The 72,089-nt window shown below is 43.2% G+C and overlaps 1 protein-coding gene across 1 annotated transcript; it reads left to right on the top strand.

The window, feature by feature from the left end:
* The first annotated feature begins 25,326 nt into the window (after positions 1 to 25,326).
* On the top strand, positions 25,327 to 71,256 carry LOC141141147 (uncharacterized). Its single transcript, XM_073628852.1, has 12 exons — positions 25,327 to 25,342; positions 37,324 to 37,476; positions 39,994 to 40,049; positions 40,151 to 40,274; positions 40,715 to 42,526; positions 42,975 to 43,036; positions 52,217 to 52,387; positions 56,487 to 57,854; positions 61,124 to 61,165; positions 65,173 to 65,226; positions 67,141 to 67,191; positions 71,011 to 71,256. Exons 1-11 carry the CDS (start codon positions 25,327 to 25,329, stop codon positions 67,165 to 67,167), a joined length of 3,885 nt encoding a protein of 1,294 aa, XP_073484953.1. The 3' UTR covers positions 67,168 to 67,191; positions 71,011 to 71,256.
* The last annotated feature ends 833 nt before the right edge of the window (positions 71,257 to 72,089 follow it).

Genomic DNA, 72,089 nt, shown 5'->3' with positions numbered 1-72,089 from the left:
ACTCTCCTGCTGGTATGGCCCAATTGCTTTTATTTTGGTCTCAGTCCCCTGCCACACCCCCTCCTGGGGGTTGGCTGAGGGCCCACAAAAGTTCTAGGCAGCTCCTCCTAGCCCCTTCCCACTATTTTCTAGAACATTCTCTAACATTCTAGAAAGGGGGGGCACAAGAGAGCTCTGAATTCTTGTAGCCCTGATCCAACTACAGACTCACCATGTAACATGAGTCAGAATACAATTTACCTACTCTCACTGCTAGTAGCACACACTAGAGTGTGCTACACCGGTTTTTGAGCTCATGCAACAAATATATTTAACTTACAGTAATATGACAATGCACACCAGACAAATTCCATTTTTCGGATACTTAAGTGTACATTGAAGAAATATGTTTGGAAAATGGCATTTATTCTAAACCAACCAATTAAAAACAGTACTCACCCAAAGTTTTAAAATCTGTGGTTCACAGCCAATTGCCAAGGGTACAGCACAATGTATCAGATAAAAAGAAATTACCAGTTCGGTTGCAGTAGATGGTTGAGACATCTCAGGAAAGAGGATCCCAAATATACTGTTGGAAACAGTGCAAAAAGCCATATTGGGTAGGAAACAGGGGATGCAGATTAAGTAAAACAGAAATACTGTAGATAGCATTTGCTACCCAGTGTCATCCTATAATCGAAAAAGTGGTATGTTTTAATTAGAAAAACCACTTGCCTTTGTTATCCCAAGGCTATCCTGAGATTCCAGAATTACAATAGCCTCCCTAGAGAGTTTTTGTTGGAATTGCATCCTAAAAAATTGGCTTGTTTGATCGGATTTTCAGTGTAAAAACAGGAAAGTTCAATCCACAATATTGGGTAATAGAAGTGTAGGCTCATATACTTGTCCGAAATGCACACAGTGCAGCACACAGTGCAGCTTAATGAATAAGTGCACAGACACTTTTTTCGTTGTTGGTTTTAAGGAACTTTATTACTTATTCACAGGATTGACTTATTTATATGATTGCACAAATATCAGGAATGTTGCGCTACACTTTTGATATAACAACTTTTTGGATGTGGGAACACATGACAGTGGTTTTGCAGCAAGAAAAAAATATTTATTTATGTTATACAATATTGGTCTCATATGGTGGCCAAGGTTTTTTTGCGTTTATATGAGTATATTTATTTTTATATATATATATATATATATATATACGGGGGCGTGGCCTGACCTGGCATGGAGACGGACGTCTGAACCCGGAGCTCCATCTACCACAGGAGATACTCAACGAAGCCTGGAGGTATTTCCACATTACACTACCTCAGGATAATGGGCACTGCTTCCCGATCCTTCTCTGCATCCCGCTCGAGGTCCCCCAGGGATCTTACCGGGTCACAAAGCCGCCATATACTGGAGATGTTCAGAGCCGGCAGAGGCAATATGGCGCCTATCCATCACGGCCCACCACATTCCGGAGCGCAGCTGCTGCCACTAAGCGACCCGAACACATCTGACTCTAGTCAGAACCGCTCCAACGGTGGGGGAGACGGGATTGTACTCACTCCCCAGCCTCCGATCAGCATTCAGGATTCAAGATCGATCACTGACGACATCAAGGACACTTTATCCGCCGCCATTTCGGAGCTGCGGCTGGATTTTCGCGCCTTAAGCGAGCGAGTCCTGAGAGTGGAGACCGTGACTGAGCGCCATGACACCGCCATTCACTCAGTCACTGATTGCCTTGACTCCCACACGCTGCAGATGCGTGACATGCAGCGACACTTAGAGGACCTCGACAACAGGGGTCAGAGGCATAATCTCCGTGTCAGAGGCCTTCCAGAGGCCATTGAGGGGGAACAGGTTTCTCAAGAAGTAGTGAGTCTCTTCAATGGCCTTCTTCACCGACCCCCGCAAACTCTCATCCAAATGGAGAGAAAGGAAGGGAGATGGATCCCCCACGGGACATAATCTGCTGCATAGTAGATTACAAATTAAAAGAGGAGATCCTAAAACAAGCCAGGGGCAGTCAGCAGATTATACACGCGGGTGCTCATATCCAAATCTACCAAGACCTATCTGGAATTACCCTACAACATAGAAGAGACCTGCGGACACTCCTGAACGTCCTTAGGGAGAAACGCATTCTCTACAAATGGAAGTTCCCCTTCTGTCTCTCGGCTTCCACTAACGGCCACACAGCGCTCCTCAAAGTACCAGAGAATCTGCCTCATTTTTGCGCCACACTTGGAATTCCCATGGTACCAGTGCCTAATTGGTATGCCGCTTTCCGCATGGTTCCAGCGCACCTTGACCAGCAGAGAGAAGAACCTATGGAAGCTCAAAATTCTAGACACCGCAGAAGACGCTCACCCTCCACCCACAGGACCCAGACCAACTACCGGAGCGGTCCTGGAGCTGACAACATCATCACCTCCCCACGGTCCAGGAGGATGCGCAGGGACCGCTAACATCTGAGCGAAGGGATTTTTTCCTCCCTTTAACAGTTTTATTTTGTTTAGTTCTGTTCAGTGCCTTATCTGACTTCCCTTTGTTTTAAGTTCCAATTTCTGACTTACATACGGCGCTCAAGATGTGAGTAATCTAAAGACTGTGTTTTGTCTTTTCAACCACCTCCTTATGTGCGTGATGGGTCACGAGATCTACACTGGGCACCTCTAGACACGGTCATGCCCACCTGTCCATTTGTAGAACTGCAGTCAGTGCGCCCCCCCATCTACCACCTATGACTCTCTGGCTATAACCTTGGGGCACAGTAACAAACCACTCCTGACCTGGCACTACATTTCCCACAAGTCTGAGTGACTTTAGACTCCGCCTGATGACACTTACTGAGTCTCTTAAACCGCGCCTCCTGCTGCGGATACTCACAGATTTCTCGACTGCGCAAACTCCAGCAATGCACTTCCACCCTAAGGGACATGAACTGCCTCTCTCCTCACAACAACGCTGCTTTCTTTCAGCCGACCTCAGAACTCCTACTCCGACTTCCCGTCATGCCTCAGGCTCCGGACGCATCATCCTAAAAGGAACCGACCGGCAGTTACGCCGCAACGGACGCCTACTTACCTCGTCTTCCAGCGGTTCACGGACTCACATCTGCACTATTCCGGTACTGTCCCAGCCGTCAAGACGCGATCCTAAGTATGAGTTTTATCTTTTGGTTTTCCTTTTTTTTTTTTTTTCTCTGCATTTTTCCTTTTCAGCACAGCGGACTGCTGACTCCACAGCTGACCTGTACCAGTTGCATTTCTTAGTTGCTTGTTGTATCATACTCGTTGCTAGAGGTTAGTTATACTGTTATGTCATTTAAGGTATACACTGATATCCAATGGTAGCCTCCCCAAGGCTAGACAAATCTCCCTGCTATGTATTATTAGTGTTGCGGATTTCAATTTTTGGCCGATACCGCAGCCCCCACCCCACGGAACCTGAGGTTGGCGTGGGGGGTGGGGAGTGGTTGGTTTGATGCCCTCTCCCTTAGATGGGGAATCTGGGCGATACTTGGGCTTCCCCGCTGAAAACCTACACAATACCCATAGCTAGGGTCACTTCTCAATGCCTCACTGCTACCGGCGCATCGCCTTGTTAATGCCCTTGCCCGTTGGGCCGGTAACACACCCACTATGGGTGATCCATTGGTAATACCTCCCACTTTCACACTACAAACTATCCTGTGGTAGCAGCTCACATCCCGTTCGTTGAACGTTACCCTTACTTAGTCCCTCACTGCCAGGGTTTTGGTCAACCCCCACACGGACTCGGTTAGGGGTGTAGTCCCCCCGTTGGGACTCTCTCACTGCCCGTGTTTCGTTCCACACTGATTACTACCCCCGAGGTTGCTGGACACGTAATTCCACACCTCTTCGGATACTATCCGGGTACGCACACACCTGACTCACGTACATCTACGGCCTTCCGGATTACACCCCCCATTCCTTACTACCCCCCTCTTACCCCCCTCCACCAATGGTGGGCACACAAGACACCAACCTTCCTATGGACACAACTACACAGCAGCTACACTCACTCAAATTATACTCTATAAACATTCGGGGCCTTAACGTACCTGAAAAGCGATCCAAGCTCCTCCACTCTCTACAACAAGCCAAAACTCATATTGCTCTCATACAGGAGACCCACTTTCGGTCGGATTCTATCCCTAAACTTAAAAATCACTACTTCCCCACAGCCTTTCGCTCCTCCAACTCGGAAGCTAAATCGAAAGGTGTTACCATACTCATTTCTAAAAATTACCCACTCCAAGTATCGGAAGTACAAACAGACCACATGGGACGTTTTCTCTTTATCAAAGGCACCTTGAACCAACTACCCCTCACCATTGCCAATATTTACGCTCCTAATACTGGCCAGGTCACCTTCTTCCGTAATACCTTTCAGCAACTCGCCAGCTTCCAATCAGGAACCCTTATCGTGGGCGGCGACTAACGGTTCCCTATCCCCCTCCATTGACACTTCAAATGGGACCTCTTCCCTTTCTTACAGGGCCCTGAAATCGATCAAACAACAATTTCATAATCTACTACTCCATGACACGTGGCGCACGTTACACCCCAAAGAAAAAGATTTTACTTTCTTCTCCACGCCACACAATAAGTACTCAAGACTTGACCACTTCTTTCTTTCCCAGTCAGACCTCTCACACCTTGCCAAAGCAACCATTGACCCGGCCACCCTCTCGGACCACAACCCCATCTCCATGACCTTACGACTGAACTCACCCACCAGAAAAACACGTATCTGGCGTCTGGACAGTTCCTTATTGACCGCTGAGATACACGTTCAGAGACTGACCACTTGCCTCTCCAACTTTTTTCGGGATAACTCAACCCAAGACGTGGCTCCCACAGTCACATGAGCAGCCCACAAATGTGTCGTTCGTGCCGTAACAAACTCAAGAACTCTCGCTTGGCGGAGTTAACGGCTCGCATTCGTACACTAGAGCAGACACACAAGGCCTCCCTCGCCATTTCTACACTAGCAGAACTCTCTCAAGCTAGGGAAGAACTCTTAGAAGCACTGACTGCAGCGGTTAAACGCAAATACACCCTGTCACAAAAACTGTATTATGAATTCGGCAACAAAGCCGGTAAACTATTGGCGAGGGCTCTCCAAACCAAAAAAGCCTCTCACACCATTCATAAGCTTATTAATCCCAAAGGAGAGGCAGTAGTCACCAATGAAGGCATCTCTGCACAATTCGTACAATATTTCACCAAGCTATATAACCTCCCGACTACCCAAAGTACTGACGCAGCGGTTAACCGTAGGAAGACCCTAACTGATTTTTTAGCACAATTCGGCCCCACTCCACTCGCCCCAGAGGATTCACAGACACTAGACCTCCCAATAACGTCGGACGAAATCCTCCTTGCCCTCAACCACATGAAGACAGGCAAAAGCCCGGGCCCGGACGGCCTTACAACAGCCTATTACAAATCGTTTCCGAACATCCTCCTACCACATCTAACCAAAGCACTTAATAACCTTACAACAGCCTCGGTAGCTCACAGAGATCTATTAGAAGCTCACATCACCCTCATCCCAAAACAGGGCAAAGACCCCACATTAGTCCCCAACTATCGCCCCATATCGCTCCTCAATGTCGATTTAAAATTGTACGCAAAAGTTTTGGCCAATCGTATCATCCCCTTCATTCCATCTCTGGTTTCCCTGGACCAGGTTGGTTTTGTCCCGGGCCGCGAGGCCAGGGACAACACCACGAAGGCCCTCAACATTCACCATTGGCTTACCAAAACTGCCACACAAGGCTTTTTTCTCTCACTGGATGCAAAGAAGGCGTTCGACCGGGTCGCTTGGGACTACATGGAAGCTACTTTGCAAGCGGCAGGCTTACCACCGTGATGCTACAAATGATTTTAGCCCTATATGCTTCCCCGACCGCTAGGCTCCGGATTACCGGTGGCTTGTTGGATGCCTTCTCTGTATCCAATGGGACGCGACAGGGGTGCCCCCTATCACCCAGTATTTTCATTATGACAATAGAACCCCTTCTCCGTAAACTGAGAAACAATCCCGCTATCAAGGGAATTGACATCCAACGAAAGCAGTATAAGCTAGCAGCTTACGCTGATGACATCCTACTTTTTCTGACAGACTCTATCACGACCATCCCTAACCTTCTGGCGGACTTTACCCTTTTCAAAACTTTATCCAATCTTCAAATTAATTTTGAGAAATCCAAAGCCCTCAATATCACTTTACCAACGGAGACGGTGAACCTGTGTCGTAGTAATTTTCCGTTCGTCTGGGAGAAATACGAAATACCATACCTTTGGATCAAAATCACAACCCACCTAAGAGACCTTTACGCCAAAAATGTTCTCCCCCTACTCCGTTCCATTCAAGGCGATCTACAGAAATGGAATCTAGGTTCCTTTTCTTGGCTGGGCAGAGTCGCAATATTAAAAATGAATATCCTACCCAGACTCCTCTACCTCCTTCAAGCCATTCCGATTATGTTACCTGCATCCTTCTTTGCCTCCTATAAACTTCTTTGCCGGACATTTGTGTGGGCCTCCAAAAATCCGCATATTGGCTGGGACAGACTAGTTCTCCCTAAAAGACTGGGGGGTCTGGGTCTCCCAGATCTCCAAAAATATTACTGGGCCTGCCACCTGACCAGACTGGTGGATTGGCATATACATCGTCCCTCCAAGGACTGGATTGCCCTAGAAGCATCGTTCGCAAGCCTTCCCTTAGCCAATACGCCGTGGATGACCCGCACCAATGTTCCCAAGGGATTCACTGCTCACCCTCTCATCGGTACTACATTCTCACTTTTCAAAAGAGCATGCAAACTGTTAGCCTTCACACCCTCACCAGGCCCCATGACCCCTCTGGACAACAACCCAGACTTTCCCCCGGGACTTATCCTAAAAGCCCCTACCCTTGAGACCCATTCCGCTCCAGCTAGAGCACAAAACTTCTTCCAAAATGGGACTCTCCTCTCTTTCCCTACGCTAGTAACTACAATGCCTAACCACGACATACCCTTTTACAAATACTTACAACTGAGACATTTCCTCCAACTGCCTAACCAATCCTCACACTGGCACAGGGATCTCACGCCGTTCGAATTTCTTTGCACCTCTACAGAACCTCAAGGCCATCTAATTTCCTCAAATTATGCCCTTCTGTTTTCAGGTCACAAGATCAAGGATGACACACTTACACAACAATGGGAAAAGGACCTATCCCTAGATCTCACCCCTACAGACTGGGATCACATATTTACTCTAATGCACAAGGGTTCCATTAATGTCACGACGCAGGAAAATAGATACAAAATTTTTCAAAATGGTATCGGACCCCCGAAAAATCCACCACTTTCACCCCTCTGTTCCTTCTACCTGCTGGAGGTGTAATAACACTAGAGGTACCCTGCTCCACATCTGGTGGGAATGCACCCTTATCCAACCCTTGTGGTCGGAAATCCACCGACTAATCTCCCAAATGACCACATATACTCCGGACTTCTCCCCCGCCTGTTATTTACTACACCGCTTACAAGGGTCCCCCACTTCCTTCCAAAAAACCCTAACTATTCACCTGATCAACGCAGCCAACCTATGTATCCCTGCACGGTGGAGAAATCCCTCCCCCCCCCCACAGTTCAGGACTGGATTCGCAGGGTAGACCGAATAGCGGAGATGGAGCAACTCATCTCCCAAGCCGCTGATACCCCTACCAAATTTCAGGCCACCTGGGCTTGTTGGACTCATTATAGAAACTCACAAACACACCCGACCTTGACCCAGCCATCTCCTCATACTCCCTGAGGAGTTTACGCGACATGCTCACTTGTGTCCCCCCCCTCTCAAAAGCACACCTGCCCCCCCTATTCCCCTTTGCCTCTTCCTCCCCCCCCCCACCAGCGATACTGACCTGACATATCCATGAAGCCTAGTGATTGCCGCATCCTTACATATCGCACATGCCTTCCCTCAATATCAGTTTCATATAGGTTTCCCCCGAGCGACTGACTCACCCTCGGTCCGCCCTACACTTCAGACGATCCCACTTCCTCTCAAAAGCTCTAAACTTCAGTTGCCATGCCGTTATATTTAAACGCTACCTACGCCTTGTCCTGTATCCCGTTCTCGTTCATAGCTAAGATCCCGTCGGGGGGTTAACGGAAACGGGATTGCTCATAACACGGTATGGCCCTGCTCCGCAAACCACACCCGACCTTTCTGAGCTTGCACCCATAGTTGAAGGTGGGGATATTTACTTTGTTATTCTGTTGGGTCACATGAATGATCACACGTTCTTTTATTTGTTCTTGTTCCTAATATACTGATCTATATGTGAATATTGACCATGTGATGTCTGTTTATCTACGATGTATGTCAAACCTGCAAAACTTCAATAAAACAAGGGAAGGGGAACACTGAGGTGCTGAGCCTATAGCTGAACTGAAATTACAATTATGTATGTTACATCAATTGTTTTCATTGTTGCCACAAGCAATGTACCTTTTCATAATGTCATTTTAAGAATCATTACCTTTACAAACACTGACACTGCATTATGCTAATTGCTTTGTGTTCAGAGAAATTGATTAATATTTGCATCCACTATTTACCAAAGCAGTATAGGGTGCTGTGTGCAGCTCGGCCTGTCAGTCTGTAGATGACAGGGATAATGGTTTGGATAAAGACAACGCTATATTGCATTATTCTGATTGAAGTCCTCTTCTACATATTTGCTGATGGCTATGAGTATTCCTATGAAGAGGATAACTTTGTGAGTAGGAAACCAACTTTATAATTACTTTATCATTTGATACATACAGTGTTTACATTGTTATTGTGTATCCACAGCCAAAAGTTTTTTTCCAGTCTTGGAATTTATTGGGTTTGTTATTTGTATCCCCACTGGGGAGCTTGGTGTAGCCATTTGGGCTGCCAAACCAGTAAATGGAACAGGCTTCATGCTCTCTGGCATTTCCAAGGTACGAACCTACGGTTGTCTAACTTTGCTTAAATTCTAACTCTACCAATTACCCCCCCCCAAACCTTAATCCCTCGCAACCTCATTGGAGCAACCCACAATTCGTTGGGGCATAATGTGGCCCTGTTCTCTAAAGCATTCTGAGTTGAGGGTGATTGGAAGACATGTTCCCAGGGGGCAGTTCATTGACCCCCTGGGATCACAGGAAGTGGATTACATGACACTGAGCATCATTACACCTAGAAAATGGAGATTTCAGGCGACAGTGCCAGACATAGGGTGAGTATTTCACCCTGGAGCTGGGTTGTAACATTTTAAGCCCTGATGAAGGGAGCCTATTGGAAACCCAAAGCGTGTTGGCTTTTTAATGGACACTGTGAAGGATACATTATTTATGAATGCCACCACTTTTTGGTGCTCTCCTTGCTCTGGTTCTAATAGCTTTTTATTATTGCTGTCTGTGTTCTTACTAGGGGAGATTCACTTTATCTACTTCTCCCTCCTGGTGACCAGTAACACCTGGGCAGAAAGTGGTGGGAAACCCAGTTGTCCCCAAATCAGGCTGTGAGGCAAAATCTTCCAACACACTTGTTCCGGAATCAAGTATGCAGATTAGGAGTTCTTTTTTTTTTTTTGATCAATAGATGTTATTGAAGTTTTAAGGCACATTAATAAACATATATACATGCGGTTTTGTATTTAACATATTATCGGTTAGCAACAGGAATGGAATGCAGAAGCATCAACCGCTTTTAAAGAACAAATACAGTATATGTAGCCTGTATCATTCAAAAGTTCCATACATGTATGCAAAAATTATAATATTATAAGATCATGTTGATAACTAAAGCAATAGCATGGGAAAGTGAGGGCTTACATATATTTTCTTTTAATATACTTAGTTCTTCACTTTATAATGGTAATCCTCTACTAGCTTTAGACTCCTCTATTGCAACCTTTAATCAATATACCTACCCTACATTTCACCCTATATTTCACCTGATTTATAAGGTATGGCAGCTCACTAAAACAATATTGGATATTTTGGGGCATACTGGATTTACACCGTTATGGTCAAACAGAGCGTTTCCTGAAATTTGCAGTCTGGAAGGATTTTCCAGATGGGAACGAGCGGGAATTACTACTCTGCTGCAACTGTATTCCGATGCAGTGCTGAAAACCTATTAGCAGCTCTGCATAGACTACAGTTTAGATCATAGATGTTTTTTTCAACATCTACAATTAAGACATGCTTTGAAGACCCAAGGTCTTTTTTCCATTCAGTCCCTATTTTGGATAGTGTTGTCCAAGCAAACTATACCAAAAGACTTATCTCTAAAGTTTATACTTTGTTTTTAGTTTATAATTTCCAATTCCATGTAGACAATATTGGGAGATGGACGTTGATGTGGCCATAGGGGATATATATGGGGACCAAATAATGAAAAACGTACAGCTGGTTTTGATATCTCCGACCCATAGAGTGACCCAACTCTTTATTCTATACAGGGCTTATCCTTCCCCGGAGATGCTGTATAGGGTAGGTAGGAAAGAAAACTCTGAATGTGTAAGATGTGCTAAATCTCCTGGCTCTTTTATATATCTGTTCCAGGGAATGCCCAAAACTACATCGGTATTGGCAGGATGTGATAGATGTGATAAATTCTGTATATTATACTATGCTGATTCCAGATCCTGTCTTATGTCTCCTTGGGTATATAAATTCCAATAATTTTGAATATGATGAGGCAGGGGCCATTATAAGAATTCTGTTTTTTGCCCCACAAGTTAATAGCCTCTCGATGGGTTTCTCCCAATCCTCCTACCCTCGGGGACTGGGTCCGGGAAATGGACAAATGCGTATTGTTTGAGAAATATACTTATGCTCAATGTAATGCTTCTCTAAAGTTTGAAAAAAATATGGAATAAATGGATAGATCCCCCATGTTCCAATCTAAGCTAAGGTAGGTTAATTGGCTTCTGTCCAAAATTGGCCCAAGTATATGAATGTGAGTTGGGGACCTTGGATTGTGGGCTCCTTGAGGGTAGGGACCGATGTGAGTGTGCGATGTATATGTGGAGCACTGTGTAATTTGATGGCGCTATATGGGTACCTTAAATAAATAGGGATAATTGTAGACGCACCCACACTCACTCAGGTTTAACTGGATGGACTGGCGTCTTTATTCAACCTTACTAACTATGTAATAAGAAGGAGAGAAAGTCTGCATCTGTATTGCTTTTTCCTCCTTCCCTGGACAGGCTGGCCTTTTATAGGAAAATTTCTCTATATTAAACATACAGTTAAAGTGGTTGTAAAGGCACAAGTTTTTTTACCTTCATGCATTTAATGCATGACTCTTTGTTTAAATTTATGTTTTGTTCTTTTTTTTATATTTGTTATAAAAATGTTAAAATAAATCTGATTAACAAAAAAAAAAAAAAAAACGCAATACCATGATAACTAAGGCAGAACTATTATCAGGTTATGGAAATACACAATATTACCAAAAGTATTAGGACGCCTGCCTTTACACGCACATGAACTTTAATGGCATCTCAGTCTTCATCCGTAGGGTTCAATATTGAGTTGGTCCACCCTTTGTTGCTATAACAGCTTTAACTCTTCTGGGAAGGCTGTCCACAAGGTGTAGGAGTGTGTTTATGGGAATGTTTGACCATTCTTCCAAAAAGGGCATTGGTGAGGTCAGGCATTGATGTTGGACAGAAGACCTGGCTCACAGTCTCCACACTAATTCATCCCAAAGGTGTTCTATCAGGTTTCAGGTTGAGGTCAGGACTCTTTGCAGGCCAGTCAAGTTATTCCACCCCAAACTCGCTCATCCATGTATTTATGGACTTTGCTTTGTGCACTGGTCCAAATCCTTTGGTGTGGGGGGGGAGGGGATTATGGTGTGGGGTTGTTTTTTCGGGGGTTGGACTTGTCCCCTTAGTTCCAGTGAAAGGAACTCTTAAGCCTTCAGCATACCAAGACATTTTGGACAATTTCAGTTAGGGATGGCCCCTTCCTGTTTCAACATGACTGCTCACCAGTGCACAAAGCAAGGTCCATAAAGACATGGAAGAGCGAGTTTGGGGTGGAGGAACTTGACTGGCCTGCACAGAATCCTGACTTCAACACGATATAACATCTTTGGGATGAATTAGAGCGAGACTGCGAGCCGGACCTTCTTGTTCAACATCAGTGCCTGATCTCACAAATATGCTTCTGGAAGAATGGTCAAAAAATCCCATAGACACACTCCTAAACCTTGTGGACAGCCTTCCCAGAAGAGTTGAACCTGTTATAGCTGCAAAGGGTGGGCCAACTCAATATTGAACCCTACGGACTAAGACTGGGATGCCATTAAAGTTCATGTTCAAGTTCTCCTCTCACCTGATTATTATATTTTTTTAAAATATTTAGTATACGGCACCAGTGCTGGAGGGAATACTTGTTCTGGTAGGTTTATCTGAGGATATTAATCCTTGTATGGGCTGGGTTGAACCTTTTTTTGTTTTTTTGGTCATTGGATAGATAAAAGAGATGGGTAGTAAAATTAAGGTGATATCCTGGAATGTTAGAAGTTTAGGAGATGGGGGGGGGGGAAGACAGGCAGTTTTTGAAGCTTAAGGCCCCATACACCCTGATGGGCAGGTGCTATCTATGTAAATTTAAGTTGTCTGAAGCTGTAGTTTAGCGCAGACTGATTATGGTAAATTTCCTGGTTTCTGTACCAGTTCAGCTGGGTTGTGTCAATTTCCACTTGGCCGTGGGTGTCGCTGTGGAAAGTGTTGGAAATGCAACAGGCTGGATGTATTGGGTACCCGTTTTACTTAGAAATAACTCGGTGGGAGTGGTTCACTCGCCCTGCATTCTGGGTGAGGGTACTTAAGGTACAGGTGCCAATTGGTCGGGGTTCGTTGTTCCCGACCTGAAGGCCATCCTGGCCCAGGGTGTGCCGTGGCACCTCTGCTGTCTCAGGGCCGGCTGGCCCGAGGCTTTGTTACTACAGAAGTAGGCCCTGGAGTTCTGGGGCCTGCTGATCCAGAGGTTGGTCCTGCGCTGTCTTGTCTGCGGGGAGAAGCCGATCAATTGGAGGAGACCAGGGGAGGACTTCTCTAGATGAGTCTAAATGGCACTAAATTGGAAACATGAATGCACTAAATGGATAATTAAAAAAATTAAGTAATAAAAAAATAGCAAAGAGAATGTCCATAAATAGTAATAGATGTGAATAAACTCCCAATCTGAATGAGAAAAAAATCTTGCAAAGAGTGGATGGATATAATTGTGAAAAGAACCGCCACTGGGTGTAGGGGAGGCTTACCGGATCATTTGAACATGCTAGAGCGTACGCTCTGTGTGTCAAACAGGCTTGTGTAAAGTTGAGTGGACTCAATGTCCTCAGGCAGGTGTACGCAAATGACAGTCAAATGGAATCACAGGAAATGTGGTACAACAGGCAGGCCGGAACTCAGATATCCACAGGCATGAAGAAAATGTCAAAGAGGAAAGCAAAAGAAGACCATAGCGTAATTCCATAAAATGAGGATGGATTTAATATGATAAAATGATGACACTCACATGAATATAGGTGAAAAACAGCACTGATATAAAATCAATATAGGCAGCAGTGGGGACCGTCCCAACGCGTTTCGTCTCCACAGGACATTGTCAGACGATGGTAGAGGCAGAGACTGTATTCAAGCATTGCACCCGGCTGCCAGGTCAGTAAGAGAGGCCTATCCAGTGATTGCTATATCCAGTTGGGGAGACCGTTAGTCCTCTGGATAAGTAGAAATACCCTGACTCGCAATTTAAGGTATCTGAATCTCTCTTAATCCTCCATCCCTATTCTTTTGGCTTCAAAGAATAAAAGAATTGCAACAAAAGAACCTAAGTGTTTGGTGCAGACATCATTTAATACTCTTTTTTCCTCCTCATCATTGTGACCCCTGTGACGGACATGAGGTAACGGTAAGCCCAATCTAAACCAGCAGCTCCTTCGGGGTTAAGTGCTACAACACTATCAGATTTTCTGCTGATTTTTTTCTTCAGATTTACCAAAAACATGTAGTGCAAGGGCCTGCCTGATTGCATACAAATTGAAACTCCTTAGGTTTGACCTCATATTATATGGTTTTGGTAAATCTGAAGACAAAAATCAGCAGAAAATCTGAAAATGTGTATGGCGCTTTAGAGTTTTACAAACCTGAAATAGTGTTTTTGCAGGAAACCCATTTGGAGCGAGAGGATTCAGTACTTGCTGGTATATCTAGATTTCCTTATCAATTTCATTCCACCTACTTCACATATGCCCTTGGAGTTAGTGTGCTAGTCGCTCGTTCTGTATGGTTCTCATGTAAACAGAGCTTCATAGACCCTGAAGGTCGATATATTATGTTATTATGTACATTAAATGATAAAAACTCTTTATTGGTGAATGTGTGTATCCCCCCTCTCTATAGAGAGGACGTGTTGAAAACTGTGTTTAAAATTATGATGCAATAGCCAGTTTTACCAATTTTAGTGATGTGAGAATTTAATTATAGCTTGAATGAGGAGGAGGATAGATTTAGCACTTCAAAGCTTAAGGGGAGGGCGAATAAAACAAGATGCGCTAGACAAAATCAGGAGATAGGCTTGGTGGATGTATGGAGACTTAGATTTCCAGCTGCGAGAGAATACTCATTTTGTTCAAGTACCTATGGGTCATTATCAAGAATAGATCTGTCCCTGGGAAATGACTATTTTCTGCCATGGTTGGATTAATTTCAGTATGGCTCTAGAGGCCTTTCAGATCATTCACCTCTAGTATTGACTATGGAGATGGGGGGGGGGCAACTTTTGCTTCACCCATGGAAAGTTAACCCTCAGTGGCTGTCTTTAATGCAGGAGGGGAACCCAACAGAATCATTACTATTAGAATTTTTTTTTTTTAAATAAGGGCACTGCTTCCCCGTTGGTGGCCTGGGACTCCATAAAGGCTTATTTACAGGGTTTGATAATTAAAGAAATCTCAAAAATTAAGAGCTCATCAAAAAAATGGGAGGAGGAAGTAATGCAGATGGTAAATTGGGCAGAGCAGGACTTTATTGGAGAATAGTAGATTTTTCCAAAGTCAAAAACACTATGAAGCGGGGGAACAAGTAGGGCGTATGTTGACAGTAATAGGGAGGGACCAGCAAATATTGTAGCTGTTAAAGATGATAGGGGGAGATAGTATATGAAACAAATAGTATTCGGGGTATATTTGTAAACTTCTATTCTATGCTCTATGAGTCCAAGAAGCCGGAAGTAATGAGTCAAATTAAAATTAAACCAACAGAAAGAGAATTTTCTATATCCCTGGAGAAGTTAAAACAAGCAATATCGCAGACCCATAATAATAAGGCCCCAGGGCAAGATGGCTTGCCAATGGAAATTTATAAAAAATATGGACAGATACTGTTTCCCGAACTTATGGAGGTATTAAATGAGGCTTTTAGAATACAAAAATTCCCAGATTCAATGCAGGAAACAATTATAATTGTGATTCTTAAACAGGGAAAAGATCCAGTAATTCCAGACTCTTATAGACCTATATCCCTTTTAACATGTGAAGATCTTGGCAAGGGTGCTAGCGAAGAGGTTATCTAGATATATTAATATCATATTCCATAGGGATCAAACAGGTTTTATTCCTTCAAGAGCTGCATCTACAAATATCCGTAGACTCTTTTTAAATATGCACATAGGCACAAGGGCGATACTGTGTTTGGATGCACGGAAAGCTTTTGCCACAGTGAAGTGGGAGTATCTTTGGGCGGTATTAGCGGCCTTTGGTATAGGTCCTGGCTTCTTAACATAGTTGAGAATGTTGTATATTGAACCTAAAGCGAGGTTAAGAGTTAACAAGACATTATCCTCCTCTTTCTCAGTGTCGAGAGGCAAGAGACAAGGCTGCCTCCTATCCCCACTTCTGTTTGCATTGGCTTTGGAGCCTCTGGCTCTGGCAATTAGACAATCATTTGGTATTAGGGGGTTTTGTAGAGCAGGTAGAGAGGACAAAGTAACCCTATATGCAGATGATGCGCTTATTTTTTGGGGGGATACCTCAAATTCATTAACTGAACTTATGGGCCTCATTTCTGCATTTGGGCTAATTTCGGGCCTCCAGTTAATTGGGAGAAATTAATATTGCTGTCATTAGATGAACTAAAAACTCCCTTGCCAGATATAGCCTCACAAATTCAAATTAGGCACACAGTGAAATATCTGGGTATAGAGATATCTAGAAATGTTGGAGCTGGTGTAAGCTTCCATTGACAGTGAATGGGGTTGGGTTTTTTTGTTTTGTTTTGTTTTTTGTTTGCCTGATTTGGAAACCTATGTTGGCTGCAATTATAATATGTATATGGGATGTATGTGTGTTTGTTTTGTTTGAATATAAAATCAATAAAAGAATATCTTATTTAAAAAAAAATGTTCATGTGCGTGTAAAGGCAGGCGTCCCAATACTTTTGGTAATATAGTGTATATTGGCACGGATACGTGCAGAAAAAATTAATCCTAGTCAATATGTATAACAGCAAGCTGCTCTCTTACCTCTCTTATCAAAGATGCCTAAACATGAAATACAATTTTGTAATGATAAAACTATAAAAGAAAAAAAATGAAAGGTAATGAAAGACGTCTACAGAAAAAAAGGAGGACAGCAGGTGATTTTGTGTGGATAATTAAGCAAAGGCCCAAGATGGACACAACCATCTATATGACGATATTGACAAAATCTGCCGAATATCGAAAAATGACCCACGTGGACCAAGTTTTATTACATTTCTTTATTGTTTCATTGGCTATAGCAACCGATTCCTCCACGTTGTAAAGCTCCTTAATTGTATTAATCCACTCTTTAATTGATGGAATGCGTGTAGATTTCCAATATCGTGGTAATAAAGCTTTTACCGATATCAATAGGTATCTTGTTAAAGATTGTTTATATTTTCTGAACCATATTTCTGAAATAAAACTGTGTGTTAAACTGTGTGTGTTATTAAAATACCATTCCGAAATAATGCTGTTTTAGTTAAGTCAAAGGTGATATAAAGAGTCATTGTAATCATTTGATGAAGATTTTTCTTTTGTTTGTTCACTTTGCCACATTCTAATCAGAAAAAAAATCTAAAGTTTTTGATTCGACCAAATCAAAATTTATCGATTCGAACATTTCCAATAGAAAAAAAAAATCGGTAAATTCAAAGAAAATTTAAAAAAAACAAAAAACAAATTCCGAATACGAATTCCGAATACGAATCCCGAATACGAATTGAATGAATCTAACAAATTTAATGAAACTAAATAACTAGATTAACTAAACAAAACTAAACAAATGTTTTGGTCATGCACATGTCTATGGGCCAGTGACTCTGAAAATATTTAAGCCACTGGATCAGCTTGACAGCCAGGCAACTAGAATTTTCAGGAGCGGGTCAATAAATGTAGCTCCTATATGTTCCTTGTCAATACATTTAAATACAGCATTCCTGATTAGCCTTCTCTCAACCAATTCTTTTCTTCTCTGGTCTTCTCTCAACCAAATCTTTTCTTCTCTGGCCTTCTCTCAACCAATTCTTTTTTTCTCTGGCCTTCTCTCAGCCAATTATTTTCTTCTCTGGCCTTCTCTCAACCAATTCTTTTCTTCTCTGGCCTTCTCTCAACCAATTCTTTTCTTCTCTGGCCTTCTCTCAGCCAATTATTTTCTTCTCTGGCCTTCTCTCAGCCAATTATTTTCTTCTCTGGCCTTCTCTCAACCAATTATTTTCTTCTCTGGCCTTCTCTCAACCAATTATTTTCTTCTCTGGCCTTCTCTCAACCAATTCAAATTCATGTACTATACTTAAAATATTTGCACAGGATTTTAAACATAGCAGATACCCCTAAGGACTTCAGTAAAGTTTATAAGAACATCTGTATGTTCAGCTACATTTCCACTGCTGCCACTAAACTAAACTATAATGGAGTGTGCCTCTAGACCACCCGCTCGCCCCTAGTGGGATCAAACTGTGAACGGGTGGGGGCATTTCCATAACTATCAAGTTGTCCCCGACCGGTACCGAAGGCGTAGTATAATATGAGCCACATAAGTTGCAAGCTATTTGCATTGACAGCTTCTTTCAGGGCACCTGTTAGTAACACGAGGCGGTAGTAGTAGATAATACAGCTGTATTACATGGTAAGAATTAGTACCTGGCAGATACCTGTGAGTAGAAAGATTTGTGTGTAACCCTCCGTTCTGGGCTGTGAATCTGTAACTAGAAAAAGGAAGGTGAGAGGGTGACAGGCCCAGGAGCGGGGCAAGTGTGAGTTATAATTGTTTTGGGCTCGTTTGAAGGACAGATGGTAGTCAAGTGATATGGTGTCTTGCCCGCACTAAGTAAAGAAGCTAGGAAAGAAAGAATGAAAGGGAGGGGGTACGAAGAGGAGGGGTGAGAGTCTCCCATGTCGGTGGCACGGTTCACGTCTCGGTAATGCCTCTAGTTGATGTTTGGGCGAGCTAGTCAGCAAGGCAATAGCAAGGATTCATCAAAGTCAGGGGGTAAGCAATGCTTGACCCAAGGTTGCCAAGTCTTATGGAACTTATTGATTTTGTCATCTTCAATAGCTGCCATTTTGGAAAAGATAAGGGCTCTGTTCATCCTATGCTTAGCCTCAGCCACAACCAAGTTCTGGGATTTCCATGCTTTAGCTATGTTTTGTTTGGCTGCAGTGGTAAGGTGCATGAGAAGTCCGAATTGAGTTTGGGTAAGCTCAGTCAGTTTAAGATTTAACAGGGCCGTGCCTGGGGCCCAGTGGGATGTTGGTTTCTAGGGCTTTGGAGGCCATCGCAAATATTCCTTCCAAAAATTCCTGGACAACCGGGCATTACCACCATATGTGGATGTGGGTACCTGAATCTAAGTAGCCCCGGAAGCAGGACTCAGAGTAAGATGGGATAAATATAGCTATTCTAGCCGGAACTAGATACCACCGAGCAAGAACTTTGTAGTTGGTCTCTAGTGCCAGGCAATTTGGAGAGTAGGACTTGGTGGCTAGCCAAATACTGGACCAGTCTGCGATATCAAATGTGCGCTCCATATCTTGTGCCCATTTAGTTGTGTAGGGCAGCATTGTTTCGCTGGGGAATGCGTTAAGGAGTTGGTACAGGAGTAAGATCAATCCTCTAACTGTGGGTCACGCTTGCATATGCGTTTGAATTGTGTCATTTGGTTTAGTGGTGAACCTGCCCGGAGGAAGGGGGTATAGAAGTTCTTAACTTGCAGATAGTGAAATAGTTCAGTTCTAGGAAGCCCAAACGTGTCGCATAGCGTGGCAAAAGTGTGGATAGTGTTGGTAGAGACCAATTCATGCAGTCGAAACAAGTCCGCTTAGACCAGGCTGAGAACGCCATAGGGGATTCCCATGCAAGGTAAAGGCGGGGTTCCTGAGGAAGGAAAGAAGGGGATTGTGAGGGGATTGAAAATTGCAGGAGTCCCTAAATTTATCCCAAATATCCAGGGAGTGTTTAGTGATGGGGTTGGAGAGGTGGGCTCTATCCTTGGGTTAGAGCCACAGCATGTTGGCTACTGAGTTGGGGTCACTATCAATTGATTCAACAGCAACCCATAGAGGTGTTTCCACCATTGCATGATATTTGGGTAATTGTGCTATTTGTGCCGCATAATAGTATGCAGAAATATTGGGTATACCTAATCCACCACATAGTTTAGGAAGGTAGAGCATCGATTTAGGGATACGGGGCTTGGTGCTGCCCCATATGTAGGACATAACTCTGCGTTTCGTGAGTCTAAGGGAATATGATGGTATGGATACAGGGAGTACTCTGAACAGGTATAAGAATTTGGGCAGAATCGACATTTTAATGGCATTAATCCGGCCTAGCCAGAATAAGGGAAAAAAAGACCATTGTTTCATAAGTCCAGTGGTTTGTCTCAGTAATGGTAAATAGTTAGCTGTGAAAAGATCTGTAAGAGAGGTCATGATTTGCACTCCCAAATATGGGAAATGGTGTGGTACCCAGGTAAATGGTAGGGATGTCTGGGCTTGTTGGAGTTCTGACTGAGTCAGGGAGATGTTGAGCAAGTTCGATTTTTTAGGATTGACGTGAAGTCCTGAAAAACGTGGGCAAATTTACCTAGTATGGCTAGCAAATTTGGGGCGGATATGTGTGGCTGGGTTAAGAAGACTAAGATATCATCCGCAAAGATGCACAGTTTGTGGTGGTGACCACCTAATTCTATCCCTTTGACATCAGGTATAAAGATAAAGAAAGACCGCGCTTAGGATAATAGAAAAAGGTTGCTGCTTCCCATAACAGGGCTCCCCTAAGGGGGCTCTGGGAAATAGGTGAATAGACAAAAAATGGGGTGGATTGGCGCTACCTAATAACTAAGAAACTGATAATGGGATATAGGGCTAAGCCTAAAAGAAGGGAATAAGTGGCGGGACTCAACACTTGCTGCCCTAGCTAAAAGAACCACAACAACCCCTCTAATGGGGTTAGGTTAGGGAGTCTGTGCAGGTATGAATGTGTAGAGGGCAAGGCCCTCAAAAATACCTAAATGTGAGCAATTATGCCCAATGACCACCCATAAAGGACTGCCCAAACAGTGGCTTAATGGTACATAATAAATGTGTGTGTGGTTAAAGTAAAATATCAGCTAAAGGTGAGTCTGGTAAATGTGAACCATACAAGTGTGAGTAGGAATGTTCCGCACTAGATATAGTACAAAGTCATACTTAAAAAAAAACTTATACTTAAAAAATGTGCAATAATGTTGCTACCTGCATGCAACAGATATATAGTGATATAAAGTGAAATATGTGAATACAAAAAACATAAATTATATCAAATATTCAAAAAAACAAATAAACCATAAATAAAAAAGTGTAGTAAAAATCCAAAAAACATAAAAATCAGGGCGCCATCAAAAGAGGCATATAAGTCTATATTATGGGTAAAAATATATATATAACAGTTCCTGTATACAGGATAATAAGGTTGTGCCCGTATATATAGCAGAAAAAACATCAACAGGTGACTTGAGTGCTTTAGGTGACTCCAGGTGACTTCTGTGCTCCCCCTCCAGGGTCCCTACTCACCGGATCCAGTCACTGGACCTGGTGAATGTGTTTTGCCCTCTACACAATCATACCTGCACAGACTCCCTAACCTAACCCCATTAGAGGTCTTGTGGTTCTTTTAGCTAGGGCAGCAAGTGTTGAGTCCCGCCACTTATTCCCTTCTTTTAGGCTTAGCCCTATATCCCATTATCAGTTTCTTAGTTATTAGGTAGCGCCAGTCTACCCCATTTTTGTCTATTCACCTTTGACATCAGGGTTAGATCTGATTAAGTGTGGTAAGGGCTCTATCGGGAGGGCAAAAAGCAGCGGGGATAGAGGGCACCCTTGCTGCGTGCCTTTCCTAATGTCTATCGTCGCTGATTTGTAGCCCGCATACTGAACGTATGCCCGAGGATTGTCGTATAGAGAAGAGACCCAAGTCAGGAAATGGTTCCCAAAACCCCATTTTCGGAGGATGTATTGCATGTATGGCCAAATGACCGAGTCGAATGCCTCTCTGATGTCTAAAGAGAGAAGGCAGGTCAGAATGCGTCTGGTCTTAGCTGCGTGGGTAAGTAGGAGAGTATGTCTTATATTGTCGACAGCCTGGCGCGTCGGTATGAATCCTGTTTGGTTGCGATGGATCAGTCGGCCTATGATAGTGTTCAGTCTGGTCGCTAGAATCTTGGATAATAGCTTGATGTCCAGGTTGAGGACAGAAATGGGGCGGCAATTGGTCCAGGAGGTGAGATCTGATCTAGGTTTGGGAAGCATAGAAATTATGGAAGTCAGGGTTTCGGTTCTAAATGAATGTCCCGCTAGCAGGGAATTGAAGGCTCTGGTAAGGATAGGTGTCAGAAGGGGTGCGAATTGTTTAAAGTAAGTTGCCGAGAACCCATCTGGACCTGTTCTTTTGTTGAGTTTCTGGCTTGCTGAACCTCCTCGTCTGATATGGGACACTCAAGTAGATCCTGCTGTTCATGTTCAAGGGTCGGGAGGGTAATGTCGGAGAATAGGGTATCTGCTTTTGTCTTATCAAAGTCGTGAGTGGGAGAATAGAGTTTGGCCAGGTTAGAGTGAAACACCTCCAATATTTAAATGGGGTTACTAGTGTATGAGTCATGAGAATTTTTCAATCTTATCGACGACTGAGGGTGGTGGATCGCCCGTAAGCTGTGCACCATAGGGGTGTCGGGTTGCTTTGATGTAGGAGATATGTTGGCGTTTACAAATAATTTTGTCTGCCGAGTCATTCAGGAATAGGTCGAAGTCTAAACGGGCTTTGTTCAGTTTCGCAGTAGTAGTGGCATTTGGAGTGGCTTGAAATGCTGTTTGGCATGCATTGAAGTTAGCCTATAGCGGATCAAATAGGGTTTTGCCGTCCCTCTTGAGGGCTGCTGCCTGCTGTATAAGCCTGCCATGAATGACTGCCTTATGAGCTTCCCATGGTGTTAGGGCAGAAACATCATTCGTATTGTTTATGGAGAAATACTCTTTGAGGGCTACCTCAATCTCCAAATGGTGGGAGGGATGGGCTAGCGTAGATGTGTCATGAGACCTGGGTACTAGGGAGGCTATGGTGGTGTATACTGCACAATGGTCAGTCCATGTGTAGGGGGTAATACTAGAGGAGATAATCTCGGGGAGCATATTGGTGGGGGTAAAGATATGGTCTATGCGCGAGAAAGAGTTGTGCGGATGGGAGTAGTGAGTGTAGAATCTGCTGGTGGGGTTTAATTCGCGCCAGGAATCCACAATCCACTAGACCATGAGTGGAGAGCAGGAGTTGAAATGTTGGTTTGCTGGGATCAGAGAGCGGGGAGGGTGGTGATTTGTCTAGGAAGGGGTAAACCGTCGCATTAGAGTCACCGCATAGGATTACAGTGCCAACTTTATGTGTTTCAACAACTTGGAGTACCTGTGACAGAAAAGCGATCGGGCGCTTATTGGGAGCATAATACGATACCAACGTAATCGCAGTGTCAGAGACATAACCCGTAAGTATAAGGTATCTACCCTCAGGATCTTTCATTTGGGAGGAAAGGGTAAATGGCAGGGATCGATGGAAATCGATGAGGGTCCCGCATTGCTTGGTTGTGGCTGAAGCAGTGTAGAATTGAGGATAGGAGGCAGAGAGGAATTTAGGGGAAGCCTTGTCTAGGAAATTAGTTTCTTGTAGTCAGGTGATATGAGCTTTAGTGGCTGCGAAAGAGTGCAGCTCCTTGGTTTGCTTTTGGGGGGTATTGAAGCCTTGGACATTCAAGTAAAGGATGTTTATGGGGGCCATAATGTATCCAGGTCAGTTGTTATAGCTTGGGGGTCATAACCGAAGACAAGAACCGCAACCACCGTGTGGGGAGTGAGAGGAGAGGGGAAAGAGAAAAAGAGTAAGAGGAAATAGAACCATCGAATAACCCTATTAGGTGTGGTCAGAGTCAGTAAACAACAACATAGCAGTAGAGTGAGGGAGCGTCTCAGGGGAGTGTCAAGCGGTCCCCTAGAGGCTCCAGAGCTACCGTCAGAGTCCCGCATAAATGCAGCAGGGGTCTGAGGGTGGAAAGTGAGGCGGCAAGAAGTTCCCAACAGGGGAACGATGCAAGAGAATAAACTTTTCAAGTAAATAACAGTTAACTGTAACATTAAATGCAGCAACAACATGACAGTCCCAGCGACATAGGTTGAGACCGGGTAGCCAGCTAACAACAGACCTGTGGGGAAAAAAAATGGTGAGCAAGATTAAACAATACAGTGTTACTATGTACTGGACCGTAGGGTGAGCTGGAAGGTGAGGACTACTTCTGTGGAACTTATTGGTAATCCCACAGGTAGAGCAGGAACCGCACCCTTGACGGTCAACCAGATATCCTTGAGAAGGCTGGGGGTTCTGTAGGGGTACTCAGGGATCAGAGTACAGGGATGATTGGCACACAGGGCCCTATCAGTCTGGGAGGGCCCAAGTGTAGGCTTGTGAGTAGATAGGAGTGATAGTTCATATAGGGTCAGTGTAGTTACTGGGAGAGTTCCGGTAGAAATTAAAGGAGAAGGGTAAAGGTCCATAGGTCAGGTCTATAGCATCGTCAGTAGGGTGGTTTAGCAGCCTGAAGAGGTGGCTGTGGGTGACGTTGAAATCAGATCTAAGGTTCAGGGCCAATTCAGTCCATAGAGTCCTCGTTGGTGGGTGCCGGGTTGTCCAAGTGGCCCCGTTTGTATAGGTTCTGACGTGTAGATGATGCGTGGTTGGAGCCGGCCGCTGCTTGTTTCTGGGGGGAAGGGGAGGCAGAGCATCTGCGAGATGTGTCTCCATGCTGAACATGATTCACCAGGCCCAAGTCCATCATTACTGACTGTAGCTCCTCTGTGGAGCGGCACACATATTTTGTTTCAAGGTGGGTGAAGCGGAGTGAAAAGGAGAAACCCCAGTGATATGCTATCTGGTTGCGTTGCATCACCAGCAAATGGGGCTTGAGTGCCCGCCTCTTCGCTAGTGTGAGTGGGGAGAGATCCGCAAATAGCTGGTATGTGTGGCCCTGGAAGGTGAGGGGGGTTTTACCTCTGGCCACCGCCAGCAGCTGTTCCTTGGTGCGGTAGAAATAAAACTTGGCTATAATGTCTCTAGGCAGGCCATTAGGTTTGCGTGGGGCTAGGGCTCTGTGCACCCTTTCCATCTCCAGCCTCTCTATGGGGATGCCAGGCTGTAGTTCCTGGAAGAGGGCTATCATGGTGGCCTGGACATCAAGATGGTCTCAGGGATCCCCCTGATCCTAAGGTTGGAGCGGCGGTCTCTGTTTTCTTGGTCCTCTAAACGCGTCTGCAGCACCAAATTCTCCTCTTTAAGAGATTCAATTTCAGTGGGGTAGAGCTGTGTGTGGTTTTCTAACTCATCCACTCGCACTCTAACTCTTCAGTCCTCTGACCCAGCTCTTTAATCTCCTTTGTCAGTTTCTGTTATGTGGTCAGAGGTCTGTTTGAGGGCTTTCTGTAACATACGCTCAAATTGCTTGAACATACCAGATTGTATCACTGACTGAGAACTGCCCATGTCAGAGTCAGGCTCACCGGCCAGGTCCTGTGTCTTCAGGTTGTGTGGTTGCATCTTGTAAGAGCGCGGTGTGCTGGGCTGTGAGGAGGAGGCTGGCAGCGCCATCTTAGCTGACGGCCGGGATCAGGCGTCCTTAATGTTTCCGGGTCTGTACTTCGATTTTGGGCCCCCCGGGACCATGGCAACGATTGCGGGTGACTCCGGGAGTTATGGGGAGGTCTCGGGGATCGTCGGCGGTGCCGCTGTGGCCTGTAGTTCTCTAGCGCGGCTCCCCCAGGAGCGGAGCTCTAAGTCTGCATGTCCGCTCGCTCAGGCTCTGCGCATGCGCCCCCCCAAGAAAAGCATTTTTAACAAAACATATTCTTATTTATTCCCTTTAAAACCCTTAGCTAACCTTAATGTACCCTTCCTTCCCTTGAATTTTATTTATTGCTGATTTTTTGTTTCTATTCTTTTACCATTATTATTTTTTCATTTTAATTTATTTTCTTATCTTCTGTGTCTCATAAAAAGCTCAAAATGTAACCTTTTTTGATTTGTAAATAACCATTCATTTGCCATAATTTGTACCAGAAACATAACTTTATGATATTGTTAAATGGCACAAATTACAAAATAAAGAGCATTTCTTATGCCGCGTACACACGGTCGGACTTTTCGTCTACAAAAGTCCGACGGACGCCGACGGACTAAAGCTGGCTGACAATCCGATCGGGTGTGGGCTTCCCCGGACTTTCAGCGGACTTTCAGCGGACTTTTCCAGCCGCAAATCTGACGTACTTTAGATTTGAAACATGCTTCAAATCTTTACGTCATAACTACGCCAGACCCAGAAATCCGCTCGTCTGTGTGCTAGTCCGACGGACAAAAACCCACGCTAGGGCAGCTATTGGCTACTGGCTATCAACTTCCTTATTTTAGTCCGGTGTACGTCATCACGTACTAATCCGTCGGACTTTTGTGTGATCGTATGTAGGCAAGTCCGTTCGTAAGAATGTCTACCGCATGTCCGCCAAAAGTCTGACAAAAGTCAGTCGAAAGTCTGTCGGACAGGCTGTCGGACTTTTGTAGCCGAAAAGTCCGACCGTGTGTACGCGGCATTAGAGTAAAACTACTTTTTTTTAAGCACTAGTCAAAAAGATGAAAGAATTTACTTTTTTTACATCTTTTTGCCTCAGTTTTACATAAAAAATATATATTTTTCTGCAAGACAGCATCTCTAAAATAAAGCCTATTTGGCCCCTAAAACTAATATATGTATTAATTTGTTATCTTAAAGTGGTTCTAGAGGCTGAAGGCTTTTTACCTTCATGCATATGCATGAAGGTAAAAAACATTCTGTGTGCAACGCCACGATGTTCACGATAGCCTCGGATGTATGGGGACTCTCTCTCCTGACAGCAGTCAGTGTTGAGTCAATCACAGCCAGTGAGCCAATAAGGAGATAGTGGGGGGAGGGCCAAGCCATGGCTCTATGTGTCTCATGGACGCATAGAGCCACGGCTCAGGAATGAGCATGCAGCGGTGCTCACAGGGCAAGCGGCTTTCTCTGGGGGCACCTTTGAAGGGGTAGGAGCCAGGAGCGCCAGTGGGGGACCCGAAAAGAAGAGGATCGGAGCTGCTCTGTGCAAAACCACTGCACAGAGCAGGTAAGTATAACAGGTTTGTTATTTAAAAAAAAATAAAAACAAGCTTTAATATCACTTTAAGTAATAACAAAGTTATCAACAAATAAATGGGGTCATATTGGAAATGTAAAAAGTTCTCTGGTCCATTATGGGTATACAGGTATGAGAGCTGTTAATTTGCCAGTTTACTTTGCAAATCAGTGCAGTGCATTATGGGGGATCTCTTACCAATTTTAATAATGTATTTGTCAAGTAAATTACTTGCTATTGTCAATCTGTCAGTCCTGTTGACATGCAAACAGTGAATGCAAATGATCTCACATGGTCAATTACCTGATGATCTCACTGCATCCATTACAATGCTAATTGGAGATATGGATTATTAGCCTCTGTGTCCTTTTCTTACAATGTAAGTTATCAACTGCGTGCACTTGTTTGGGCATATTTATAAAGCAAGACAAAGGGGGAGATTTACTACTGTAAAACTGGTGCGCACAGAATGTGGCGCAGCTGTGCATAACAACTAGGTTTTATTGCCAAAGCTTAAAGTGGTTCTAAAGGTTGAGGGTTTTTTGCCTTCATGCATTATATGCATGAAGGTGAAAAAAACCCTTCAGTATGCAGCTCCCCCCCGCACACTCCCCTAATACTTACCGGACCCTGATTCCGATCCAGCAATGTGCACGAGAGCGGCAGCTACCCCAGGCCTCTGTCTCCTGATTGGTTGAGAGGAAACAGCTGGAGCCATTGGGGAGGGAGTGGGGCACGGGCCGAGCCCTGTTCTGTGTGTTTTTTGGACACACACAGCAGGGCTCGGGAGTGAGCATGCATGAGTGCCCCCCATAGCAGGTGGCTTGGAGAAGAGGAGAAGCACCAGCAGGGGTCCCCAGAAGAGGAGGATCAGGGCTGCTCTATGCAAAACCTTTGTACAGAGCAGGTAAGATTAACATGTTTGTTATTTAAAAAAAAAAAACATTTAATTTTACTTTATTTAACCACTTCAATACCAGGTACTTAGACACCTTCCCGCCCAGGCCAATTTTCAGCTTTCAGCGCTGTTGCAATTTGAATGACAATTGCACGGTCATACAACACTGTACCCAAACAAATTTTTTATAATTTTGTTCCCACAAATAAAGCTTTATTTTGGTGGTATTTGATCACCTCTGCGGTTTTTATTTTTTGCGCAACAAATAAAAAAAGACCGAAAATTAAAAAAAAAAAGTTTTTCTTTGTTTCTGTTAAAATTTTTTGTAAATAAGTATGTTTTCTTCTTCAATGATGGGCACTGATATGGCTGCACTGACAGGCACTGATACGGCGGCACTGAAGGGCACCGATGAGGTGGCACCAATGAGGTGGCACTGATGAGGTGGCACTGATGGGCACTGATGATGGGCACTGATAGGCGGCACTGATGGGCACTGATAGGTGGCACTGATGGGCACTGATAGGTGGCACTAGTATGCGGCACTGATGGGCACTCATAGGTGGCACAGATGGGCACTCATAGGCATCACTGATGGGCACTCGTAGGTGGCATTGATTAGTACTTATGGGTGGCACTGATGGATACTTATGGTTGGCACTAATAGGTGGCACTGATGGGCACTGATGGGCACAGATGGGCACTGACAGGTGACATTGATGACACTGATTGGTGGCACTGATAAAACTGATTGGTGGCATTGCTGGGCAGAACTGAAACATAATGGTGCCAATCAGTGCCCATTTGTGGGCACTGATTGGCACAGATTGGGCACATTGGGCACATGTGGATGGCCATGGGGTACATACCTGGCCATCCACATGTTGCCCTTTCCCTGGTGGTCCTAGTGGCGATCCCTGGTCCAGAGTGGTGATCTGAGGGGGGCTGCGCTGATAAAGAATCAGCGCAGACCCCCCTGTCAGGAGAGCGACCGTTCGGCTCTCCTTTATTTGCGTCTGACAGACGTGAGTGAGGAAAAGCCGATCAACGGCTTTTCCTATTGACATCGTGATCAGCCGTGATTGGACACGGCTGATCCCATGGTAAAGAGCCTCCGCCGGAGGCTCTTTACCAAGATCAGTGGAGCGGTGTGTCAGACTGACAAACTGCTCCATCGATCGCAGCAATGCGCGCCCCCGCGCGGCGGCATGTTATCCTGCTGGATGTCATATGACGCCCAGTCAGGATAACGGAACCATCGCCCGGCCGTCATCTACTATGGGTCGGGCGGGAAGTGGTTAAATAAGCTGAAGTTAGAAGCTGATTGGTTACTATGCACAGCTGCACCAGATTCTGTGTACACAAGTTTCAGTATATAATAATATATTCACTGATCATATACTGCCTCTTTGCCATTGCAACATTCACCTTATTTATCAAAGTCATTCTCCATCTGGAATTGTTAACATTTGCCCATATGAGCATCATTTATCCACCTTGACTATCATTTCAGATAATAAGATTGATGCAGTTAGTGACAAGATCCCCACTGTCCTGACAACCCCCACCTAACATACCTTGTCTATCAACACCTTCAACATTTTCCTCCTTAGATCCTGTTGCCACAGAGTAGGTTGCCATTCTTCTGACACCCACCTAACCACCTACACCCTTGACACCATTCCTTCACAAGTACTCCACTCACCATCTCACTCTATTCTATCATTTCTAATTCACATTTTCAATCGCTCTCTCTTTTTTGCTGGCATCTTCCTCATCCTTCTAACTCACTGGTCATCCCTATCTTAAAAAAAAACCCTCACTGAACCCTTCCTATCTGATCAATTTAAAGGAGAAGTACAGCCTGGGCTCGTTTGGCTGGGCTTCTCTTAAGGGCCACAGGAGTGTAATTCGTTTTGCATCCACCTAGGTAAGTATGATTATGAGAAAAAAGACAAACCCATACTTCTCCTTTAAGACCCATCTCCTTGCTCCCGGTTACCTCCAATCTTCTAGAATGCTTAGTCTACAACTGCCTGAGCCACCAACTCCCTGTTGACAACATTCTCTGATTCTTAGCACTCCACAGAAACTGCCCTCCTAAAACTCAGTTCTCTGACTCTTAAACCTTTGACAGATTTGACTTCTCGTTCCTCCTCCAAAAACTCTACTCCCTTTAGTGTCACCTATGTGTAAACAGGTTAATAAAAAGGGATTGCCTGTGTTAATTGCCTTTTTGGTTGGGTTGTATTTTCTGTTTGAACTGCTGTGTTAATTGCACTATTTAGTTGTGTTGGCCCGGCTGAGATAGTGAGTCCTGATAATCAAGGGTTAACTCTGCATGCCAGGTTTTCCTAGGCTATTTGGAAATTACCGCCCTCTGCTGGACAAAACTTATAAAAAGTGTATGACACCAGTTCCCAGGGGCCCTCTGTTAGTAAGTGTGACAGACCCAACTGAGACAGGGGCTTTTGGAGGGGACTGCAGGGTAGCCTCTTGCCTACTAACTATGGGCCCTGGCTTTTTAGGGGCTCTATTGTTTGGAAGGTATGTGCCTGGGGGACCTTTGGAATGGTTTTGCTTTGGATTTGGGTCCTTGTCTCCCCAAAACACACAGACTCTGGGAACCTAGGACCTGGACACAGATTTGGGTCCTCTATGCCCAAACCAACATTGACTGCCTCTACCCCCACACACACACACACACACACACACACACACACACACACACACACAGACTCAGAGCAGATGTTAACATAATCAGTTTAAAACTACCTGATGCTGGGGTCTCCTGCTATAATCTGTTTACTAAGATGTTTTTCTCTCATGGTATGGTGTCCCCAGTGTGTGCCTCCTAGGTGTGAATCTCCACTGTTAATTGAGTAACCTATTTTTCTGTCTGTCTGCTATTCCTCTTGGAGATGTAACTAGCATTGTGTCCACTTTACCTTGTTACCAAACTATTGTGGGATATATATATGTTTATGCTAATTAGATTACTGTTTATGTTTATGGTAGTTGTTCATTAGACTGATATTACTGTTTACAGTTTGCATTGTTTAGGGTAATGTGATCAAGCTCTTACCTGATTTTGTGTGGTATAGATTCTGTGTGAATTTACAATAAAGTCAGTTCCAGTTTGCACCTAAGCTAGTGTGGTCTAGTTCTTGGGTGCAATATTCAGTTATAATATCTGGTTCCAGAGTGGAGGAAGCTGTATCTTGGTGGAAGCACCCAAGCGGGGTGCTAGGCAGTCCGTCACAGTAAGGGCAGGTGAAGGTTCAGTTCTAGGTTACCCCCTTAAAGAACATAAAGATGTAACTGCTGCTTTTCCTGATTAACCACCCCTTGCAGGAGCTCTTTTGAAGTTTCAGGGGTGTGGATTGGTGCTGCTAAAATTACTTTTTCCACGTAAAACTGCACCTTTTTCATACCCCATGTTTACTCTGGGCAAATGAAGCCCTGGCTGATGGCAATAGTCCGGCAATAATTCGTCTCAACCCGCATTGCCGGCCCAGTGAAAATTTGCACATGTTCAATAAAAGGTCTCCTGGACGCGCATGCGCAGTAAGCGCAATGCTCCCAATCTTTATACAAAGGGCTTGAAAAGGCACGCATGAATGGATCCCTCTCACATCTCCTCTTATCTCCACCCTTATCAGGCCCCCTCCAGCCCTCTTCAGCACTCCTCTCTTTTTCTATAGCCCTCCCCCACTCTCCCTCTACTCCTCCTCTGCTAGCAAACTCTCATGAGAGTAAGAGAAAAAAAAGACTCCTGGGATACCTGATGATTCAGTCCCATGAGTCAGTGTGAATGCACTACACCACGTCACTCGCCTAGGCGTATTACAAGCACCAAAAGTGGAAGTAAGACAAATAAGGTATTTACTGGCACCAATTTAACTATTTACTTTCTAAATTTAACACAGCAAGGGCAGAATATTAAATAGAAAGTAAGTTAAAAAAATGACTGAAGGTCTACTTTAAAGTATGGGTATCTCATTGGACTAAAGGGAACACCAGGGGTGTGTTAAAAGGGAGCTTGGAAGATTTTGTACATGAATGTGTATTGAAAATGTTTGAGAACTCCTCATCTTTTATGCTTAACTGCTTCAGTAAAAGAATTCTGTTTTTATTTAATCCGCCTGGTCTGAAGTCATTAAAGGAGTGCATGCATGGCGTTTCCAAAGAACAGGGCTTAGTATCGGGAAAAGAGTAGTTTCTGAAGATGTTGTACAAATGTCCAATGAGCAGGGAAGCTATCCGGGGGAGGCTATATTGTCATTGCCAATGACTATATAGTACTGGTGTCATGAGCATAAGCAACCAGCCAGTTGGGAAGTGGGTGACATGGCAAGGGAGACAGGGGGCCCTGATACTGAAGAAGCTTGGTGCTTAGGCTCCTTCTCTAGTGACCAGTTCCTCACATACTGGGACATGGATATGAATCAGAGCCACTGGGACTGAGGTGAAAGGTGGAGTCTAGTACAAGCTCTGCAGAACTACTCCAGAAATGCTGCACAACTAAAATCAGAGAAGTATCCTGAAGCAGGGAGAGTATGTATTGAACAAAGTGGTTACAAAGAGTTAAATGTGAGCTTGCGGTAGAGTATCGCTTTTAAGTTGGAGTGCTGCCTTAAACGCTGTATCAGCATGTAGCATCAGCATCACCCTGCCTCTGGGGGCACTAGGAAGAGCTCTGGGTCCCGTGCTTGGGTGCAGATCATGGCAACACTACAACATAGGTGCGTTACCTTAGAGTGCTGGGGTTGCTGTTTAAAATGAGTAACACTGTACCGCAGAAACACGTGCTATGTGCGTTACAACCCATTGTGGTGATAATGGTAATGCACCTGTTGCCACAACACAGAAGTGTAAATGGGCCCATAAGTTCAGGAACTGGTGGATAATTGTCTATTTGGCACTCCACAGTTACAGCACCCGGGCACCCCATAAAATCTACCTATATTTCAATAAACTTTACTTCATTGTACTAATAAAACATTTATGGATATAAATAATTCTGTAGATTATTGATATATTTATTTTTAATTTATTTATTTATTGATATCTATGGTATTTGGCATGAACCATGATTCTCATTTATATACTCAAACTCAAACTTTTTTTGTGATAGATGCTATCATGTAAAATGAATATCGTCTAACATCCAAAAGGCACACTGCATGCAAATTATTAGGTGAGAGAAAATCAAATAAGGGTAAAAAATACTGATAATATACTCTACAACATACCAAAAACAGTCAAATGGCGCAAGACAGGAGCTACCCACCCATCCCAAAGCATAACAGCGAAAAGGCAATCAAAAGAGGAGCAAATTAAAAAACAGCAAACAGTATCTAGAATGTGTCTATTAATTCCTTGTTGGCCCTAAATTAGATACGTCCACTTAGTCTATGTCATGCTCTACACAACACTAGCGGCTGCTCCTCATATGAGTAAAGAGGGCTCTGAGAAAATAAAATAGAACGGCAGAGAGTGCCAGACTAAGTGCAATAGTGTGAACACGATTTTATTGAAAGACAAATGGCAACTCACTTTCAGGTGTGATAACAAAGCATGTCTCCATCTACAACAGAAACTCAATAGCCCTTAATTTGGTGATTTGTTTTGATGCAGATAGACAACTGGTCACTGGATGATGCCGCAGAGAAGAATGGATCTCGGAGCAAGAGAGCAACAACATGTATGAAGATTTTTAAAAATTTGTAATATTAGTAATAATAAATACAAATTTAGCTCAAAATGTGACATGGGGAGGGCAACAGAAGAGCGCTCCCAATATAATATTACAATGTGAAAGATAAATGAATGAAATAATTTGTTTTCTCTCGCTCTGTCTCCCCTCCCCTGTCTATTGTTTTCTCTCTCTCTGCCCACCCTCTCCCCCTTTCACTCACCTCTTTCTCTCCCTTTCCCCCTCTTTCTCTCTCTCTTTCGCTCTCTCTTTCCCTCCTTATCTCTCTCTCTCTATCACCCCTCTTTCCCTCGCTCTCCCCTCTTTCGCTCCCTCCCTCCCTCTCTCTATCTCACTCTCTTCCCCTCTCCCTCTCTTTCTGCCTCTCCCCCATTCCTTCTCTTCTTTCTCTCTCTTGCTACTTCCATACTCTCTCTCCCCCTCTCTTTCTCTCTCTCACTCTCCGTACCTCCATTTCTTCTCTCCCTCTCTCCCCTCTCTCTCTCTATATATCTTCCTCCATTTCCTTCTCCCCTCTCCCTGTTCCCTCTTTCTCTCCCCTCTTTCCCTCTCTCTTTTGCTCCATCCTTCCATTTCTGTCTATCCCCTCTTTCTCTCTCACTCTCTCTCTCTCATCCTCTTTCCCCCTTCCTCTCCCCTCTTTCTCTCCCTTTCTTTCTTTCTTTCTCCCTCCCTTCTTGTCTCTCTCAATTTATCACCCTTCTTTCTCTTTCCTTTCCCCTCTATCTCTCACCTCTTTCTCTCACTCCCTCTATCTCTCTCACTCTATCCCCCTCTCCCTCTCTTTCTCCCAACTGCCTCTCTCCCTTTCCTTCTCTCCTTTCTCTCTTTTTCTCTGCTTCCCCACCCTTTCTCTCTCTCTCCCTCTCCCCTCTTTCTCTCCCTTTCTCTTTCTCACTCTCTGTGCCTCAATTTCTAACTCTCCCCTCATTCTCTTTCTTTCTCTCTCTCTCCCTCTATTACCCCTCTGTCTCTTTGCTTCTCCCTCTCTCTCCCTCCCTTTCCCTCTCCCCTCTTTCTCTCCCTCCCTCTCTCTATCTCTTGTGCTCTCTTCCCCTCTACCTCTCTTTCTCCCTTTCTGTCTCTCCCGCTTTCCTTCTCCTCTTTTTCTAACAGCTTCCCTTCTCTCTCTCCTGCCCTCTCTTTTTCTCTTTCTCTTTCCCTTATTTCTCTCTCTCACTCTCTGTGCCTCCATATCTGTCTCTCCCTTTTCTCCCTTCTCTCTCTCTCTCTCTCTCTCCCCCTTAATTTTCTTCTCCCCCTCTCCCATTCCTTCTTTATCTCCCTCCCACTCTCCCCCCCCCCCCTTCTCTTTCTCTTGCTCCATCCCTCCATTTCTATCTCTCCCCCCTTTTTCTGTCTCTCTCTCTTATCCTCTATTTCCCTTTCCTCCTCTTCCCTCTTTCTCTCCCTCCCTCCTTGTCTCTCTCCCTCTATCATCACTCTCTTTCTCCCCTCTTTCTCTTCCAATCCCTATCTCTCTCACTCTCTTTCCCTCTCCCTCTCCCCCTTTCCTTCTACTTCTTCTCTCTGCTTCCCCACTTTCTCCCTCTCTCCCCTCTCTCTCTCTCTCTCTCTCTCCTCTCTCTTTCTCTCTCTCCATCCCTCCATTACTGTCTCTGCCCTCTCCCCTCTTTCTCTCCCTCCCACTCGCTCTTTCCCCCTTTTTCTTTCTTTCTCTCTTTCTCTCTCTCTCTCTCCCTCTCCCCTGTTCCTTCTCCTCTTTCTCTCTGCTTCCCCTCTCTCTCCCTCCCTCTCTCTCTCCCCCCCTCTTTCTCTCCCTCCCTCTCTCTCTCCCCCCTCTTTATCTCCCTCCCTCTCTCTCCCCCCTTGTTCTCTGTCTCTCTCTCCCCCTCTTTCTCTCCCTCCCTCTCTCTCTCTCTCTCTCCCCCTCTTTCTCTCCCTCTCCCTCTCTATCTCTATCACTCTTTTGCCCTCTCCCTCTCTTTCTCCCGCTCCCCCTTTCCTTCTCCTCTTTCCCTCTGCTTCCCTCTCTCTCTCTCACTCCCCCTTTTCTGTTCCCTCTCCCCCTCTTCCCTCTTTCTCCTTCTCCTATGCTCTCTCTCTCCCTTTTCTATTCCCTCTCCCCTCTTTCTCCTTCTCCTATGCTCTCTCTCTCTCTTTCTCCCTCCCTTTCCCTCTCACCTCTTTATTGCCTTCAAACCCTCTCTCTCTCTCTCAGTCCCCCTTCCTCTTTCTCCCAACTCCTGCTGTCAAATTGACAGTTGGGAATTGTTGGCAAGTGTGAGGGGGGAGTGGCAGCAGTGAAAAAAGATAGGGTGTAGATTCACCCTCTCTATTTGTCCTGGCATGACCATTCCAAACAGGACAGGAAGTGAGGGGAAATACAAAATTTGAGAATTGGCCCAGAACAAGAGGTGAAATCTTCCAGCAGGGGCCCCTGTCTAAGAGGAGAATTCCCTTCGCTTTGCAGGGATTTTCTCTCACATCCTCTTGCATTTCTGGGAAAGAAAGGGAAGAAAGATCTCCCAAACGACACACAGATAGCAAAAAACTAGGAGGACGTTTATCCCTTCTGTACTTGATCCAAAACAAAAGAATATTTGGCTATACACGTTGTATACTTTAATTTCAGATAGAGTGGCAGAGCGACAGCCTCTCTATTTAAAACAGGGATGAGCCGAACACCCCTCGGTTCGGTTCACACCAGAATATGCACACAGGCAAAAAGTTTGAGCGAACATGCAAACCCTATTAAAGTCTATGGGACACGAACATAAAAAATCAAAAGTGCTAATTTTAAAGGCTTATATGCAACTTATTGCTATAAAAAGTGTATAGGGACCCGGTTACTGACCCAGGGGACATGTATCAATGCAAAAAAAGACAGTTTTTTCAGGAGCAGTGATTTTAATAATGCTTAAAGTGAAACAATAAAAATGAAATATTCCTTTAAATATCATGCCTGGGGGTCCCCTTAGTCTTCCTGACCCCAAAGCACCCTCCCCATGTTGAGGGCAAGCGGCCTGGTATGGTTCAGGAGGGCTTACCTGTCCCTCCTTTTTCTGGCCTACCAGACTGCTTGCCCGGATAAGCGTTGGGTATGGATTTTGGGGGGGACCCCAAGCCAATTTTTTTTAAATTTTGCCATGGAGTTCCCCTTAAAATATATGCCAGACCTTAAGGGTCATTTTAATACACTGCCTGCACTGTATATATAGTCTACACTACACTGACTACACTGTAAATATATATATATATATATATATATATATACACACTAAACTGCCTGTACGCCACTAACTAACCTGCCTCTAGCTAACGTTCTCTCAATCTCCACGTTATTATAACACTATTTACGGCCGCCGTGTAAGCAGCCTTATATAGTGTGGGGCGTTGACTTAGTCCCCTGAGCCATGATTGACTAAAGGCACCCTGCCTTTGGCCAATCATGGCTTTAACAGCAGAGTGTGCTGTGATTGGACAAAGCATGCAGGTCTCGCAGTGCATTTCGCGGGGATCAAATTTGCCGCAAATGCCCCATATTCTGCGAACAAACGAACACCCGATGTTCGAGTCAAACTTACGTTCGACTCGAACATCAGGACCATCCCTAATTTAAAACTACTACTAACAAGTATAATTTTTAATTTTTTTTTTTATTTTTTACTTTGTTTTACTTTCTACAGTAAATGCACATGCAAAGGAAATAAGACAATGATACACTTTGCAAAGCAATGTAGGGAGGTTTGCTGTTTTTCAAACCAATTATTTAAGCAAAAATTATGTAAAAATTAGAGAATAATTTTGCCAAAGTTTTGCTGGGGGTGAAATCTATTTTGCACATATTACTCATCCCAGCATGATAAAACGTTGATCATATGATGCAAATCAATGGATTGCTGGTTGGGTGTGCTATCACTTTTTTTTTTCCAACAGCAACAAGCAGTTTGTGTTACTTTCCATTTGTGTTCAACCATCGCACCTACAACACATGTACCACAGATGGTGGGACAACATTTCACTGGTGCAGTCAGACCTATAACTTCGAGACAGACTTAAAATGGAGCCTATGTAGCAATAGCAGCCAAGGTAAGAATTGTTTTCACATGCTACATATTCATATCGTTAAATTATTCCAACTCATCTACCAAAGCTTAGGGCTTTTTTCACACTGGTGAAGGGGTAAAAACAGACGGTTAGGTCACGTTTGTACTGACCCCCGGACACCCACTTGAATTCCAACATTACAGCCTGACTGGGCTGTACGCATGCCATGGCCGCAGCAATTTTAACTCGGGCTGCAGAGTTTGACAGGTGGCACCGCCTGCCAAACCTGCTTTTTGAGATTAATGGGGCTACACTGTAACCGCAAGCTAAAACGCTTAGCCTGCAGCTGTGGTGCAGTGCCGCAATATAAAATTGTCATCAGCAATTTAAAAAAATGAAAAAACAAAAAAGCAGGCATCAGGAGGCTGCAGCGGTGCCTCTTGAATGCTTGCCAGATGCTGCTATACTACCCTATGAAAAGTGATCTACAGCAAAGAGCAGTCTCTTTTCATAAAGCAGTAAACATTACCACACCTGTCTGACAGAGTGCTTACAGATATTCAAAATTTGGAAAACCATCTGGGGTAAATGGGCCCATTCACACCAGTAGCTGTGTTAGAACACATCCGCTTGTGTATGTAAGGATGACAGTGGTGCTGTGGTGCACCTGCAAGAGACCCAGGTTGGACAATTGTGCGCACCAAACTGGTCCTAGTCCAGCCCTACAGAGTACTCCCTCTCCCATTCTAGTGCACAGGCCAAAGACCTACATGGTGTTGGTCAGGGGTGACCTGTTACCATACCTGGACCCCCAAGCTCCACCCACAGCTGGTATAAAAAGAGCACCAACCCCACCCACTGACATCACCAGGAGAAGGGCATCACTAAGGTCACTACACCCTACATCTGTCAACATGCCAATTGTGGGGCATTTCTTTTTTTTTTAAATTAAATTGTCATAAAGTAATATTAAGTTCTGTTGTCTGCAGTGCAGAAAAACCTAAAGGTTGCATTGGCATTGACTAAATATGGGCATGTGTCCATTTGAGGGCTACTGACATCACCAGCATCCAGGAATGACCTATTGAATGGAGTTAAAAAATGTGCAATTTTGAAGTTCAGATAGTTAAGAGATCAGAGGATGCATAAGCTCACCTTTAATGATAGGCAGCCTTCAGGTTCTTCTCAGCGCAGGTTTCCCACTCTTCAAATAATCTTAGTAAAAAGTGTTTTAAATATCCTTTTTCTATTTATAGTTTTAGAGAGGCCCTGCCACCATCTTAAAAAATTGCAATAGTGGAGCAATATGTACAGATGGGTGCAAGTCACTTTTAGATGCACAACAATAGTTTATTGGCTCTCACATTTAAAATTCCAGGTAAAGAGGAAAGGCACAGGACACTCACGGTCCAGCAGACTCCAGAAAATAGGAACAAAAGTCTTCACAGATAGAGAACCTTTAAGCTGACCCAGCAGTCTGTGACTGTTCTGTGTAGCCCCTGACTGTAAATCACTTGTTATTTCAGTTGCCACACCCTGGCGAGAAGTCACCATACTCCAGTGAGGTCCAAGCTTTTAATGTACGCTTTTCTGGCTCCTCACAACATCAAGAATTCCTCTATGGCCCCTCAATCCCCAGATTGCACAAGCTAGGCCTCAAACTCAGACCTTTAACCAGCCACATGGTCACCCTCTCTCTCAGGCAGCAGACCTAAGGGGATTGAATAGAAAAACACATACCTGCCCTAGGCAAGAGACCCAGGGGACAACTGACTTTCCAAGGTCACTCCCTGAATATTTTTACCCTCTCCAAGCGTGCACCACTGGCAATAAACCTCCTAGTCACTGGCCAGGGAGGGATAAATATTCAGAATTCTGATTAGTGCAGGTCTCATATTATTGCCAGAGGCACCAGTAACACCTACTGGCAGCAGACGGGAGTGCAACCAGAGCCTAGGTGAAACCTAACAAAACTGAACTATCAATTCGGCTAAGCTGGCTTTACTCCCTTAAAAATGTACTTTTGAAATTGCTGGAAAAAAATTCTAGTAAATTCCCTAGTACAGCCCTCTCCCTCTTTGCACATCATAGCCCTCTCCTCTAGGTCCAGTCTCTTCTCCTGCCTCCTGGTGACTAAAAATCCCTCAGTTCAGCAAGATAAGTCTCTAGTTCTTTTGCCCCCAGAGCATGCTGGCCTTAGTAGTTCCTACCCTCATGCAAGACTATAGGGCCGTTTGTGATAGGGACAACATATCCCAGAATCCTTTGCAGCTGTTGCTGCTTGTTAAAGTCCCTCTGATTGGCTCCTGTACTTGCTCCTATATGTGGCTCTCCTCCTCTTGCCAAAAGGGACACAGGGGAGGGTGCAGAGTGAGCAGCTGCCTGTGTGTGTGAGAGGAGAAGGAGGGGGATCCCCCTCGCAGACACTGACAGGCACGTTCTCCCTCTCTGCCTGTGTCAGTGTTCAATCCAGCAGCGGCCAGCTTGGCAAGGCACGGGAGAAAACCGGGGCAGCCGCTACATCAATATATCATTGTTATTATTTTTTAATATTTTCAGTCTGTATAGAAGAGCTAAGAAAGCTGGAGGGAGAAGCAGTACATGGAAACAATGAGGTATGCTGCAGAGCAAGTAGCATGCTGATATGAGAAGAGAGCAGAGTGACAGATAGATACGTTCAACAGTGTGCTCCTAATATTTCACTGTCTGCTCATAGGTTTGGTGTTGTAAAGGACTTGAAAGCAAAACTGAAACTGCAGCAGAGAATGACAGGGTTGGGCTCTTGGAAGAGTTGTGTAAATTTCAGGTCTGTATAGACACAAATACAATTCTCTGGCCAGGTGAAAACGCTTTTATTTATGTATTTCATCTGTGTTTTTAGTTATTTGCCTGGGGTTTAGCATTAAACCATACCATACCTCAGTTTCAAATTCAATGTGTTCAGTCAATGTTTTGATCTTGTTTCTGATTATTTTAAAGGAACCATGGGAATTTCCAACTGTACTTCTTCAACACTCTGCAGAGCTCAGCTAGATGTCTGCACTCTACTATATAATGACACTACAAGTCAAGCTGTCGCTAGCATATCCTGCACAATGCTAAATTCATATTTAAATGGCTATGAACAAATACAGTGCAGTGGACCAGGTACATTGTGAATTGTATGTGCACAGATTAAACATGTCTGACTACAAAGTTTTTTATTTACTTTTTATACGTACTGTATATTCTCTGCTTGGTTTGTAATTCTCATTTTTATTTATTTTTTATTTCTTTACAGTGTTACCATCTAATAGCACCTTGTGTTCTATTACAACCGAGATAGCATCTACCACAGATTCAACTCCACCACCCACAACAAGTACCCAACCTATGACATCAACCACACTTCCACCTTCTACAACATCTGTCCAAATTACAACACCATTAACTATATCTACACCACCCACAACGAGTGTCCAATCTGTGACATCAACCACACTTCCACCTTCTACAATGGCTGTCCAAAATACAATACCAACATCTACATCTCCACCACCCACAACAAGTGTCCAATCTGTAACATCAACCACACTTCCACCTTCTACAACATCTGTCCAAATTACAACACCATTAACTATATCTACACCACCCACAATGAGTGTCCAATCTGTGACATCAACCACACTTCCACCTTCTACAACATCTGTCCAAATTACAACACCATTAACTATATCTACACCACCCACAATGAGTGTCCAATCTGTGACATCAACCACACTTCCACCTTCTACAACATCTGTCCAAATTACAACACCATTAACTATATCTACACCACCCACAATGAGTGTCCAATCTGTGGCATCAACTGCACTTCCATCATCTACAACATCTGTCCAAATTACAACACCATTAACTACATCTCCGCCACCCACAACGAGTGTCCAATCTGTGACATCAATCACACTTCCACCTTCTACAATGGTTGTCCAAAATACAACACAAACAACTACATATCCACCACCCACAACAAGTGTCCAATCTGTGACATCAACCACACTTCCACCATCTACAACATCTGTCCAAATTACAACACCATTAACTACATCTACACTACCCACGAGTGTGCAATCTGTGACATCAACCACACTTCCACCTTCTACAATGGCTGTCCAAAATACAACACAAACAACTACATATCCACCACCCACAACAAGTGTCCAATCTGTGGCATCAACCACACTTCCACCTTCTACAATGGTTGTCCAAAATACAACGCCAACATCTACATCTCCACCACCCACAACAAGTGTCCAATCTGTGGCATCAACTGCACTTCCATCATCTACAACATCTGTCCAAATTACAACACCATTAACTACATCTCCACCACCCACAACGAGTGTCCAATCTGTGACATCAATCACACTTCCACCTTCTACAATGGCTGTCCAAAATACAACACAAACAACTACATATCCACCACCCACAACAAGTGTCCAATCTGTGACATCAACCACACTTTCACCATCTACAACATCTGTCCAAATTACAACACCATTAACTACATCTCCACCATTCACAACAAGTGTTCAATCTGTGACATCAACCACACTTCCACCTTCTACAATGACTCTCCAAAATACAACACCAATAACAACATCTCCACCACCCACAACAAGGGTCCAGTCTGTGACATCCACCTCACTTCCACCATCTATGACAGCTGTCCAAATTACAACACCATTAACTACATCTCCACCACCCACAACGAGTGTTCAATCTGTGACATCAACCACACTTCCACCATCTACAACAGCTGTCCAAATTACACCATTAACTACATCTCCACAACTAACAGCGAGTATTCAGTCTGTGACATCAACCTCACTTCCACCATCTACAACATCTGTCCAAATCACAATACCATTAACTTCGCCATCCACAATGGGTGTGACATCTGTGACAACATCAGTATCCACCACTGCTACGCCTACAACAGCAATTTTTTCCACAGGACAACAAAGCACAATCTCTCAGCTATCCTCAGGATTCCCTTTGCCAGGGTCAAGCATAATGCCTTCTACATCCAGTGCACCTGGTTTCAGTAGCTGTAAGTAAACGTATTTCACTGAAATTACATTCTACGGGGCTGACTTACTAAGGGGGGAAAGGATGTTCATTTTGAAAAGTGAGTGTGGGTAACTAAATTGTGTGAACACAACATAACAAGAGAAAGGGAGGGGAAGAAGGCAATGCTCTGGCTAAATGTGCAAATGAGCCTAAAGCACCACCTGCTAGCCTAATATTAGGATCTAAAATAAAATATGCACCATTTCATCACCTAATTTAAAGAAAGAAAAATATATTTTTTCATTGTTACTTAGTCCTTACCATAATAAATCAATAAATAAAATATATAAAACCATTTTATTGCCTTTAAGATTCCACAAGTAATGGAATAATGTGAGTAGACCAGTGTGAAAGGTGAGCAACCTGCTCTTGTATAAATGATTAATGATATTTCTGCTGTTAATTATCTTTTATGTGTTCCATATCAGCCACCAGTACATATGCAATAAATATGGCCAATCTACAGCTCTGGATGAATCAAGCATCTTTGGTAAGTTCAGATTTTTGCCATTCAAAGAACAATGCTGAAGAATGGTGATAAGGCTCTGAAAAGCGTTATTGGGATGAGTGAGGGACATATATTGTACATTTAGGCTTCTTGCACACGGGAATAAACGCCACATTTTACTTAAAGCGGAGTTCCATCTGTTTTTGTGTTTATTAAAAGTCATCAGCTACAAAAAGCATAGCTGCTGACTTTTAATAAACACACACTTACCTGTCCCATGGTCGAGTGATGTGGCTGCCTGAACCCTCGATCCTCTCCCTCACCTCTCCGCAGCGCCGGTGTCTTGCCGAGAAAGTTCCCCTGGCGGATAAGGACCCCCCCGTACTGCGCAGGCGCAGCGCTTGCACAGTACGAACGACTAGGAGCCGCCGAAAATAGCCGAAGCTGAAAAACTTCAATCAGCTGTACACGGCGCCTGCGCCCTAGGTCCAGGTTCAAGCCCCACCATCCAAGTGGACCTAGAGGGAGAATAAAAAAGAGCCGAGGGAAGCGAGGCCATGCCCGAAGCGTGGCGAAGGGCCCTCTTACAGGCGCCGTGTACAGCTGATTTCTACCCTATTCGGCTTCGGCTATTTCCGCCGGATCCTACTGCGCAAGCGCTGTGCCTGCGCAGTAGAGGGGGGTCCTTATCCTCCGAGAGGAACTTTCTCGGCAGAATATCTTTACTGTAGGCATGCGGCTGCACAGCCATGTGTGCACTGCGCGTGTGCGAGTCGCATCCTTAGTTACCGGCAATCTTCTGGGATCTGTGACGTGTCCCAGAAGATTGCTGGGAGAGAGGAGTCGCCTAGGCAGCCCAGAGTAGAAGTGGGAGCTGGGTACCTGTGAAAACTAGGTAATCCTCCCCCCCCCAAAAAAAAAAAAAAATGACATGCCAAATGTGGCATGTCAGGGGGCCAGGATGCAGGTCAATGGGCTAAATGGAATGATGAGTTCCAGTTTCTGGAATAGAGTATTCTAAATTTCTTGGGTTATTTTTTGCCTGCTTTTACTTTCTCTTTCTTTTTATTTTTTTTTGCTTTTTTTTCTAAAATTCATTTTGATTATGTAAAAGATGCTATAAGTTGTCCTGTGAGCTTGAAAATCTCTCTTCAGGATGAGGCTGAGACTGTAATACTTTGCACTTAGTTCACTGGAGGTCCTTTTCTCGGAAGTACGGATGGTACAGTGCTGGAGAGGAAGAACCTCCCACTAGAAGAGATTTATCCTCCTCAGAAAATGCGTAGTCAATCCAGTAAAACCATTTTTTTTTATAGATTTCCTGTTGTTCTGGGAGGAAAGAACTAGGTCCTCCATAAGCCTGATATCCTCCTTGCATAGCCATAAAGAAATCCAAGGGGAATTAGGGTCTTTCCATTTTAAAGGGATGCAGGATTTGGCTGTATTTAACATGTGGTGAAGTATGGATTTGTAGGTTGGACTTGTAGGTTTTATTGGGAAATGAGGAAGGGTGCAATAAAAAGAATGCTGGGCCATCAGATATATTAAAATATGTGAATTTGTGAGACATCATCCTGACTTTGACCTGATCCAAAAGGATCTCAATAATGGAAAAACCAGAATACATGCAGCTTTTTTTGGGAGCAGGAACTTGCATAGGCAAAGGGAGCAAGGATTGCTTGGCTTCTGGCTGCTCTGTACATAATTCAGGATGTATTGCACAACCTCTGGCTGCACTGTCTCCTGTCAAAGAAGAGGGGCATAAGCAGCCAAATTGCCAGTGCACTTCCCCAAAACACTGCCTGCCACCCCCATTTTCCTGGTCCTGATCATGGACCCCTCATGTACCCGAGGCCCCTAGGCAGTACCCAGGTGTGCTCATTCATTAAGACAGCTCTGCATACAACTCCAGAGCATACAACTCCTTCCCAATTATGGCAGCGGCCTTTGGCTCTTTCTCAGGTCAAGTAATCTATGTCATGTTCCCAGCTCCCTCCTACAGTATTTGGGCACCAGGACTTCTCCAGGTATTCCACAGACGGGGAATACCAAATACTAGAAACTCTACAGATCTACAAAAAGGACCCCACTAAGTCCCATGGGGGCCAGCTACGGAGTCTCAATCATGTTCTCTAGACTCTACCTGAACTTCTGCTACTCTCAAATGTAACACACTATTTACATATAGGAGAGGGTGCTACCTAGTGGCCAAACTGGGAATTATACTAACACCCTGTTAATGGGGTCCAAAGGATGCTTTTGCCTAGCAAAGCAATTTGGCTACAATGCACATTTAAATTGTCTGGGCAGGTTCACTGTAAATTTGGCTTTCTGTTAACCAGCTTATTCACACTAATAACCTTGAGTCCTCTGTAGATATTAGATATGTTATTAATTAGCCTCTAGTAATTAACCTCAGCTTCTGATCGTAATAAAAGACCTGGGAGCTGTCTGTGACAGCTCGACCAGTGATGTGTTCATAGAAATCCATGGAAGCACATGTGTTGTGTGTGGGCACTAAGGCCCACCCTCTGTGCTGCTGCACATATGCATTACAGTGCCTTGAAAAAGTATTCACACCCCTTGAAATTTTCCACATTTTGTCATGTTAAGACCAAAAATGTAAATGTATTTTATTGGGATTTTATGTGATAGACCAACACAAAGTGGTACATAATTATGACGTGAAAGGAAAATGATAACTGTTTTTCAATTTTGTTTACAAATATGTATGTGAAAAGTGTGGCATGCATTTGTATTTAGCCAAAAAGGGTTCCTATGTTTACACCCCACCACTATCCACTGCGCTATTTTATACCACTTTTATGCTATTTGATGCAAGCTTTACTCTGAGCCGAGTTTTTACCGCCCTCATTTGTAAATTTTTGGAAGTATACTCCCTAATAAAGTGCTGCAACGCTTTTTACCAGTAAAGATTCACACTATGTGGAAGCTTTTTTCTTTTTCCTTTCTTTGCCTACTGGCTCACGTGGCTGGCTTTTGAGGAAACGGTCATTCGGCGACCGCAACCAAATCCTGGGGCCCTGGATCCCATCCTGGCACACCATGCGAGAACGTCTGACGAGACTCCGCACCAGTCTTCACACAGATCTCCACTCCATACCGCTTGACGGTACAAGCCCGATTGACTCACCGCCAACGGCCTGTGAGTCCACCAGATCCGGTAAGGGCATTCTTTTGTCTTCTCTTTCTCGATGTTGGGACCATCCACATGAGCCAAGAACCTTCCCGCACTTAAGGATCTGTAATCATCCCATAGGAAGACGGCTTACGTCCAGATTTTTGTGGGACTTATTTAGGAGTGCTCCATCTGTCCTCCAATTAACATTGTTCATTCATTTATACATATCCCTTTATAGGGACTTTGACGCCCCCCCCTTTTGGTTTTAACCCCAATGAACAGTATTTTTGCGTGGAGCTGTATACTTAGCTTATTAAGATAACCTGTATTATTATTTATCTATCCTTCTGCAATGTCACTTTATAATCACGGTTGTATATGCATGTTTGCTTCCTAGCCACCTTACACGCCCCCTCTTTTGGTTTCAACCCCAATGAACAATTTTTTTGCGTGGAGCTGTATACTTAGCATATTAAGATACCTCATGTTATTATTTATCCATCCTTCTGCAATGTCACTTTGAAATATGGTTGTGTATACATGATTGCTTCTTAGCCACCCTACAGGTTGTTATCGAGCATTTCACTTCCCCACACACCCAAGCTTTCCTATCCTTACTTCATTTATTTTCTATACACCCTTTTGGATGTCCCCTGAATACAAACAATTGCTTTTGGTTCCACAAATCCACACTGTAATTGTTATCTGTTCTCTTTAATGATTACTATTACCTGACTAGTAATCTCTATATCACCGTTCACTAGCGCCACACTTTTTTATCTTTATTCCTACTTGCAACGGTCAAATTGCTGTGTTGGCTGCTTTACAAGAGTTGGCGCAATTTCTACACCCTTTTTTTTTTCCACATTTGTATTTAGCCCCCTTTACTCTGATACCTCTAACTAAAATCTAATGGAACCAATTGCCTTCAGAAGTCACCTAATTATTAAATAGAGTCCACCTGTGTGTAATTTTTATCTAAGTATAAATACAGCTGTTCTGGCAAGCCCTCAGAGATTTGTTAGAAAATCTTAGTGAACAAACAGCACCATAAAGGCCAAAAAACACACCAGACAGGTAAGAGATAAAGTTGTGGAGAAGTTTAAAGCAGGGTTAGGTTATAAAAAAATATACCAAGCTTTGAATATCTCATGGAGTACTGTTCAATCGATCATCTGAACATTGAAAGAGTATGGCACAACTGCAAATCTACCAAGATATGGCTGTCCACCTAAACTGACTAAGCTCCGGAGGGGGAGGGGAGTGAAACGCATTGGGACGTGGCCTGGATGGAGTCGAGGCTGAGGTTACCACTCTACTTACCACTCCAGAACACCTAGATGTGCAACTTTTAGGGGCCAACCCATTGTTCTTTGACACCTAAACTGACAGGCTGGGCAAGGAGATCATTAATCAGAGAAGCAGCCAAGAGGCCCATGGTAACTCTGGAGGAGCTGCAGAGATCCACAGCTCAGGTGGGAAAATCTGTCCACAGGACAACTATTAGTTGTGCACTCCACAAATCTGGCTTTTATGGAAGAGTGGCAAGAAGAAAGCCATTGTTTAAAGAAAGCTATAAGAAGTCCAGTTTGCAAGAAGCCATGTGGGGAACACAGCAAACATGTGGAAGAAGGTGCTCTGGTCAGATGAGACCAAAATTGAACTTTTTGGCCTAAAAGTAAAACGCTGTAGCGGAAAACTAACACTGCACATCACCCTGAACACACCATCCCCATCGTGAAACATGGTGATGACTTTATCATGTTGTGGGGATGCTTTTCTTCAGGAGGGACATGGAAACTGGTCAGAGTTTATGGGAAGATGGATGGAGCCAAATACTGGGCAATCTTAGAAGAAAACCTGTTAAAGTCTGCAAAAGACTTAAGGCTGGGGGGGGGGGGGGTTCACCTTCCAGCAGGACAACGACCCTAAACATACAGCCAGAGCTACAATGGAATGGTCTAGATTAAAGCATATTAATTTGTTAGAATGGCCCAGTCAAAGTCCAAACCAAAATCATATTGAGAATCTGTGGCAAGACTTGAAAATTGCTGTTCACAGACGCTCTCTATCCAATCTGACAGAGCTTGAGCTATTTTGCAAAGAAGAATGGGCAAAAATGTCACTCTCTAGATGTGTAAAGCTGGTAGAGACATCCCCAAAATGACTTGCAGCTGTAATTGCACTGAAAGGGGATTCTACAAAGTATTAACCATTTATTATTTTTCTTCCACTTCACAATTATGTGCCACTTTGTGTTGGTCTATCACATAAAATCCCAATAAAATACATTTACGTTTTTGGTCGTAACATGACAAAATGTGGAAAATTTCAAGGGGTATGAATACTTTTTCAAGGCACTGTAATGCATATGTACAGTGGCACAGAGGGTGGGCCTTAGTGCCCACACACAACACATGTGCTTCCATGGATTTCTATGAACACATCACTGGTCGAGCTGTCACAGACAGCTCCCAGGTCTTTTATTACGAGGAGAAGCTGGCAGGACAGGCTCTGCTCATTTAACCATTGTGAGAGTCAATCACAGTGACCACATGATCAGAGAGTACATTCTATCCCCCCCCCCCCCAGCTTAAAGACCTGGTGACCGTCAGGACAATTAGTTGTTAGAGCCCCCTCGGCCACACTGTAGAGACCTCTGTATGTATTATCCATTGTTTGCTGCACTTAGTGCAGTTATTACCATTGTAAGCCTATTTGAAGTTTCAGTGAGGATGATGGATTTGCGATCAGTAAAGATGATTAAAATGAAAAGTTTCGACTTTGCTAAACTTCTTCTTCAGCGTAATCTTTTAGGTAGCTAGTGGGGGAAATGTAATATCTTCAAGGAGGGAATTCCACACATAAATAGGGTTGCTGCACTTTACTGGTGGTACTTGGAAAATGGCACCAACAGTCACATTGACATACTATCCGGGGTCGCTTGACAGTACATAATCAATCACATTTAGTGGATGGTCCGCAGTAGTCTCATGTGAGAGCATAGTGCAGCCATTAAAGTAAGCCATCTTCCCTAAAATAGTCTCTCCCTCCACCCAGAGTCATTAGTACTCACTGGACTGGGATCACTGTAGTCAGCTCCTCCATAGCTGCACCTCTCTGGGGACAGTATAGCTTCACTCAGGGAACTCTTGGCCAGGCCTGAAAGGCCTTTTGCAACCTGCCCTAGCCTCCACGTATATGAGGGTCAGAGAAAGAAGGAGGAGGAAGGAGGAGGGGGGAGGGGGGGAAGGAAGGGGGAGGAAAAGAAGAGGAAAAAGGAGGAAAAGGGAAGGAGAAGAGAGGGGGGAAGGAATTGGAGAAGAGAAAGGGGGGGGAGAAAGAAAGGGGAAGGAAGGGAGGGGGGGGAGGGGAGGGGGAAGGAAAGGGGAGTGGAGGAACAAGGGGTAAAGAAATGGCAAAGGAGTGCCAGTGAGGGGAAAAAAGTGCACATAAATGTCATAATTAAATGGTATAACCCTCCTGTTATATATATGAGGGTCAGGATGTCCACAGCTCCCCTGGGTGCAGGTCTACCCTTTCTCAGCCTCAAGCCTTGACCATGGAATCTACTTGCTGGCTATAATTGCATAGATATGGTGTGTTTGGCCCCCATACCCCAACTGCACTTGGGCTCCTCCAAAACTGGCTTATATGTGGGCACTGACTATCCTATTACACCACTACAGGAGGGCTCTCACTAAAAGGTGCCTAGCACCTGATGACATTATCATCTGTAACCAGACACTATTCTGGCACAGAGCCACCTAATGGCAGACTATTTAACTGCCCCGGCCTACAGGCTGTCAATGCTAAGACACTGCCTCACAAATTAGCAGGAGTGTTGTCAGCCTGCTGTATGCTCCTTTAGTTGGTCCTTGGGCTGCTTATAGGGTCAATCAGATAGACAGCCCAACGACTAACTGAAGGGGCTCTCGTGGCAGGCTGACAACGCTGCTGCTAATTGTGAGGCAGTGGCTTAGTATTGTTGCAACTGGACGTTCTGTGAATTGCAGGATCTCCAGGTTGGAAACTGCAACAGGTTTACCAAAAATAAAACAATTTGTACAAGAAAACTGTATACAGCGAGGCACGATACCAAACAAACCTAAAAGTCGGGCACTTCCATAGTGTAGGTGTGCCTGCAGATTTTGCCTATTCTCAAAGGGTATCATAAGTAAAAAAAGGTTAAAAAACACTGCGCAACAGAACTACAGGAGCAACTGTTACTGACTTTGCCTTGTCTATCAGAAGCCATGTGATCTTGTTGTCAGACATGGTGGTTACATGACAGATTTTGAGGCTAACCCAACTATATTTCTGTAAAATCAATTTCACTTTGCTCATCCCTAATCTTTATAGACTCTGAATCAGATTGTGTCCGATAAGGACTGACCACACTACATTGTTGTAGAGTGACAGCCAGTCACTGTACATACAGTAATTGCTGTAGTGCCCTCTAGTGTGCTAGAGTAGGTAGTGTTAGGTTTTTTTGCTATTGTAGGTACAATGTTTTGGCTTGGCTGCCAGCCAAGCCTGTGTTTTAATCTGGGTCGGGTGAGTGATCCAGGGAGGGCTGGTATGACTCAGCAGGCAGCATCTCTGGTACCTCCCCCTACTTCTGGAACTTGCTGGAAACTTCCAGAAGAATGGGAGGGAGGTTAGGAGGAGCTGCCTGGAGTATTCATGAGGGCCCTGACCAATCCCAAATAGATGGGTTGGCAGGGGGCAGGCACCCTCAAATACTAAGGGTCAGCCCAGCAGGGCGGAAGTTGGAGATGAAGTGCTAGAAGGCTGTCAGTGGGCCCTTGAGGGTAACCCCCTAGTCGGGGGGGGGGTGACCTCACACCTGGGAGCTCGGTGCAGGAGGTTTCCTCTGATATCCCAAGGAGGAATCCTGTCCAGTGGCCCAGGAGCAGGTGTAAGGACAGCAGGAGCCAGAGAGCACGTCCGGGAGATCTCTAAGGAGAAGACAGCCAGGTGAGCTGGTGAGTGGTACATTTGAGGAGGACTTGGAGGCAGCCCGAGAGGACTGGGTGAGAGCAGTCTGAGATGGATGCAGAGTCAGTCTGGGAGGACTGTGGAAGCTTAGCCAGGAGGGCTAGAGAAAGGGGCAGCTGCAGCCAGTTGGGCTGGCAGTGTCTGAAGAGGTGGTGCTGGGATCAGAAGCCACAGTAGGACAGCTGGGCACTAGGACTTTGCTACACAACCAAGGGGCCGCGGTCCCTGCCTGTAAAGGGCATTTGCTAAAATCTGACTTGTCAGATCACCTAAAAATGTGCCAGCTGGTCCTGGGAATTTATGTGCTTCAAGCAAATGTTGTGCTGGAGGGAGCTAAGGAGTGTGTAAATACGTAGACATGTGCGATTAGTTTCATACGAATCGAAAATTCGTACGAATTTCCGTAAATTCGTACATTCGGGAGGATCCGAAACACGAATTGTTATGCTTTCGAATTTTGTACAAAATACGAAATTTTGTTTACGAATTTCGGATCCAAATTCCTAACGAACATTCGTAATTGTTGCAAAAAGTTAACAAACCTAAAAGTTAAAATCCTTAGGAAGTCAGCACAGGGATGGTGGGAGCCCCTCATAATGATAAATTTATCTTAACGAACATTCGTAATTGTTACGAAAACTTAACAAACCTAAGGAAAATTCGTATTTCGTATGAAATTTCGGACACGAATTAAGAAATACGAATTAATTCTAATACGGAACGGAACTAAACAAAACAAATTTATTGACGGAGCACATGTCTATTAAAGACTGTACAGAAGAAGTTGTCCCTGAGAAGTTCTGCTAAAGTCAGGTGGGCATCCCATAATACCCTTAACCCCATCCAAGTTCAATACCCCAAAAAACAAAAAAGCTGTGCAGGCTGCGGGATCCCTATTCACCAGCGGCTCCTGCGGGGATAGCACTACATTGCTTTTTGGCCAATGATGAAATAAAGGTTCTTTATCATTTTGAGGGAGGTTTGGGGGGATTATGTAGTATTAGATATAATCTTTTGATGAATATTGGTTTATGTCCTATTATTCCTCAATCTCTTTAACTGTTCTGCTATATTTCTAGAACCAGCTGAATTCAGGAGGAGTCGACGTCATAGAGTCACTCTGGAATTATACCACCAGCTCCTCTGTTGGGTTTCAGCAAACTGAAATTCCACTAGCATTATACCTTTTAGGGAATATCACTAAAAATGCTCAACTGGCAAACCTCAAGTTTAACGTAACCACAGTAGAAGTAAGTATCAAGGATCACAATATACTAGATATATATTATATATTGCTGCTTTAAAGCAAATTTTAGCACCAGGGGAACACTATTAGTTCTTCCAATCATGTTAATACATTAAAGGGTAACTCCACTTTCGTGGGGTAAAAATAGCGAATAAAGAAAATAATATAGCACATACAACTGCGACACAAATCATATTGTAATTGAATGTTATTAATAATTATCTTCCCTTTTCAATCTGCAGCACTGTAATTTGCTGTAAAATGCAATGCAATGTGGCTACCTGGAGGAGATCTGTACACAGAATGTGTACAGAACGCCCCCCAGAAACATAATTTCCTGCTTGTGTGATTGGTTCACTGATTTTCCAAGAAGTCAGCACTAAGATACAAGTCAGATTTCAGGCATCCCCTGCAACAAAAATTTCACTTTTAGTGTAAGACTCCCAATAGGAAATTATGTCTAAAGGAATGCAATTTTCCTCGTTAGAGCCCTGCAGGTGCAGCAGCTGGTTGATAATTATGAAACCACTCCCATTAGATTTGCTTTCCACATGGACACGGACAAACAAACAGTGATTTTTTCAGAATACCAAAAGGTAGGGATCTGCAACAAAGTCTGGTAAAAATCCTTGTATATAGATCCCCCAGAGGGGAATGTTTTTTTCTCAACAAAAGTGGAATTACTCTTTAAATCAGAACTAAAGGGAGCATACTCACTTTGCCGACACTTACCTCTCCTGTGTGCCAGGTTTTGCTCATCTTCATTGGCCAGCTCAAGATCATGCCACTCCTTTGAATACGCAGGAGCTAGCCATCGTGGATCACAGGATCATCCTGACTGCTATAAGCTGAGTTGTGCATACGCAGATCAATTTACAGTCCAGTGGACTGCTGTGAACAGGCAGGTAGGTATGTTTTATTGCAGAAGAGACTTTGCATGTCTCTTCTGCAATAAAATGCCTGCCTGCTCACAGTGTGTCATAGTTCTGCTTTAAGCGGAGAGAACGCTATATAGTGGGGATGGAAAGTATTCAGACCCCCTTAAATTTTTCACTCTTTGTTATATTACAGTCTTTTTCTAAAATCATTTAAGTTCATTTTTTTCCTCATTAATGTACACACAGCACCCCACATTGACAGAAAAACACAGAATTGTTGACATTTTTCAGATTTATTAAAAAAGAAAAACTGAAATATCACATGGTCCTAAGTATTCAGACCCTTTGCTGTGACACTCATATATATATAACTCAGGTGCTGTCCATTTCTTCTGATCATCCTTGAGATGGTTCTACACCTTCAGTTGAGTCCAGCTGTGTTTGATTATACTGATTGGACTTGATTAGGAAAGCCACACACCTGTCTATATAAGACCTTACAGTTTACAGTGCATGTCAGAGCAAATGAGAATCATGAGGTCAAAGGAACTGCCTGAAGAGCTCAGAGACAGAATTGTGGCAAGGCACAGATCTGACCAAGGTTACAAAAAAATTTCTGCTGCACTTAAGGTTCCTAAGAGCACAGTGGCCTCCATAAACCTTAAATGGAAGACGTTTGGGACGACCAAAACCCTTCCTAGAGCTGGCCATCCAGGCCAAACTGAGCTATCGGGGCAGAAGAGCCTTGGTGAGAGAAGTAAAGAAGAACCAAAAGATCACTGTGGCTGAGCTCCAGAGATGCAGTCGGGAGATGGGAGAAAGTTGTAGAAAGTCGACCATCACACTGCAGCCCTCCACCAGTCAGGGCTTTATGGCAGAGTGGCCCAACGGAAGCCTCTCCTCAGTGCAAGACACATGAAAGCCCGCATGGAGTTTGCTAAAAAAACACCTGAAGGACTCCAAGATGGTGAGAAATAAGATTCTTTGGTCTGATGAAACCAAGATAGAACTTTTTGGCCTTAATTCTAAGCGGTATGTGTGGAAAAAACCAGGCACTGCTCATCACCTGTCCAATACAGTCCCAACAGTGAAGCATGGTGGTGGCAGCATCATGGTGTGGGGGTGTTTTTCAGCTGCAGGGACAGGACGATTGGTTGCAATCGAGGGAAAGATGAATGTGGCCAAGTACAGGCATATCCTGGACCAAAACCTTCTCCAGAGTGCTCAGGACCTCAGACTGGGCCGAAAGTTTACCGTCCAACAAGACAATGACCCTAAGCACAATAATGAAGGAGTGGCTTCACAACAACTCCGTGACTGTTCTTGAATGGCCTAGCCAGAGCCCTGACTTAAACCCAATTGAGCATCTCTGGAGAGACCTAAAAATGGCTGTCCACCAACGTTTACCATCCAACCTGACAGAACTGGAGAGGATCTGCAAGGAGGAATGGCAGAGGATCCCCAAATCCAAGTGTGAAAAACTTGTTGCATTTTTTCCAAAAAGACTCATGGCTGTATTAGATCAAAAGGGTGCGTCTACTAAATACTGAGCAAAGGGTCTGAATACTTAGGACCATGTGATATTTCAGTTTTTCTTTTTTAATAAATCTGCAAAAATGTCAACAATTCTGTGTTTTTCTGTCAATATGGGGTGCTGTGTGTACATTAATGAGGAAAAAAATGAACTTAAATGATTTTAGCAAATGACCGCAATATAACAAAGTGAAAAATTTAAGGGGGTCTGAATACTTTCCGTCCCCACTGTAGAATGTCGGCATACTTCACATCTAAGCCTGCATTTTATGAATGGACTGTAAAATGGAATTCACAATATATCACGGAGCCTTGCCCAGGATAGCAATATCCACTCTCTGTTATAAATGGGCATCTATATGTAGTATGCATTTTTTCTATTTTAGTAGGCACAAAACAAGATGGTTACAAAAAGGAACACAAGGGGGTGCCAGCTAAGTGCGGCATCAATGGGTTTATTACAATTAAAAAGTCAAATGCAAACTCACAGAAATATAAAATCAAAGAGCTTATCTGCAGCCATACCACATTGGATGGAAGCCGTCCACCGGAAGAGCCGCTTGTGACAGCAAACAGCGTGTTGTCAGTGAGGTTCTCCTCACTTCCTGGAACATTGGACTTGGTTTCCTAACTGACAACACGCTGTTTGCTGTCACAAGTGGCTCTTCCGGTGGACGGCTTCCATCCAATGTGGTATGGCTGCAGATAAGCTCTTTGATTTTATATTTCTGTGAGTTTGCATTTGACTTTTTAACTGTAAAAAAACCATTGATGCTGCACTTGGCAGCAATATTTTTTACTTTCTGCTATAAAACATATTCAATAAAAAATGTAAAAAAAAAATAATTGCATCATAAATTTAGGCCGATATGTATTTAAAAAAAATCATCTGTGTCCCAGTGGGGTCATTTCCCTTCACTTCCTGTCCATAGCCAAAACAGGAAGTGAGAGGAAATGCCGGTTGTCACCAGGTTTACCACTACAGTGTCCCCATAGGAAGATTTCCTCTCTATTCCTACTCTGGGAACAATCCAAAATTTAGGATTTTTTTCATTTTGCCTTTCAATTATAATGGTAAACATGACATATAGGGAGGATGAATCTCCGTAATGGAGGCACAGACAACAACAAAAAGCTGACAGGTGTTCTAATCCATCTCCTTTAGTTATACTGTAAAATGAAAGGAAGTATGTAGAATGAATATGAGATAAGGCTAATGCCGCGTACACACGATCAGAATCTCGGCCCGCAAAAGATGAGAGTTTTTCGTCGGAAAATGCGACCGTGTGTATGCTCCATGAGACTTTTGCTGGCCAAATTCCAGCCAGCAAAAGATTGAGAGCATGTTCTCTATTTTTCGGTCGGGAAAAGTTGCTATCCGAAAATGCGATCGTCTGTGGCAATTCCGACGCGCAAAATCCCTACGCATGCTCGGAAACAATTCGACGCATGCTCAGAAGCATTGAACTTCATTTTCTTGGCTCGTCGTAGTGTTGTACGTCACCGCGTTCTTGACGGTCGTAATTTCAGCGAAATTTTGCGTTACCGTGTGTATGCAACGCAAACTTGAGCGGAATCCCGTCGGAAAAGCCGTCATATCTTTTTCCGACGGGAAATCCGCTCGTGTGTATGCGGCATAAAAGATACATGGACAGATATTGTGCTACTGTATTATTTTTTTCTATCACACAGAAAGTTCTTTTAGTTACTGACCAGCTGGTGACGGATATCTCTTTGGAGCCCTCAGTCAGTCTGGAGGAGAACCTTGGTCCTCAGTTACTGAGATGTCTTGAGAATGTTTTTTCTGTGATGTCAGTGACCTATCAGGCCTTAAGTAAATCCTACAAGAACTTTGAGTTTTCCGGCACCGTGTCCCCTTGCGGAGATCTTGAAGAGAACAAAATCCTGCACCTTAACTCTTCAGCATCGGTGTCATTGCAAAATATAGACAACAATTTTCCCTCTGGATGTTATATGAATTTGCTCTCTATGACTTACAGTCCAAAGAACTGTAACATTACCGGCCTGTGTGATAATAACACAATGGATGCAGGCTACTTTTTGGCCAGTGACATACATATATATGTGATGATGATAAATGATAGTAGCTACCACATGGCCAACATCAATACAACCTTTACATGTGAGAACAGGACGTGTGACCAGACCGCTGTATGCGTCTTTTGGGATTTCCTTTCCAATAAGTGGTCATCCCAGGGTTGTGTTACGCAAGTTTCCAATGGATCCGTTTACTGCATGTGTAGTCATCTGACCTCCTTTGCTGTCTTGATGTCTAACTCCATACAGGAAAATACTGCTGATTCAACTATACAGGACTACATTACCAAAATTGGACTTTTTATTTCCATAGTGTCCCTAGTAGTTTGTATATTGATACAAGTGATACTTTTGAAACACTCTGTGAAAATGGCAGCTCTGTACAGACACGTGGTCATCATCCATATGGCTGTTTTCCTTTTAATTGGCATGGTCTCTTTCCTAGCACCTGATTTCATTACCCACCCTGTTCAAGATCAGCTATGCATGGCCTTCACCTTCTGCAGTCACTTTTCCTTCATGGGCTTCTTCTCTTGGACCCTAATTCAGGGCCTTTATCTGGCATCTCGGCTGCTCTTTGTTTTCCACCATGTTACCAAGACCGAGCTTGTGTCCGTCTCTGTTGTGCTGGGATACATATGTCCAGTGGCTATAGCTGTGGGCACGTTCTTGGCATATTTTCCAAACAATTACATGAAAAGCTCTGATTGCACTTTGGATATTGAGTCCGGTGCCAGTTTGGCATTTATTATACCAGTGATGGTAACCTTGTTCATAAATTTCCTAGTACTCATTGTTGTGATCCGGAAACTCCTGAGGCCATCAATCTCTGAGGGGAAGAGTGAAGATGAAGAAGTGTTGAAAAAGATGGCAAAGGCTGTTATCTTTTGTGTGCCACAGTTTGGTTTGACATGGGCAATTGGGATCCCTCTCTTCTCTATGCCAGCAGCCCAAAAATCTACAGTTTTACAATACATGTTTGTAATTCTCAACCCTCTTCAGGTAAGTTCCTTGGAAAGGCATTCCTTTTTTTAATTTTTTAAGAGATAAACACAGATGATTTCAAGCTGTATCATGTCTTTAACTCATATATGTTACTTCTCAAAATTTCTAACAAGCATGAATCATATGCCATATGCATTTTTTTGCCCTAAAATTAACTTTAGTGTATCTTTTTGCTGAAATTTACAGGTGATAAACCGTTGCACTAATATTGTGTGATATAAAAAATTGGAACTTCTACTATTTTATTTTCCAGGTAGTATGATTTCTAGGAAATATATTATGTTTTGGGTGTTTTAAATACTCTTCAGACCTAAAATGTTTTTTTTTTTTTTTTAAACATATGTGCAAAAATTCAAAAAGGGCTCTGTTAACAAAAAAGTTTAAGGGACTTGTCAAAAACCATGCCTGTGTTTAACTCATTGTACATAGGTGGGTCGGTGTCTGGGTGCCCCCTTTCTGTTAAAGCTTCCAGATTCCGATAAGCCCCCTACTGTCAGACCCTCACAAACACCGAGCCAGGGTTGTGGGGAAGAGGCCCTTGTCCTCATCAACATGGGGACAAGGTGCTTTGCCAGGGGGGTCCCAACGGGTCTGGTATAGAACTCAAGGTGGATCTCAAGCTTTCATTTTTTTTGTTGTGTTTTTATTGCGTAGGGTTCTCTTAAAATAATACCAGAACTAATGGGTCTGGTATAAATTAGGGGGAACCCCATGCAGGTTTTTTTTTTGTTTGGGGGTCCCCCGTTAACATCTATTTCAGACCCTCTGCCTAGAATAAGGATCTGTTATATATGAACCCAGATAGCAAGGATAACTTGCCACAAATTTGTGGCAGTGTTAAATTGTAAGTCTTGTTAACTTGCTGCACATTTTCACTGGCAAGTTGTACACTTGCAGAGCACTTGAAGCACAAGTTCTAGTTGACACTTTTTCAATTTGAAGCAAATTTGCGTCGCAAGTCTCTAGCCAGTGCAAAGTTGCAATGGTGAGTCTACAGCAAGAGCTCTGCATGTCACAGTGACCCCTGTGGTGGGATGACTATTTCACAACATAACTGAACCAGAACTTGCAGCAGACTTGCAGAATGTTTGCAAAAAAAGATGATCTGGAGCCATGCAATGCGGACTTGCTGCAATTGTGCAACAAACTTAGAGCACTGATGTCACAAGGAGAATGCCCCTTGTTGGAGAATATGCTTATTTTTCCAACTTTTTTAGAGTGATCAAGTGTTCAATTGAATTCTTTGTTTGCTTCTATTGATAACCCACTAGATAACACACTGGAAGTCACAAAAATACTCTTATGGATCACCATTAGAAATATATGGGCAAGTCATTTCTATAGGACTATATGGAGAACTACTTCCCAAGCTTGACCCGTTACAGTCATACAAAGGTGGGGATTTCATGTAAACACCCACTGAGTAGGGGTGAGATTCATGTTCAGCTCAGATATGGGTTTGAGACTAACCCAGCCTGTTTGCAGTTCAAGGATCCACTAAACGACTGTGGCGAAAAGCCAGGGTTCTCAGGTGACATCCTTGACCAAATTTGGTAATTAACAGCACCTATTGCAAAGTGTTTAGATTAATGCAGTGCCAGGGATCCCTTTTCAAGTGATGGGAGTGTGACATGTACACATCAGCAGGAACTGAGTTATCTTGATCAACAAGCATCTTATCACTGCTGAGTAAGAAGTCACCAGCACTCCAAAAGATGATTTTCCACAATTTATTGTGAGTACTGGTATATCTATTACTACACATCCCTATCAGTGCTTCCAATGGTACCCACAGAAACCATGCCAGGACTTCCAATGGTAGTTACAGTATTCCTGCCAGTATTTCCAATGATATTTACAGAATCCCTGCCAGTACTTCCAATTCCAATTAGCCAGGACTTTCAGAGTTCCCTCAAACCACACTATGCATTACCTCTAACCAAAGGGTATTTAAGCTCCAACCTTTGAAGTGCCTGGTTCTGTGTCTAATGACCAGCTATTTATTATTGCAAGAGCTGTAATACTTATCTGCGAGAATGCCTGACTGTTTATGACCAAACCTCACCATGACTATTCTCCTGCCTACACGGTCCATATTCCCATCGCACACATTCCTGGAATAAGCTCTCAAGACAACGGGTGCTGCAACGATCACCAGTTGGTTACTGGAACATACACAACAGGCATGTGACAAATGGGTCCTTTGTGGCTCCAAAACATTGCACTACACTGTTTGTGATGTGATCTTTCTTCAATAAAAAACTGTTTTTATGTAATTTAAGATCCTTGGTGTGCTGGCAAATATTTACATTCTATTCTTCTGACTGCCTCCTGCCAAGATCCCAGCCTGGACCTTATCACTCTTCTGCCTGCCACCTGCCCTTGCCTTGACCTGACTACTCCTCTGCTATCTGCCTGCACCTCAGTTCCCTTGTTTCTACTATCTTGGTACTGCACACCACAGCCAAACCACAGCCACACCACAGCCATCCCTGTTTCTGCTGCTCTAGGGTGGGGTGATCCTGGGGGTTGCAAGCTGATGATAGTTGCAGTGAAGCAAACCAGGACCACTAAAATCTCTGCCAATATCCACCTTCAGGAGCTCTGGTGAAGATCAATTGTCAGGTAGACTCCTTTAACCTACCAAGGGGGTCACTTTAACAAAAAAAATGTACAGGTAGATCAAACTTCCATGCTAACATTTTGGGGAAATCGCAAGGTCCCCTTCCTCAGGGCAACAAAGTGACAACAATGTAAATCAATTTTCATGTCCTTGGTTTCCTTCAATGTAAGGTCAATGTAAGGTCTTTCCCAGTCACCACGACCCGACACCTGCTAATGTGTAGATGTAGCATTCTCATTATTAATGGTCATCAAGATTCCCTTTCCTGGCCACCTCTCCCAGGCTACATGCCTGGATAAGGGTCTAGGTGAAAATTTAAGAGAAACCTCATGCTGTTTTTCCCTTTTTTTAAGGACTACATTGTGTAGCTTTAAGGTTTCCATCAAGCAAGGACAGAAAAAAACACAAGTACACAGACTTCATTGGGGTTTGGTGCTAAGTTTAAGCTTTGTAGACTTTCTGGGTTTACCAAACCTTACACAAACTGAACTCAAGCAGATTCACTTACTCTTTCCTATCATTGGGAAATGAAACAGCCCTAGTTCCCCCAAACTGTAAAAATCTATTATGGGTTAAAATGTTAAATATTTTTACTGTGATGAAAAACTATTTTATATACATTTGTGTTCTTTTCAACCCCCAGGGTTTCTTTTTGTTGCTGTTTGGTTGTCTTCTGGATAAAAAGGTTAGTATTTCCCTGGTATAGCAATAATCTGTTGGCTACTTTGCTTAAAGGTAAAGTATAGCATTTTTGTATTATCGTTTTCTTATCCATTAGATTTGTTTGTTAAATCCCAATCAGAGTTTTAACATGGTAAATATTCAATCCCCCCTCCCTCTATTGGCTGCAATACTCACCTCTTCTCTGGGGTTGCATCACTCCAGAGTCTAACACCAGTCCACTTCTACATTTGAACGGCATACATCCATTCATACAATTTAGGTATTAAATTGCAAATCTAAATACAACTCTATTTGTCTATGAAAATTTTTCATTAAAACGATTGAAACAGAAAAACAGACAGACCATTCACTTCACTCTACCAAGCAATTGTCCCACAATCTTAGCTGAGATATAGTGACTCACCTTGGATACAGCTTCTGGGACCCCTCATCTCCAGAGTGTGGATGAAATCACATTGGATTTTAGAGATGAGTGATTTTACTGAAATTGTGTTTGCAGCAAAATAGCATTAGGGTTAACATTAAAGATATCTAAACCCAAGAACAAAAATGTAATAAATTGCATCTTGCCAGTTCTCAGATGTGATGGCTGCAATAGATGTCTTTTATTAGGCTAGGAATATTTTTAGCAAGTACATAAAAACCCTGTTCGTTTTTCCATATAATGCCGTGTCCTTGTCACTCCCTGTGAATTCAACTGAAATCACAAGCACTGTAAACTGCCTCACTGCCCGGCTTGTAATGGAGATGAAGAGAGAAAGACGTATTTTTAGTCCAAACTGGGCGAACAACCTAGAGTAGCAACCATGGTGACAACCATAGCTTCTCCATAGATACAGAGGAGTGAGTGAGTGAGCATAGCCACTCTAGGTCTGAAAGTGTGTTAGGATTGCACGGTGTAGCTAAAGAGAAAAAAAACCTAAGCAAAGAAAAGTAATGTAGCCACCACATTTATGGTGTGTTAACTGCAATATATAACATTTTTGTTAATGGGTTTATGTAGTGCTACCCCTGCAGGAACCGCTGGTTAGGATAGGTCCTCTGTTCTTTGCATCAATCTCTTGAAGAACTTCAGCCCATCTGACACACTAGGTTGAGAGTACAAAGTATGCAATATCACATACAATCACTGAAAGTAATATTTAGTACCCAGTAGTAGTACTATAGCAAAGAAAACAGGCACTGAACCAGTGTCACCTGATATGGTTGGTAATGAAGTAAGCATAGAAATGGGTTAGCAATGGTAATAGCACAATTTAGGATACAGGGTGATTAGTAATAAGGACTAGGCAAGAGAGATAGAGATGACACTTGGCATCCAGATCAGCATAAACAGTAGTCTTGTCATCTAAAAGTGCAGCAGTGAGCAGTAATAAAACTTGATTTACCAAACACAGGAACTATACTGCCAAAGTGCATTGATGGCAACTGTGCTAGACCTAGATTGACTGGATGTGCTCTGTCCATAGGAATGAAGGAAATGGGAAAGGGAAAGGGAACAGTGGGGACTTGCAGAATGGTTTTACCGGAGGGGCAGTCTCTTATGTTGTTCTTCTGCTGGCTATCATTGTGGTCCTTTAAGAAGCATTGGTGCACTTAACAACAGTTTTAGTAAACTAGCATTGTGGTATATGTATGATAAAGATACAGTAAAGGTGTGGTATAGGTGTGGTACAAGTGCAGTATAGATGCAGTATACATAATGTCCTGCCTCCTGTAACTTAGTCCCTGCTGGTAGTGTGAACAATGGACAGTGTCCTCTCACCAGTCCCTATGTTGTAGCTGTGAACCCTCGCTGTAGGAAGGGGAGCCCCCTTCACTCTCTCCACAGGATGCCTTAAGAGATGCAGTGGTGGAAAGTAGAAGGTATGGTCTCCCTGTAGTTGCTGTGGTCTGTACTGCATTGCCTCGGGTATCTCCTCTGGTTTGGTCTCAGCAGTCTGGTCAGCATGCAGCAGATGTGCTCTCATCTGTTCCCTCAGCGCCAAGAGAAAGAAGTTTCCTGAGCAGATTGGTAAAAGCCATCTCACCACTCCCCCTCCTCCTCAGAGTCTCCTAGGAATTGCAGTGCAAAGGATCCATTGGCCCCATTCTATGGCCAATGTCTCAGACCACAACTTCCATGGCTCTCAGCTTTTTGCATAGAAGTCTCTAGGCTTTCTTGGCTATAGTTTTCCCCCTGCTCGCTGGAGATGATAGCGCAACATAACATCCAGCATCACAGTAGAGAGTCAAAAGGTCAAAGGGCAATGTCTCCTTCTCTATTTTGCTGTAGCCCAGCACCTGGCTACATTTAGAAACACTCTAATGGCTAGGGGAACATCTAATATCAAGTTCCTAGATAATACAGGGCCAATTTGGCACAAGAACCAATCCAGAATGGTTGAAGCTTCGCTAACCCTCAGGAGCAATTTCAAGAACATAGCACCCTTAATGTCATTTACCTTACACCTCTTGTCCTGTTTTTCCCCTGAGGTTGGTGACTTGGTATAACAGGATAAGGAGTGGCACAGGTGCCTGCGGGTAAGTTCTGGCCAGATGAAGGTCTAGGTAATGCAGAGTGACTGGTGATGTGCGGTTGGAACTCATACAGGGTGTCTTCAAAGGAACACGTATATGTGGAAGACAGAATTGATGTCAGGAAAGCAGAAGTTGGCAACAATTGGGCAGCGGAGATGCAGCTTCAGGAGACAAAGGCAGGAACAGAAGCTAGGCCAGGTTCATTATCACATGGACAGGAAATGGTACAACATCGTCAGGCAGGAGACAAAGTCAGATCCCAGGCCAGAATTCAGATAACAGAAGGATCAAGATCAGGTGAAGTCAGAGGACAAAGTAGATAGAGCACAGATGAATCAGAAAGTGGGTCTGGTCATGGGTCACAGGAGCTGATGACCACTCAGCAATTCTCTTAAGCGCTGCTATACTTTATATAGCCTACTGGCCACCAGTGCCAGACGTGCACATTATTTCACGCTGATGCTTGCAAGCGTAGATGCATGTAAGGCCCTGATCCTGTGCACTGGTATGTGAAGATCTGTGAACATGCGCAGATCTTCAGACATGACCACATATTCGGTTTCACTGACTTTCAAAAACCTCCAAAAATACCTGATTACAGTGACTTTAACTGACTCCAATAAATTTCACAGAAATGGCCCAACTTCAGTCCTGGTTTTCAGCTACATTTTACTCAAGCAAAAACTTCCAGTTTTGATCATTCCTATTGGAAACATACATATTAAGATCTATGGTATCAGGTTTGTGCATTCTGAAAACACATTCCATGAGACTTCAAAAAATGAGGTTTAACTGTCAATGGAAAGGGTTGCATACTGTAATGCCACGTACACACAATTGCAAATTCCGACAACAAAATCCATGTTTTTTTTTCCGAAGGATGTTGACTCAAACTTGTCTTGCATACACACGGTCACAAAAATCTTGTCGGAAATTCCGAACGTCAAGAACGCGGTGATGTACGACAAGCTGAGAAAATTAAGGTTCAATAGCCAGTGCGGCTCTTCTGCTTGATTCCGAGCGTGCGTGGAATTTTGTGCGTCGGAATTGTGTACACATGATCGGAATTTCTGACAAACTGACAATTCCAGATCTCAAATTTTGTTTGGCGTAAATTCTGACGGAAAATGTCCGATGGAGCCTACACACGGTCGGAATTTCTGACAACAAGCTCCCATCGAACATTTGTTGTCGGAAATTCCGACCGTGTGTACGTGGCATAAGACTGTTCAATAATGTTATAACAGAATATGCACGTTTCCTTTTTAGCATACAGCAAAAATAAGGAATTTTTCCCCCAAATTTAGGATAGTTTTCTGTGCTTAGCACTGGCTTAATGGTGGGCTTTGTAGTTTCTCTGAGCCCACCTAACCATATTCTGTCTGGTTGTACTTTTTATCTATAAACATTGTATAGTTCGTAATGGAGCGATTTGGAATTCTCCAGTGAGTCTATTCTGCTAATTATTCTGGCTTGTTTTTGCCTCAGGTTATGGATCTTGTCAGAAAACATCTTTGGAAGAATTCATCCCCCAGAAGCTTGGTAAGAAATGTTCTAAAAGTGGAACTTGTTTTTTGTGCAACCTTTGCTCATATTATACCTTTCCTAAGAGAAAGTGTTTATTATGTAAGTTGCAGGGTGTAAAAGCAAACACAGAGCTTATTTCCTCCTTTGCTATTTATTATAGTAAGAGAATACCATTACAAAAAAGCTCATGAAATATAGAAAAGTGATAATGCAAACTCTTTCTGTTATATAAAAGTGTTACTATTACAGCTCTGCATTAATATTAGCATTGGTCTCTGGCATTATTCTGATCACCAAGCAGAAGGTTGAGACATAGGTGACAAGACATTATTTAGCCTTAAAGCGGAAGTGTAATGTACGCATATGTACCCACCCTACTTTAACATTGATTGACTCTCCAAATTTAGTACTGCTTGACTGCAGTACTTACTACAGCCTAATTAATATAATCTGTCTCGGATTATCTACTTCGAAGAGGCAATAGGTGTGGATTATGAATATCAATGTCCTTCTTTGACCAACCACCAAGAGGTTTGTTGTCAGTGGTGCTTGCTGGGGAAGGGTAAAAATATTTGTCTTTACTCTCCAGAGCCTGGCCTTGGTGGAGGTAGGTCACTTCTGCTGTATTCCTAGGCCTGCTGCCTAGAGAAGACCTAACTGTGTTGTTTAGATTTTAGGTCTGGGATTCCAGCTTGAAACTTACTCTACCTGTATGGAGCGAAGCATTAAATGAAAGAACACATCCATAAAATGCCTTTAGATGTTCATTCCTGCTGGTCACTGGGTGTTGCAGACTTTACAAAGAAACTATTCAGTAGGGTGCACAGCTAAAGTCTGCAACACCCAGTGTCTAGCAGGGAGGCACATCTAAAGGGAATCTATAACGATCATGCCCACACATGATGAAGAGCAAAAGTGATTGATGGCAGAGACAGCTAACAGCTGTGAAAAGACATGGCAACAACAGTATGGATTATGAGGAGAGGGATTGGTGAACTTTCTAAGTTATTTAGACTTCAGGAAATGAAGGTGGGCCAAAGGTAGCTGCTGCAGCTTCAAGGGATTATAATGTGGATATGCAAGGTTGCAGAACACTGAGTGTAAGCAATTTCAACATAGAATAAGATTCTTGAACCTCTTTGGGAGACAGCAGTGTTGGAATTACCATTTTTCGAATAGCAGTATAAGGTTTGGGCCATTGACCCAAAATCAGTTGGGTTGGAAACTTTTTGGAAACTTTTTCAGCATGTGCATTGATAGAGGGAATACAAAGGCTTCATTTGAGATACACTGAGGCAACAGTTCTGGAAAAAAGACCATAATAAGATGAAACTGGATGAATCATACCACCCATATACTGTATTAAGATCGATTGTATCCAGTACTGCCACTGTGAGTGTTGGCGATGAAGATCTAGTAGAGATCACCAGAGTTCACTGACCAGACATTAGGGTGAGTTACTTCTCCTCGGTATCCCCGTGGTCTCTACTCCTGCTAAGGGATGTATGGGCTTGTAGACACAAGGATGGCACAATCTTTAAGTGGTTGGTTCTTATATTACAATATTGTGGTTACCCATCAATGACTCTCCATGCTCTTGTTCATGTTCTTCGTCATTTGATTAAAAGCAAAAATGTTGTGTTTTATGCAATATTGTAACAAGATACAAGAGATGCTATTGATGGTGTTCTGGGGGAGATACTTACAAAATTTATTGGTTGAACTAGATGGACTTATGTCTTTTTTCAGCCAGACTAACTATGTAAAATATATACTGTACTTTAATATGTGTTAGCCTTTTTTATACATGCTTTTATATAATTTTAATGAATTCAAATAAATAAAAAAAATCTCACCAACAAAACGTCAGCATTGTCTTACTCAATAGATGATTAAAAAACAAAACAAGCCATTTACTTTGTTTTATAGGCCACATCAGTGATATCCACTACCTGAACAACGCTTGAACAATGCTACTTGGTAAGTATGGCATGAAGGTTTACAGTCTATCCCAGCCTTTCTCAACATTTTATTACAAAGAACCCCTTGAAATAATTTTCAGGTCTTGGGGAACCCCTGCTAAAATGAATCTATTCAGTGTCAGTGGTAAGAATGCTCCTGTCATGATCAGGCATCAGGCGCGAAGAACAGTTGCTATAGCAGTTGCAGGACTACCACCGACCAGCAGGATAGGTACACAGGCAGTCACCCTGGCAGATGACGCAGGCTCACCTGAGGTGCGGAGTCTAAATACTAACCGGTGTTCACCAGAGCTCCTGATGGTGGAGATGGATTTAGCTGCGTGTTAGCACCAGGTCGCAGTCCTCAAGATCGCCCCACCAGGAGGTGAGCAAGCCGGGGTCCAGCAGCGGATAAGCAGATAAGGATCAAATGGAAGTGTGGTCAGTAATAAAGCCAAAAGGTCGGTAACGAGTAGTTGCAGGTTGGTTACATGTACATCGCTCTGAGGCAGTTTCTCTTACCCTGCTGCTCCAAAAAGCCTCTATCCCATGTGGAGGGTACAAGCCCTGTATGCAAACAGATTCCTAGAAGAAAAGAAGGCTGGACGGCCGCACTCCTATGCAATTTCTTTATTCAAGTGCCAAATACAAAGCTGAACTACAGGTATCAGCTTATATGTTTCACACCAAGGTCGGTTGCTTACTTATAGCTCAAGAAGGCCATCCAGCCTTCTTTTCTTCTTAGTTGCAGGTTAGGATCAGGCAGAAGAGTAGTCGGGGAACAAGCCAAAGGTCGATAACAAGTGGTAGCAAAATATGGACGGCAGCAGGGAAGACTAGAGAAAGCACAATAATCTGGCACAGAGGAAGTGCAGAGACAATGCTTATATAGGAAATTAATGAGAGGAGCAAAGAGTTCAAGGTTCAACAACAATCAAGACACAAGGCAGGGCTGTCCAATGGATCAGGCAGGATTATCCAATGGATCAGGCAGGCTTGTCCAATGGATCAGGCAGGCTTGTCCAATGGATCAGGCAGGCTTGTCCAATGGATCAGACAGGATTGTCCAATGGATCAGGCAGGATTGTCCAATGGATCAGGCAGGATTGTCCAATGGATCAGGCAGGATTGTCCAATAGATCAGGCAGGATTGTCCAATAGATCAGGCAGGATGCTGTCCAGCATTCCAGATAGCTCAGTGAGAAGAGTCCATGCCAGACACAGAAGATGTCCCAGGTTTGAGCCCAGATCCTGATAGCTCCCCTTACCGTGGAGGTCAGAATGCCACCCTTACTGACAACCGAAAATGTTATTGGTGTCATGCAGCCAGCTCTGACAAATGGCTGTAGCTCAGGAACTAATAAATAGGAAGTCCCTCAGCAACAGCACAAGGAACCGCCAGGCAACTTCAGGAGGAACCCTGGCTGAGAATGACTGGTCTATCCTATTTTATACTTGTACTAACAGTATAATTAATTTTATTATTACCAAATGATAATGACAATAAACATAGATAGAGAATACCAGAAACTTTCAGACAGTAAAAATATGATTTTTTGCTGAAAGGTTAGTCTGAATATAACCAACTTTTCTGATTATATCAAATTGTAAGTAATGGCTCATATGTGTAGAATTTCCAGCTTTATTGGTTTCCAAACACTTACAATAGATTAACCATTACCCCTCTCACACCTGTAAACCCTCTAAGGACCAGAGCAGCTTTTACATTTCTTTGATGGATCATTTTATTCGGCAATAACATTGTCATTACTTAAAAGATAAGTTCAACTTTTGTAACATGTGACATTTTACACCCATATTCAGGGTGCAACATGTAACAGTTACAGATGCACCGACCCCCACACCAACCTGATCCCCCATTTTGACAGGGTACGGGGGATTTTCTCCCCCCACCCACTGTCACAATCTAAACAAAAATGCTCTGCCTGCCCAGCCGCGTCATTCGTTAAGTGTTCTGAGATTGTGAAATAGGTCCCGAAAGCCTATGCAGCTGTCGACTTGTAGTTCTCAATGAATTACCACGGTGCTGTTGAGCTCTCTAGGTAGTTCATTGAGCTTCCTGTCAGTCAGTAACTGCCTGACCTATCAGAGGCAAGGGCAGATAGCTACACAGACAGTCTGCAGGACCGTGGCATTACACCCAGGATCTGCTGATCGTGGGTGCAATGCTTTACAGACTTCTAACAAGAAAAAAAAAAAAAAAATGCATATTTTATTACCTGCAAAAAAATTTGCATTTATTTTTTATTTTTTTGTAAAGGTGAACTTATCCTTTAAGATAAAGTAATACATATATTGTTTTTCTTTTTAATACAAACGGGCTTCCTTTTCATGATATTGTCTTTCAAAATTAACTTTTTTTTTATACAATCCTTGGATAAAAAAATGTAACAAAACTAAAAAAGCACACTTTTTTAACTAGTGTTTGCTTAATGGAAGAAAATAGTGTTACTGTAGAATAAAAGTATATATTTTAATTTCATAATTTGTCCTGTTTAAAATTACACAACAATTCAGATTCTGGTGTAAAGCATTGCAAAAGTTGGATCAGCATAAGCAATCAATGGATAAAAAGAGAGGTGGACGGCCGCACTCCAATACAACACCTTTATTCATATAAGCCGTGATCCATACACCAACAGAGGTACAGGTTTGAATAGGACCAGGTTAGAATAGGAAGATGGTTATATTCACTCTATTCTATTCTGTTGTTATTTTCTATTCTATTCTACTCTATTCTTTTCTATTCTATTCAAATTCGAATTGATTATATTTGAATTTTGGAAAATGGTTATATTATTTCTATTCTATTCTATTGTTTTTTTACTTCTATTCTTTTCTATTCTGTTCAAATTTCAGAAGATGGTTTTAATCTTTCTATTTTATTCTATTTCGTTTTTTTATTCTATTCTATTTCTTTCTATTCAATTCTATTCCATTCTGTTCTGTTCTTTTATTTTCTATCCTATTTTGTTCTGTTTTTATATTATTATTAACTATATATATTATATTCTTTTATTTTATATTATATTCTTTTCCATTCTATAATTTTTTTCTATTCTATTCCTTTATTTTCTATTCTATTTTATTATCTTTGGAAATTGGAAAACTATTCAAATTTTTTTTTTAATTCGAAAATGATTTGAATTTGAAAAGTTTTCGAATTCGAAAACTTTTCAAATTCGAAAACGATTCGAAATTGATTCAAAGACTTTTTGAATCGATCCAAATTTGAAAAATTTGAATCGATTCGAAAACGACAAAATGAAACAAATTTCGAAAACAAATTAAAGGAATGAAACAAATTTAACTAAACAAATTTATGTAAACAAGGAATCAAAACGAAACAAAAAAAAATGTTTTCGTTCTGCACCTACCTAATTGGGAGTGGCAGGGTGTGGAGCAGAGGGACAGAAGGACTGGACATGCTACACATGTCCTGTGTACTGAGATGACATTTTTTGGGGTGTGTGTAACACATTCAGTGTCCTCAAACTTGTTAAAGCTGAACAGATACAAAAGACACAAATTGATGCAACCCTGTAATAATTATGACATCATTAAATGTATTTTTAATAATGCAAGAAGTGTAAGTACCTGAATTCACATGGTATCAACCTCATACAGACTTGGCCTGTTGCAGAAAGTGAAAAAATAACTGGGGGGGGGGGCTAAAAAAAAAAAAAAGAAAAGCTTTATTAATGGAAATTGCAGACTGTATTACATACTGTAGTTATACTTTAATAATAGGTACATTGCATACCTTTTAATTATGTCCATATCAAGGGATCAAATACATTTTTCTTTTTCCCCACAGTGACCACTGAGATGCATGGTCAATGGCTACGAAGATACAGCTGTAGAATGTGGTCATACATCTTTGCCTCTAAAGATTCTCGAAGCTTACTAACATCACAGAGATTAACTCCAGCATTACAAATTAACATCTACAAGTCTCTAAGAAATAAATTCTCTTGTACTGACATATTTACTGCCATAATTCTGGGATGTTATGGCAAGAAATAATAGAATTCACATAAAATAAAGTGAAGTTAATTTTTGATTAGTCATTGTTTGTTTATTAGTTGCATTTATTGACTTTCTTTATTGCCACACAAGGTGACTGTTTATATAAAAATCATTGTACGATAATCTCAAGCATTTGTACAGCTGTCACAAATAATTGTATTTTATCGAATGGTTTTATTTCCTATGGTTGTCATCTCCATCTAGTGGTCATAATGCAGTATTTTCCAAAAATATCTCAGTCAGGAAAAAATACTGCATTACGATCCTTAGATGGAGCTGTTAAACATAGTCTGCAAAATTTGGGGATTATTTGTGATGTCTGTGCAAATGGTCATGATAAATATCTACAGCAATTTTTTTTTTAAATAGACCCCTAATTTTTTTACGGCTGAACTCTAGGCCAAAAAAATACTGTCTACATAAAAAAAAGATGTTGCTGATAAAAAGATGATACTTTCACTTAAATCTTGGTTCCCTTTGCGTATTTCTTCTTGATCTGGGCAGAAACCTAGCATGAATTAAGGTGGAACTAAAGTTCAAAATTAAAAATCTTCAGGATCGCCCCTCCAGCAAGCCGGGGTCCAGTAGCAGATATAGCAGGTAGGAATAAGCAGAAGTGTAGTCAGTAAATAAGCCAAAGGTCAGTTATAAGTGGTCGCAGGCTGAGATCAAGCAGAAGTGTAGTTGAGGAACAAGCCAAGGGTTGGTTTCTAGTTGCAGGTTGGGATCAAGCAGAAGCATAGTCAAGGAACAAACCAAGGGTTGGTAACGAGTGGTAGCAAAGATACAGGCAACAGCAAGAGTGACAAGAGCAAGATATTGGCTGGAGGGAGCACAATAAACTGGCAAACAGAAAAATCTAAAGAT

Source organism: Aquarana catesbeiana, linkage group LG04 (genome assembly GCF_042186555.1).
Source record: "Aquarana catesbeiana isolate 2022-GZ linkage group LG04, ASM4218655v1, whole genome shotgun sequence".
NCBI classification, from domain to species: domain Eukaryota; kingdom Metazoa; phylum Chordata; class Amphibia; order Anura; family Ranidae; genus Aquarana; species Aquarana catesbeiana.
Note: the sequence above shows the minus strand (reverse complement) of the source record. Positions and strands in the feature narration are given on the sequence as shown.

Excerpts from the sequence above, each read along its gene's own strand:
- LOC141141147 (XM_073628852.1), top strand. Across the intron at positions 37,477-39,993 it reads ATGTAGCAATAGCAGCCAAG|TCTGTATAGAAGAGCTAAGA; the intron begins GTAAGAATTGTT and ends TAATATTTTCAG. Across the intron at positions 65,227-67,140 it reads ATTCATCCCCCAGAAGCTTG|GCCACATCAGTGATATCCAC; the intron begins GTAAGAAATGTT and ends TTTGTTTTATAG.